This window comes from Macrotis lagotis, chromosome 6, assembly GCF_037893015.1.
Source record: "Macrotis lagotis isolate mMagLag1 chromosome 6, bilby.v1.9.chrom.fasta, whole genome shotgun sequence".
NCBI lineage: Eukaryota > Metazoa > Chordata > Mammalia > Peramelemorphia > Peramelidae > Macrotis > Macrotis lagotis.
The window spans coordinates 130,298,142-130,370,230 of record NC_133663.1 but is presented as its reverse complement, the minus strand read 5'-3'; the positions used below and the strand labels follow the sequence as shown (position 1 = coordinate 130,370,230).

Sequence of the window (72,089 nt, the reverse complement as noted above, 5' to 3'; positions counted from 1 at the left end):
AAGTGGTCACTATATATTTTAATTATGTAAACTTGATAAATTTTTGCTCTGATCCTATTGACTCATACTTAGCTCCTTTCCTGAAAACAGAAGTGCAAATTTATCATTCTTCATGGTGTAGTAATATTCCATTACATTCATATGAAGTAATATGTTAAGCCATTGCTTAATTGATGGGAATCCCCCTTGTTTCCAGTTCTTTGCTACAGCAAAGATATTTTTATTATAATTGTTATAAACATTGCATATGTAAATCTTTTCTTCTTTCTTTGATCTCTTTAGGGCATTTACCTATTAGTGATATTCCTGGGTCAAAGGATATGCACAGTTTATTGATTGGGCTCCAAATTACTTTGCAGAAAGGCTGGATCATGTTACTCTTCCTTGTCTTCTCATAGCTCCTTCAACAATTGTAATATTCCAATTTTAGCATCTTTGCCAAGTGGATAAGTGTGTGGTGCAACCTTAGTGATGTTTTAATCAGTATTTTATTTTGTAATTCTCTGTTTATGATTTGGTATATTTTCTCATAGTGATAGCTTGGGTAGTTACTCTTGTGAACTACCTGTTCAAATCCTTTGACTATTTATTTATTAGGAATTATGTATATATATATATATGTATATGTATGTATATTTGTATGTATATACATCTTGGATATCAGATCTTTATCAGAGAAACTTGCCATAAAGATTTTCCCATTACCTGCTTTCCTTTTAATATTAACTATCTTGATTCTATTTATGTAAATATATTCTCATTTCATTTAATCAAAATTATCCATCTACTATCCTCCTCTCCATCCTTTATCTGATTATGAACTCTTTCCTTATCCATGGTTTTGAAAGATATTTTCTTTGTTACTCATCTAATTTATTTAAGATATGACCTTTTATATCTAGGGCATGTATTCATTTAGAACTTATCTTGATAAAACTGCTTTAAATTTCTAGGGATATTATTTCTAGAGCACATGCCCCACACCTGGTCACCTGCCTGGAGTATGATTGCCTTCCTTACTCTCTTAAAGATAAGTACATTGTTTGCTACTTGTCAGTAGATGACTACTAAAAGCCAGCTGTCAGATTTATAAAGCATAGCAGAAAACTCCCTAACCAAAACTACTCTATGGAAGAAGAGTATAGATGACAGACAGACACAGCCAGATACACTAACAGATGAGTACTTTGGGAATTATTCTGCTTTTAGCCATTCTTCCTCTTTCCCATATATCAGATGATTGTAATCCCTGCCAGTTGCCTGAATCTCTTGGTCAGCATAGGGAAAGGTGCTTGGTCTCAGGCCTGAAGCAAAATGAAAAAAGATGACAAGTTAGTTTAAGGACATAGGTATTTTAATTTGAAATCTCTGTACAGGGATAATGATAGAAACAGAAATTCCATTCAAAATAATTATAGACCATATAAAATATTGAGGCCACCTACCAATAAATATATAGAAACGACATTAACATAACTCTAAAATATCTTCCAGAAACACACCTAAATAAAGGAGAAAGTATTAATTTCCTACACAAATGTAATTAAAATTATACTTCTACCTAAATTAGTTTCTTTATTCAGTACCATATTAATCAAACTACCAAATAATTACTGTAGACAATTAGAAAAAAATAATAACAAAATATATGTGGAAGAACAAAAGGTCAAGATTCTTAATGGAAATAATGAAGAAAAATTGAAAAGAAGGGTTCTAGCAGTACCTTATTTCATCTATTCTGCAAAAGCAGTAATCATTCAAACAATTTTGTACTAGATAAAAATCAGGAAAGATGATCAACAGAACTTATTAGGTATACAACATACAGAAGGAAATGAACATAGATACATAGTGTTTGATAAACCCAAAGACTCTATTATTAGGGCAAAGATTCATTATTTGACAAAAATTTCTGAGAAACTTAGCAAAAATTAAGTTTAACTCAACTTCTCTCTTTAAAAAATTTTTTTCTAGGTGATTGTTTTTATATGTATGACTTTAGACTGAAGACAAGGAAACAATGTAAATTGAATACAGACATTTTATGAACATGGCCCTAAAGAAGTTCCAGAGAAAACTATGAAATTGGGAGAGTAGGGAAGAGGAGCCAGAACACAAATGTAATGATGCCTTTCTACATAGGAAGCCTGGACAAAGAAATTTTTGTGTTTCTCCTCCAAGAAAGACCAATGGGACAGGTTGTCAACTACCTCAAAAATAATGAAAGCAATGCTAATAATATATCAACATGTCAATTTTTAGTTTATTATAATTTCCTTTTCATTTCTCCTTTTCATTTAATTTGAGCAATTTGTTTTCTTCCTTTTAAAAATAAAATTAGATAATGGTTTATTAATTTTATTGGTTATTCCCACCCCATCCCACCCCTCAAAAAAACACTTAACTTCTCTTTTTATCATTTTGGTGCGAGAGTGTTTATTTTCTTAATTTCAATTTAGTTAATATATTATTTGGTTTTCAGAGTCTCCACTTTGGATTTTAGTTGTTTGTATGTGTTTATGTATGTATGTGTGTCTTAATGTGTCAGTTTTCTAGAGTTCTTTTTTTTAGTTATATGCTCAAATCATTTACTCTCTCTCTCTCTGTCTTATTTTTTTTGTTATTCAGTGTGCTTAGGCATATAAATATTCCTCTTAGTACTTCCTTTGCCGCACCCCAAAGTTTTGGCATATTGACTCATTATTTTCTATTGTTTCCATAATCTGTTCCTTGAATCATAAAGTCTTTTGGAATTAGCTGATCTCAAATTCATTTTAACTCTTTCCACAAAGGTCCTTTATGGACTATAAGTTTAACTTTGTGCTTTTAAAGAAGGTATTTAATATTTCTGCTTTTTTGACATGTTTGTGAGGATTTTATGCCCTTAGCTATGATCAATGACAAATGTGCTAATAGATCTGGGATATGTATATATTCCTTTCTCTTTCCAAGAAACTTTTATACTGAATGTTTCTAACATTCAATTCAGATCCTTAACTTCAATATTGTATACTTTCTGGATAGATCTGTTTATACCTGAAAGGATAGTATGAAGTTCCCAGTATTATAGTTTTCTTGTCTATTTCATTCTGTAATTTGATATTTCTTTAGTGGGTATAATCTTATTTCAAGAACTGATATTATTTGGGGGGGGGGCCAAGATGGCAAAGTGGAGGCAGGAATTCCCAGAAGTTCTCTTTCAAAATGCTCTAATTAGCTTAAAATTATGACTCTAACCAAATTCTAGAGTGGTAGAACCCACAGAAAGACTGAAATAATTTTCTAGCCCAGGATAATTTGGAAGATTGGCTGGAGGGTTCTGCTACACTGGGGTTGGAAGGGGACTCAGCACAACCAGAGCCATACTATCCCTGAACAAATGAGCTCCAGCCATCCAAGAACAGCCCAAGGGGTGCCTGGGTCCCTGGGGGTGCCAGGGTGTGTGTCAGTGGGGGCAGTTTCTAGTCCCCTCAACCCAGGGATCAACAAGGACTATTTGGAAGGTCATTGGGAAAACTCTGCCAAAGTAAGCTCAAAGCCCAGTGCAACTCAGGCCTCAGTGCAGACCCAGCCCCAGGAAACAGATGCAGGCCTGTGAAGTCACCCAGCAGGGAGCCAACCCACAGCTGCTTCCAGAGCATTTAGCCCACAGATGGTAAGGGATTGGGAGGAGGCTGCAGAGGTCTCTCTGCTATCTCTGGGACAGGACTCTGTTGCTTTGTCCATACTCAGATCCTGATCACGGTTTAGGGTCCCCTATTGCCATAGTGGAGCAGGGATCCTCCTCACAGCTCCAGGGCAAAGAGGAGTGCTTGTGGTCATCCACAGACCAGAGCACAGGTCAGGAGAACAGTCAGTGTCTCTCATAAGAACTTGAAGGAATTGAGGTCCTTGGTGGGGGGGGGATGTCCTAAAAGACTTAAAAGCTTGGGAAGCACATTAAAACCAGGTCATTGGGTGGGGAAATGAGTAAACAGAAAAAGAAGATTTGACCATAGGTCCTATGGAGGATCAAAACACACACTAGGATGATGACAAAGTCAAAGCTTCTGTATCCAAAGCCTCCAAGAAAAATAGGAATTGGTCTCAGGCTATGGAAGAGCTCAAAAAAGATTCTGAAAATCAAGTAAGGGAAGTAGAGGAAAAATTGGGAAGAAAAATGAGAGCAATGCAGGAAAATCCTGAAAATCAAGTCAGCAGTTTGGTGAAAGAGATACAAAAAAATAATTAAGAAAACAACATGTTAAAAACTAGTTTAGGGGTGGCTAGGTGGTGCAGTGAATAAAGCACCAGCCTTGGAATCAAGAGTACCTGGGTTCAAATCTGACCTCAGACACTTAATAATTACCTAGCTGTGTGGCCTTGGGCAAGCCACTTAATCCCATTGCCTTGAAAAATCTAAAAAGCAAAAAACAAAAACAAAAAAACTAGTTTAGGTCAAATGGAAAAAATAGTCCAAAAGGTCAAGTCAAAGAATACCTTAAAAAGCAGAATCAGCCTGTTGGAAAAGGAGTTAAGAAAATTCTCTGAAGAAAACAATTCCTTCAAATGTAGAATGGAGCTAAGGGAACATGATAACTTTGTGAGAAGTCAAGAAACAATAAAACAAAACTAAAAGAATGAAAAACTAGAAGAAAATGTGAAATATCTCATTAGAAAAACAACTGACCTGGAAAAAAGATCCAGAAGAAACAATTTAAAAATGATTGAGCTACCTGAAAGTCACGATCAGAAAAAGAGCTTTGACTTCATTTTTAAAGAATTTCTACAGGAAAACTGCCCTGATGTCCTAGAAATAGAGGGTAAAATAGAAATTAAGGGAATCCACCAATCACCTCCTAAAAGAGATACCCCCCCCAAAAAAAAACTTTTAGGAATATTATAGCCAAATTCCAAAACTCTCAAATCAAAGAAAAACTATTACAAGAAGCCAGAAAGAAACAATTCAAATGTTGAAGCATTACAGTCAGGATTACACAGGACTTAGCAGCATATACATTAAGGGCTCATAGACCTTGGAATATAATATTCTGGGAAGCAAAAGAGCTTGGATTACAACCAAGAATGAATTACCCAGGAAAATTGAACATCCTCTTTCAGGGGAAAAGATGAGCATTCAACGAAATAGGGGAATTTCAAACTTTACTGTTGAAATGACCAGAGCTGAACAGAAAGTTTGATCTCCAAGTACAGGACTCAGATGAATCATAGAGAGGGTGAATGGGAAGGGCAAATTATAAAGGATGTAATGATGTTGAACTGCTTGTATTCCTACATGGGAAGATGTTACTGATAACTCATATGAACCTTCTCATTTATTAGAGCAGTTAGAAGGAGCATATATAGACAAGGCACAAAAGAGAGCTAAAATGAAGGTATAATATATTATAAAGGTAGACTCAATGGGTAAAAAAGGAATGTACTGGGAGAAATGGAAAGGAGAAGTACAATAGGCTAAGATATTTCACATAAAAGAGTCAAGAAAAATCTTTTATAATGGAGTGATGCTTTATAATTTAATTTTAGATTTGGTAGGGCTAAGCCACCTTCTTTTGCACTTTTTTTTTCATTAAATCCCTGGAAATTCTTGACTTTTTATTTCTCCATATGAATTTACTTACAATTTTTTCTAACTCATTAATTTTTTGGAATTTTGCTTGGTAGAGCACTAAATAAGTAGTTTAATTTAGGTAGAATTGTCATTTTTATTATATTAACTCGGCCTATCCAGTTGATATTTGCCCAGTTATTTAAATCTGGTTTTTATTTGTGTGAGAAGTATTTTGCAGCTGTTTTCATAGAGTTTCTGAGACTGCCATGGTAGGTAAACTACCAAGTATTTTGTATTGTCTGAAGTTATTTGGAATGGGAATTTTCTTTCTAGCTCTTGCTGCTATATTTTGCTAGTAATATATAGAAATGCTGAGGATTTATAAAGGTTTATTTTATATCCTGTGACTTTGCTAAAGTTGCTAACTGTTTCTAGTAGTTTTTTAGATGATTTTTTTAGGATTCTCTAGGTATACCATAACTTCATGTGCAAAAAGTGAGAGTTTTGTTTCTTCCTTCACAATTCTAATTCCTTCAAATTCTTTTTTCTTCTCTTATTGCTGAAGCTAACATTTCTAACACATTATTGAATAGTAGTGGTGATAAAAGACATCCTTGTTTCATCCCTGATCTTATTGGGAATGCCTCTAGCTTAACCCCATTGCATATAATGCTTGTTAATGGTTCAGGTAGATAATGTTAATCTTTCTAAAGAACAATCCATTTATTCCTAAATTCTCTAGTCTTTTTAGTAGGAATGAGTGCTGTATTTTGTCAAAGGATTTTTTCAGCATTTATTGATATAATGACATGATTTCTGATAGGTTTGTTATTGATCTAGTTAATTAAATTATGTTTTCCTAATATTGAACCAACCCTGCATTCCTGAGATAAATCCCACTTGATCATAATGTATTACCCGAGTGATAACTTGTTGTAATCATTTTGCTAAGATTTTATTTAAGATTTTTCCATCTATATTCATGAGGGAGATGGGTCTATAATTTTCTTTCTCTGTTTTAACTCTTCCTGGTTTAGGTATCAGCACCATATTGGTGTCATAGAAAAAGTTAGGCAGAGTTCCATCTTCACCTATTTTACCAAAGAGTTTATATAGAATTGGAACCAATTGTTCCTTAAATGTTTGATAGAATTCACTTGTGAATCCATCTGGCCCTAGAGATTTTTTTCTTAGGGAGTTCAATAATGGCTTGTTGAATTTCTTTTTCTGAGATAGGGTTATTTAGGTATTTAATTTCCTCTTCATTTAACCTGGGCAACTTATGTTTTTGTAAATATCCATTTCACTTAGGTTATCAAGTTTATTGGCATGTAGTTGGACAAAATAATTCCAAATTATTCCTTTAATTAAGTGACTTGTCACACAGCTAGGAACTCAGGTCCCCATGACTCCAGGGGCAGTGTTCTATCTATTGCACTACTTAGCTTCCTCAGTGTTCACATCCCAATCTTGTTTCTTTTCCCTTTTTTTAAATCCCTCTTCATTTTCAGATCTCGCCATTCTACTCTACCTCTTCAACCCTGCTCTTCCTTCTTTGCTCCTGCCTGTTTCCCTGTTGAATTAAAAGTATTTCCACACCCTGTTTTTTGTATATGCCTATTATATTTGATCAACTCTCCTTTGTCTAGTTAAGATAAAAGTTTGTCTCACGTGATGAACTCTTCTTCCGTGTTTTTATTCTCTTTACTATATTATTAATGAATAACATTCATATTAAGTACTGTAAAGTTTACAAAACATTTTAAATGTTATCTTACTTGATCTTCACAACAACCCTATTATTAGCTCCATTTTTCAGGTTATGAAATCAAGAGAGAGAGAACTTAAGCAACCTGTTCAAGGTCACACAGCAAGTTAGTATTTAAGGTTATATTTGAACTTAGATGTTCCCGACTTCAAGTCCAGTACTCTATCTCCACTGCTCCACCTAACTGCCTAGAATATTAATTATTCATCAAGGAAGATGCCTTTTGAAAATAAAATTGCAGTATTCTTTCTGTAGGGCATTTCTCCCCACCATTACCCTCATCCCCAAGCCCATAGTTTCAAGAAAAAGCACTGTCAAGCTAGAGGATTTAATATTGGATATGAAATAGAAATATTTCCCTATCTATGTAACTTTAGTCTCAGTGTTCATTAGAATAGAATGTTTTTTTCACTAATAGAGATCAATATTCCATACCAGCAGGAGGTGCGTGGAAAAGTTGATGAAGAGGGAGAAAAGAAAGAGTTCTGAGGTTCTTCTGGCTTCCAATCTCAAGAAAGAAAATACATAATGCCAATTTGTCTTAAAGGTGCTGAAGGGAGAAAAAGCAGTTGACAGACTTTATTATTGCCCTATCTCCAGCTAAACTACACTAGAAATTTCAAGGAATTTTCCTTCTTTGATTCTTTCTTTCTTTCCTTCTTTCTTTCTTTCTTTCTTTCTCTTTCTTTTTCTTTCTTTCTTTCCTTTCCTTTCCTTTCCTTTCCTTTCCTTTCCTTTCCTTTCCTTTGCTTTGCTTTGCTTTGCTTTGCTTTGCTTTGCTTTGCTTTGCTTTCCTTTCCTTTCCTTCCTTTCCTTTCCTTTCCTCCCTCTCTTTCTCTTTCTTGATCTAGGCTATCTCACTACTAAAGAAAGAGATCCTTCAATATATATTACTGTTTGGGGTATATTGTCATAAAAATTTTCAGTTGTTTTTAGTCATGTTTGACTCTTCATGACCCCATCTGGGATTTTCTTAGCAAAGATACTAGCGTAGTTGGCCATTCCTTCTCTGGCTCATTTTACATATGAGGAAATGGAAGCAAACAGGATTGAGCGACTTACTCAGGGTCCACACAGCTAGTAAGTGACCAAGGCCAGCTTTGAACCCAGGAAGACTAGGTCTGGTGCTCCATCCAGTCTTCCTACTTGTCCTCCCAGTTCTTTAAAGTGCAGAGAATTATGATTTTTATATTGATTGAGATGTATAATGAATTTAATAATAATAATTTATGTTCTAGAGATTCTTTTTATAGGCTTACAGTGTAAACAAAGTACCAGGAGTTATTTGTCAATCATGACAGGTCTTTCATTCTTTCCCTAAACTGTGTTAAATGAAGTGAATCAGTACAACCTATTCTGTACTCAAGAAGAATCATAGGCTACCCCCAAGACTATATAATCAGTTTAGACATTCCCACAGGACTTGAGGACACCTGGGTTGCCCTACTTGATGGTCACTACTGTTGTATTTGGTGTATTGTTGGAAGATCACTGCACATTGGAAGATCACTAAAGCCCCAAATCTAATTTTTCTAAGATCCACTTTCACCTTCTCTTCCCACTAATGATCATGTATATATTTTCTGCCTGAACAACTGCAAAATGAAACTCCAAGGGAAAAGTAATCCCATGATTTACAAATCCATTCCAAGGAAAGTAATTAATTAAACTGCTACATGTTTAGTGACATTCTGTATTTGGTCTCCTCTATTACACCCAGATTAGAGACTGCCTCAGTAAAAATTCTGTTTACAAAAGTAATGGTGAGGGAATCTATACCACTTCTAACTCAAGGAAAGGAATAAGAAGAAGGGCCAACCCTATCTTGAGGTCCAGATGATAACAAGGAAAAGCACAGAAAGAATTTTCCTTCTGCTCATTTGTGTAATAGAATTCCTAATAGCTCACATTCTCTCAGAACTTGAGAATTTTTTTTATAGAAACTCCAAATTTCACTTCTGCTCCAGAATCAGATCTCTTCCACAGCACTGGACTCCAACCTGCCTCTCACCATTCTGAGACTCTGCCAGGTCTCCCTTGGACTTGAGGGCAGAGGGAGAGAATTTTTCTCCATTACTCCCTCCCCTGTGGCAATGGTAGTCCAGGGAGACTAGGCTGAATCACACACACACACACAAACATATACATACACACACACAATCAAAAAGATGAGACAGACCCTTTCTACAACTCTTATAGTCTAGTGAGTGAGGAAGCTGCTTCTCCTTCATCAGGAGTTGCTGTATTGCTCATGTCCTTAAGTAAGGGCTAGGATACATGCCCCAGAGAAAAGGGTCAAAGTCAGTGCCCCCTTCAATTCTAAGTGCTCCAGTCATTTCCACCAGACCAAACACAATTTTAAGCTTTAACATTCTTGATTGTGGCTACACAGAAACTCAGTTTTCATTCAAATATTTTTGTTACAGTAACTAACTGCCTTTTGACAGGTGGCACAGTGAATAGAACTGAGCTATAGTCAAGAAGACCTAAATTAAAATTCAGCCTCAGACACTTTACAAGCTATATTATCCTGGACAAGTTATTTAGCCATTATGTCAGTTTCCCAATCTATAAAAATAAGGATAATAATAATGATAATAATAATAATAATAATGATAATACCTACCTCATAGAGTTGTTATAAGAATCAAATAACATGTAAAATTTAGTTTATTTTTTTTCTTTCCCTCTTCCTGGGGTTTTGTTTAATTCTAAGAGAAAAAGAATCAACTAGTGTTAGGTAAAATAATCTCTAACCCCCTCTTGTGGCTCATTGACCTAATTCAAACAGTGTGAGTTGGGTTACAGAGGTGAAGCTCTTATTGTTCCCAAAGTTCTAGGAAGGTAAGCATGATCTGAGAGACAAAGGATAAGGGTTCATGTGCTGGGTACAGATCATGGATTCAATATTTTAATAGATAATGTAACTGTCTTAATGTGGCTCACAAGGACATCTATCACTTCCTCTCCTCCAAGGTTCATGAACCCCTTCTGGTGCTTTTCCCCTTAATAATCAGTCAATAGTCAAAGATATTTATCAAATGGCACAACCACAACAGGAATTACAAGTCATTTCCCCCTAAACCAGGGGCAGAATTTCCCACAAATAAACCCAGAGACTCCAGGGAAGAGAGGATTAAAAGGACCCCCCAAAAAAAGGTCTTTAAGGAACATGTGCAGACACTGGAATTGAAAGGGTCTTGATCTCTCTCTCCCAAAGATCCTCACAGGGTTCCCTGTAATTCACTCTTCTGTTAAGAAAGCCAGCCTCACAAAATTCATTGTTGAGTTACGCTTCCTTTTTTAGTTAGGTTAGCTCTTTTCAGGCAAAGGTCATTAGGTGTTCAGGTAAATAACTGTACCGGCTCATAAGGAGGCTATTCTGTTTCCTGGACATTTTCTGGCAGGCCTGTTGGACAGAGACTTGTGGACAGGGATGAGTGGGCAACTTTGCCATTTGGTTCTTCTTTTCATTCATTCATTCATTCATTCATTCATTCATTCATTCATTTATTAGTGAGTGAGGAAGCTGCTTCTCCTTCATTAGGAGTTGCTGCATTGCTCAAGTCCTTAAGTAAGGGCTAGGACACATGCTCCAGATGAAAGGGCCAGAGTCAATGCCCCCTTCAATGGTAACTGTTCCAGTCATCTCCACCAAATTGTAAACATGATTCTAAGCTCTATTCTTGTATTTTTTTTTTTATTTTTAGGGTTTTTTTTTTTTTTTTGCAAGGCAAATGGGGTTAAGTGGCTTGCCCAAGGCCACACAGCTAGGTAATTTTCTAATTCACATTTGAACCCAGGTCCTCCTGACTCCAAGGCCGGTGCCTTATCCACTAGGCCACCTAGATGCCCCTAAGCTCTATTCTTCTAAAGGAGCTGCATCTCAGCTCTGAAAGGGTTGATGCTCAGATCTCTAACTTTGATGGGGGAAAGACAGTTATTGTTTTTTTCCTACTTACAACGGAAGAAGATGAAATATTAGAGAAAAATGTAATGCTAAATATTATTTTCTTTTGTATTTGCAATCCCATGGTTATCTGATTTTTCATTGCATTGTTATCCAGATCAATCCGAAACTCACCCAAATGGCTATCCCACTAGAAGGGGTACTGAGATTAACCAGCTCCTACCCCAAACTCACCCCATGGAAAAGAGGTATTGAGATCATGGGCATGCACTTCCCTATCTAAACCCTGCCTTTCTTTACCCTACCTTGCAACTGTCTCTAGTTTCTCTTCTCTACCTTGCTCTCCTTTTTATGCTACTTCTTCGATGGCTGATTGCCTTTGTCTTCTCTCTCCCTTGGCTTCTAACCATAGTAATATGTGATAAACCTGTTTCCCCCCCCCAATTACTTTTGGGTCAAAAGTCAGTTTTCCATAATTCCGTTCACACCTTCTCCAACCCGAAACTAGCCACACCCCAACATTTTGTCCCTTCATCACAACAGCTGGCTGGGCTGAAGTCTTGGCAGCCCGAGTGACCTTGCCCCTTTCAGCCAGGCCCGGGGCCTTGGGCAAAGGGCCCACGCTGGGAGATGTTTACATGACTTCAGAAGTGCTTTGGGGGGATCGGTCCCCAGCCCCCCGTTCCTTAGGGGCGGATCTTCAGTCTGACCACAGGGCGGATGCGGCTCCTGCCCGCCCAGCCTGGCTCCCTGTTCCCTTCGCAATGCCTCCGAGCCTTCCCAGGCCACGCGGGGACGTGGGGAGAGGGGCCCGGGGATGCCTTTGCATTCCAAATCTGGGGCTTTCCGAGCCCCGGGGCGCGGGCCGAGAGGCGCCCGCGGCGCATGCTCCGGGCCTGGGGGCGGGGCCGGGGCTCGGCGGCGCGCGCCCGCCCGTCCGCCCGCGCCCGGGAGTGGGGGAGGAGCGGAGGCGCGCGGCCGGCGCGGCGGGCGCCATTTTGGAGCGAGTGTCAGGGCGGCCGGGAGGCAGCGGGAGGGCAGGGGCGTTCGGCGTTTCCGCGGGCGCTTCTCGGGGTTCGGGCGGAGGAGCCGGGGCAGGGAGACGCGGAGCGGGCGTGTTCCCACAGCCCGGGCTCTCCTCGGGCGCGGGGCGGTCTCGGGGAGGGCCCCCGGGGGCCGGAGAGGCGGAGCAGCCTGGGCAGCCGCGCCAGAACCTCGGGCTCGGATGCGGGCGGAGCGCGAGGGGCCGCGGCGGCCGGGGTGCGGAGAGGGGGCCGCGGCGGGCCTGACGTGAGAGCAGCGGGAGCCACCGCCGCCGCCGCCGCCTCCGGAGCCGCCACCAGCACCAGGTAACGGAGCCGCGGCGCGCGGGCCGCCCCCCGCCCTCCCCGCGGCGCCGGGGGGAGGGGAGTCGCCCCGGGGGTCCCGGGTGCGGCGGGAGGCGCGTGGCCGGCCCCGCCCGGCCCGCCCGGCTGCTCGTCACTCGGGCCGGGGCCGGCGGCGGGAGCGGGGCGCGCGGGCGGGGGAGGCGTGACGCGGAGGCTGTCCACAGCGGGCGGCCGGGTGCGCGCGCACCCTGGGAGACTAAGCGAGGGGACGCGGCCCTAGCTCAGACGGCCGCTGTGCGCGTGCGCGTGCGCGCGGCGCAGACTTCTGCTTGTTTACCTTGTGAACTTGATACTTTGTTACCCATTAAAGCTCATTAAAATACAACCAACTAGTCCTGTTTGTGTGGGTGATCCTTTTAGTCTACCGGGACAGTTCTTTCGGCGCTGGCCCGGCTTCTACCCGCCGCCCGGGGGATCCGAGCCACGCTTGTGGGTTTTATTTCCTTCTCACTTTGAAAGTTCACACTCATTTAATATTATCCAGAGACGGGACTGGCTCCAGACCCGCAGTTTCACTGGTATCTAGAACCCTTTATTTGAGTAAACTCCCTCTAACAATTTTTTTTTCTCTCTGCGAAGTTTTAGTCTTTGAGAGTTGCCTAGCATCCCGAAGAGATTGATTCGCCCAGTTAGGATTAGAGTGAGAGTCTCTGTGAGACAGGAGATGAATATTATTCGTTATAACAAAAGGTAAATATGAAGGATGGGCTCTCTGAGACAAACTTAATCCGCAACTAAATATTAAACGAACACCTCCCATTATAGAGACAGTATGGTTTCACTGGTAGAAAGATCAGCATTGGTTCTGAGACCATGGTAACTTAACCCTTCTGTGTCTAGGCTGAGGGCGTCAAAGTCAAAAGTGCACAAATTAGCATCTGCTATATTTTTATTTTGTTAAACATTTCCTAATTACATTTTTTTAAGGTTGTTTTTTTTTGCAAGGCAATGGAGTTAAGTGGTTTGCCCAAGGCCACACAGCTACGTAATTTTTTTAAATTTTTTTAGTTTTTTAGTTTTTTTGCAAGGCAATGGGGTTAAGTAGCTCGCCCAAGGCCACACAGCTACGTAATTTTTTTAATTTTTTTAGTTTTTTTTGCAAGGCAATGGGGTTAAGTGGCTTGCCCAAGGCCACACGGCTAGGTAATTATTAAGTGTCTGAGGTTGGATTTGAACTCAGGTACTCCCGACTCCAAGGCCAGTGCTCTATCCACTTCGCCACCTAGCCGCCTCAGCTAGGTAATTAGTAAGTGTCTGAGGCCGGATTTTAACCAGGTACTCCTGACTCCAGGGCCTGTGCTCTGCCCACTGTGCCACCTAGTCACCCCTTCTGATTCATTTTTAAATTTTCTTTTCTTTTTCTTTTTTTTTAGGTTTTTGCAAGGCAAATGGGGTTAAGTGGCTTGCCCAAGGCCACACAGCTAGGTAGTTAAGTGTCTGAAGACAGATTTGAACCCAGGTACTCCTGACTCCAGGAGTATCTATCCACTGCACTACCAAGCCGCCCCTCCTAATTACATTTTAATTTAGTTGTAGTGGCAAGGAATGGGATTTTGCCATCCCTAATGACATCTCTGCTTTAGGTAATTCTCAGAGAGAAACTATGAATTTTCATTACTCTGGGAGTTTCCTTTACCAGTAATCACAGGACTCTTCCTTTTACCAGTCCTGGATAATATTGCTGATCAGCAAGTCACTTGTTTCAGTAGTTTTGGGGGGACTTTACAAGTAAAGTCTGTAATAGACTGTTCCTTGTTTACAACTTTACAATTTAGCCCAGTAACTCTTTATACAGCAAAACCTTTTCTTTAGCAGATGTGTATTGTTTTGAATTAAATAGGGGCATTTCTGGAATGTTACTTGGTAATTTTAGTTCTAATCCAAAAGGTCTAATTCCTTAACAATGTTTAGGAATCTAGAACAGTTAAAACACAAAAACATTGTAGGAGGTGTCTGTAATTAGAAAAGGTGGTAAATTGACATAACCAGTGTACCTACAGAGGTCTGTGAAATTTATTCTTCAGTTCTTTTCTGCCTCACTCCCTCTCTTCAGATATGTAAATTCTTCTCAATTTGACCATAAGTGGAGATGAATAGTTCACTGATCTAAAGGCAGACATCTAGTTTCTATGAAATGTCTGTAACTTTGTAAAGTACAGATTTATGTGAAAATAGGCTAAATAATTAATTTTGAAGATGATCCAAATTATTGTAAGTAAATAAGTGGTGATTAATAACTTGGGTTTCACTTGGCAGCCGCATATTTAAAAATACCAAAGGCTTAATTACATGCTATATGACTGTGGTTAACACTCCCATAACCCAGATTTTTTATTCTAAATCTTTCTGTCAGATATCTAGTCTAACTTGCCATACCTTGACAGGAATACCATTACCAGTAAATTATCATCCCCTTGTGCTTGAAGACGTCTTGTACTTAAGAATTCGCTAGAAATTTGTTGCCTATATTATATACGTAGATAACCAAAAATAGAAGTGTAGTTAGCTCTTAGTATATTCGATTACCTCCCTTTCCTGTAGAGTAAGAAAGGCTACACTTTTGCTATTAAAGCAATAGATTTTAGTTGATAGTAACTTTGACCTCTAAAATTACTCTGGGGTTTTTTTAGTTGTAATTCTGAGTATGGAACTTTTTAAGCTGATTAACAATATCGATTTCAGTTAATATCAACAGTTCCTTTTATTCTGATTATATTTTGTTTATAAAAGGGAGTTGCCTGTTATCTATCCCATGGTAGATGATATAGTTCTTGGACAGCAGGTTTTTATCTTTTTTCTTTGCAGTCCCAATGACTGGTATATAGTAGATGCTTAGTAAATGCTTCTTGACTATACTGAGCTAATAATTTGTCATCCTGCAAATAGGAAATAGTAGGACATAGTAGAAAGAGTACTATTGCTTAGAGATAGACCTCCTGAATTGAAACCCTAGCTCTGCAATTTATTGAATATGTGGCCTTGGAAAAGTTATTTCAGCATTTTAGCCTTCATTTTTTTCCCAATTGTAAAATAAGGGAGTTGGAATAGATAATTTTCTGGTTCCTTCTAGCTCAAAAGGCCAAGACTCTTTCGATTTCTATCCATTGAAATGAGTTCTGCTTCCAAGACCAACAAAACAAGACTAATCCTTCTGGATTATATTTCTCTCCAGATACTTGCAGATTGCTATCTGATTGGCTAAGGTTTTTGTTTTTTGTTTTTCCTCCAGGCTAAACATCCCCAGTTCTTTCCAACAACTCTTATATGGCATGGTCTTATGTCCTCATGTTCTGGTTGTTCTATAACATGCTCTAGCATTACTTTCCTAAAATTTGGCAGCCAGAAGTACATGCAGCATTCCAGATGTAATCTAGCTAGGGCAGAGTATAAACAGACTGTTACTTCCTGTTCTGGACAGCAGGCTTATAAGGCAGATACTATCACATTAGCTTTTTTATCCCTACCATATCACTTGCATGTATTGAGTCCATTTCATTTTTTTTTATTACCACTAACTCTGTTTAGCACCAGTTTCCATTTTTCCATTCTCCTGTTTGAGACGTGTTATCTTTGACTCATCACTGTTTCTTTTTCTTTTTCTTTTTTTTTATAAGGCAATGGGGTTAAGTGGCTTGCCTAAAAGCCACACAGCTAGGCAATTATTAAGTGTCTGAGGCCGGATTTGAACTCAGGTACTGCTGACTCCAGGGCCTGTGCTCTATCCACTGAGCCACCTAGCAGCCCCCCTCATCACTGTTTCTTACCTCATATGTTATTCATTCTTGTTTTTTACTGTTAATACAAAGCATCTTTCTTAGAATTTCCAAAAGTAAAATTTAGCTAAAACATGGCCCCTATCTTAGCATTTAGAATCCTGTACAAGGTTACTGCTAAAATATTTAAGGGCCTTAGAGATGGTTAAATAAGAGCAATGTGAGGGAAGAAAAGGGATGTTTCCTACAGGAGGTAACAAGTGCAAGACTTTTAAAGGATGGATAAGAATTCAACCGGGGCAAAACTAGCAGGAAGGCATTTAATAAGATACTGGGAGGTGTGGAACAGGGAATAGTACAGTTACATTCAGGGGATAGCAGTTGTAAATATAGTAGTAATCCAGGTCCCCTCCGACATAGAGTTATTTAGTCTCTAAAGCTATAAAGATTTAATATCTTCAATGCCTTATACTGGATTGTAAGTACTAAGATAGCAGGGACCTTGTTTTAGCTAAACTTTACTTTTGAAATTCTAAGAAAGATGCTTCTGAGAGCACTTAGTAAAAATTTGTTAATAATAATAGTGTGAAGTACTGGTGTTAACCTACAATAGGAACAGAGTGACTAATTCAAAAACAAACTTCCCTGTGGATCACTTATTGACTTAGTTTTAAAATGTAATATTGTCTCCTTTATTATAGTTTTAATTTCTGGTATTAAATATTTCTTAATTATATCTAGTTCTCAATTATATCTAGTGTTTTGGGTCTCACTTTGTTTGACACCTCTGGATTTAAAGGACTTAGTATTAACCATTGTGCATTGACATTGTATTACAGTTTAGTCATTCATCTTATAGCTTAATAACAGCTTATTACAATATATTTTTTCACTTAGGGAAAAAAGTACTTTATTACTTAGTGATAATAAGTGATATGGAGTCTGGAGTCAGGATTCCTGACCTGGGTTCAAAACTAGCCTTGGGCATTTCAAACTCAGACTCAGATGCCCAGGCTACTATGTGACCCTGGGCAAGTCAGTTAACCTTGTTTTCCTCAGTTTCCTCATCTGTAAAATGAGCTGGAGAAAGAAATGGCAAACCACTCCAGTATCTTTGCCAAGAAAATCCCAATTGGGGTCATGAAGAGTTGGTCACAACTGAAACGACTTAACAACAAATATGTGATAGGTTCTTTTGTATCTAGGCCCTAAAAATACTATAATTGTGTGCTCTTTTAAATGTCTTTTTTTTAATCATTAAAATGCTAAAAACAAATCAAAGGACATTTTCAGGACTAGAAGTTATTAGGCTTCAAACATGTATTTTTTTTTTTTTTACATATCCAGGTACTCCAGAAAAAGCAAGTAATTGAAACACAGATTTAGTAACTAATTCTATTATAATATTCTTCATATTTGAAGAAAATTACTAAAGGAAATGTAAGAGGAAATTTTAAAAACATTTATCTAGTATATCAATTCTAAATATCTAACAATTTTCAGTATTTTAGTAAATTCTGTTTTGTTTTTGACCCAAATCTTTTATGTTAAAACTAAAGAAAGCCTTAAAGATGAGTTGAAGAAAAAAATGGGTCATAATAACAGTTAGTGCAACCCCTTTTAAACTCTACTGACACAAAGATATTGAAAGTGACAATAGTAGATACTGTATGCTTTATGTATTCAAATGAAAGATTCTTGAATCTCTAAATATACTATCATGTTGCTTCAGTTTATAAGATTTTGTCATTCTATTTTATCCCCACCCAGTTAGTGTCCCAGGTCAGGATAAATTATTTGAAGCTTTTACCTTTTTTTTGTGATAATTTCTTCTAATTTCTTAGTCTGTGTTAGCAGCAAGGAGTTATTTGCAGCACATGTTGCAATTGGTCTCGCAGTGATTCCCCATCCATATCTTGCTTTTCAGTAGCTATTCCTAGTGAATCATTCTTTTGAATCTTACTTTTAAGAGCAGGAAACTGCATAGAAAGTGGTGTAGCCTACATAGTAAAATATTTGAAGAAGTTTGTTAATATCCTATTTATGATAACTACAAATGGATATATAGTACTTTAGCAGTGGTCTGATAAAGCAGAGTACAACAAGATTATTATTTCTCTAGTTCTGGACACAATGCCTCTTCTAACACATCCCAAGATTAAATTAGCTTTTTTTTGGCTGTGCATGTCATACTGTTAACTTTTATTGAGCTAGTAACATTTCAGTAAAATCTGCAGTTATATTTCAGCTGAACTTCTGTTTATATATGTCTCCTGTTTTGTATTTATAAAACTTTTTTTATGGATTGTGAAATGACTTAATTTTTATTCTTTTCAAGATTTTATTTATTTTCAGTTTTACAATCCCCCCCCCCCCCCCGCCCTGCCCAAGGCAGTCTGTTCGTCTTTACGTCATTCCCATGGTATGCATTGATCTAAATTGAATGTGATGAGAGAGAAATTATATCCTTAAAGGGGGGAAAATAAAGTATAAGAAATTAGAAGAATTACATAGTAAGATACTGAGATTTAAAAAAAAAATCAATTAATACATTTATTTTCTTCTTATGCCCTCCCTTCCCCAGAGAAAAAAAGTAAAAAAAAAAAAACACAAAAAAACTTGGAACAAATATGCATATTCAGGCAAAACATGTTGGATATACTCAAAAATGTGTATTTCATTCTACAATTTAGGTCCCTTATCTGCCAGGAAAGTTCTTCAATCTTTCAGAGTTGTTTATATTTTACCTTGTTGTGACTATTGTGTAAATTATTTTGATTTCTAAACACTTTGCTCTGCATCAGTTCATACAAATCTTCCCATGTTCCATATGTCATAATTTGCTTCACAGTATCTAATTTATGAGTATTCCAATAGAGATCCCCCCCTCCTTTTTTTCTTTGATCTTTTTGGGATAAAAGTCTAGGAGCTGGATCACTGGGTCAAAGAAAATGCACAGTTTAGTGACTTTGGGGGCATTCTTCTATATTTATTTCCAGAGTGAGTGAACCCAATCACAGCTCCATCAGCAGTACATCACTATACTTTTTTACTTACAGTCCCACTAACATTCTGTCATTTTTCTTTTTTTAATCTTTGTCAGTCTGATAGATATGAAGTTGGAACCTCAGTCTCCTTAATTTGCATTTCTTTATTTGTGATTTAGGACATTTTTCCCTTATGATTATTGATAGCTTGGATTTCTTCCTTTGAAAACTACTAGTTCATATCCTTTGTACATATTTAAATTGGAAATGGCTCATATTCTTATACATCTTAATCAGTATTTTATATATTTTGGAAGTTAGAACAATTAAAGTCAAATAAAGAATTGTTTTCATTGGACTAAATTCAGACTGTTTTATAGGCTTTAAATTTCTTTTTGGATCCTGATACTGTTATCCATTGTGAATTATCCCTCAACCTTTTTATCCACTGGATCTTTTTGTCAGTGTGGGGTCTCTGGTGAAGAACTTCTATCAAAGGTAGTTCTTCTCTAAGAGGTTAAGTGACTTGCTGAAGATCACACAGCCAGTATGTGTCAGAGGTAGGACTTCAGCCCAGATCTTTCTGTCTCCAAGGTCAACTCTGTCTTCTATGCTATCTACCTTTTTCTATCTTCCATGCCAGTACTGCAGTCAGTTGATAAAATTGCTAAATAGCACATTGTAAAGGACAGATTACTTGGAGTATTCCACAACTCTCTTCAACTTATTAATGACTCTTGGGTGCTAATATTTGGTCAGTTCTGAATTTATCTTACTCTAAAGTTAAGACCTCTAATATTTCAACTTGCATTGGATAGTATGTTAAAGACTAATGATTTCTTGTTATCTTACATCTACTCCATTTTCCTGATGTAAACTCTGTTGAAAGAGGAAATGAGGTTACTTTGGTATATGATTTCCTCTTGATAAAGCCAGAGTTACTCTTCCCCTCTAAATTTTCTTACACTGATCCTTTAGTAATATATTTTAGAAATTTTCCAGAAATTAAGTCAAGCTCACTGTCATGTATTTTGGAAATTCCATTCTTTCCCCTTTTTTTGAAAATCTGAACATTGTTATTGTGACCCATTTTCTGCTTTAAGGGTACTTTTTGCATATAAGTACTTAATGAAGTGACTTGCACATTTTGTATTCTCAAGATATCATCTTACTCTTCACTCTTTTTCTTCTTCCCTCTTCCCTTCCCTCCAATTTGAGATTCAGAAATTATTTTCTCCTGGTATACCAGAAGAAAATGACAGAATTTTGGCATACTTATATAAGGGGGAAAAAGTTTTATTGATATCTTTTGTTTTTTATGTTATTTTGCCCTCTCCCTTCTCAGAGAGCCAGAGAGCATTAGGACAACTGATTGATATATTGATATATTGACAAAGTTTCAAAACTTGTGCGATGTGTAATCCCCTATGGACCCTCTCACCTTCATGAAAGATTGTGTTGGAGTTGTTCTCTCATATCTTTTCTTTTGAGTTATATTTGGGGCAAACTACTTTAAAAAATGTTACTCAATTGTGTAATACTTTTTGAATTTACTAGACTATTTGGTATCCTGACCCCATGATATATTCAGGGTCTGAATTATTTACTTTCCTTTGAATCATTAATCATCTTGCTTTCCTTTTTTCCTATGACAGCAGATCATATTTTTTGGTGAAACTTTTCTTGAATTATGCTTAATGTTAAAATATAACCCATTGCCAAGTTCAGCAGGCAAAAATAAATACAACTTGGGTCCAAGCAAATGATTTACAAGAATTAAATCCTTTATGTTTTTTGCTATATGTATGATTTATGGAGGAAATCCAGATGTGTCCCAGGGGTTTACCCCTGGTTGAAGGGAATTCCCCTATTGTTTTCCATTTATATTTATTTTCCCCTGCCTTTTAAGGGTCTTCTCCACCCTCTACTATCTTCCTTTAAAAATGAGGCAGTTATTACATAGCCACATGACTTTGGGAGGGGGTAAGTATGTTGATTCTTTTTCCCTTGACATAACTTATTTTTTTTTTTAGAACTATCTGCTTTTACACATAGAATAATCTTTTAAGTGGTTCTTGATTGCAAAATTTTTTGGTCAGTAGACCTATTTAAGGAAAAAAAAAGGAGAAAAGACCTTTTGGGCTACTTCATTTTTTTCATCTTGAAAAGATAAGGAATCTCTGAAGAAGAAGCATCAGGATGCTCTGAGGAGGAAGAAGAATCTACATGTCCTCCATGGAATGAGATGTGAATCCCCAGGTACTGGCAGGTGAGAGATCATCCAGTAAAAGTCAATGGAAGAAGAGAAGTAGTTGATGACTCCTCAGTGAGGGATTCTGAGAAAACCAATTTGTTGACCTGATAACAACTCCCAAAGTTTGATGTCTTCTGGGAATGTAACCGGGATGTGTCAGAGAACCTCTAAAAACCTCTCAAATTTGATGGCTGCTACTTGTTTCTTTGATTTCACATGGGCACAAATGAAACTGCCAGAAGGAATTAGGTAACATTGCTAAGGATCATGAAGTCTTGAGCAAGAAACTGAAGACCTTAGGAGCACAGGTAGTTTGAAAAAATTATTCCTGCCAATTGAAAACAAGAAGAGAAAGACCTGTTTGGTAAATGAATAATTGATTGGGATTATCACACACCAAAAAAAAAAGTGGTTAGATGTCTAAATGGAATTTGGATTTTTGAATATGGTTTAGAATGTAAGAATAAAAAGTTTCTGGCCACCTAACAAGAGCTAGACTGAGAATTTATTTCTCAATCTTAAAAATCTTAGCAAAAGGTGTTCAAAATGGAAAGGGGCGGGGCAGCTAGGTGGCACAGTGGATAGAGCACCGGCCCTGGATTCAGGTGTACCTGAGTTCAAATCCGGCCTCAGACACTTAATAATTACCTAGCTGTGTGGCCTTGGGCAAGCCACTTAACCCCATTGCCAAGCCACTTAACCCCATTGCCTTGCAAAAACAAAAGCGAAACAGTAACAAAATGGAAAGGGGAAAGAGAACTATAAGGTCCAGCTAGATACCATTCAGAATAGTTATAGCATAGAAAAAGTAAGGACAAAATCCAAGGGGTAAAAATCATTTTCCACCTCTCCTTGTATTCTAATCATCATCTAATCATCCATTCCATTATCCATATCCATGTTCTCTGGTCTCCCATTTCATTGTGACTCAAAATTGACAGGCATAGCTTACATATTGGATGACAGTATCCAGAAAAGGTCTTGATAGGCCAGAACATTGGGTTGAATCTAATAAGATATAGTTTAATAAAGAAAAATGAAAAGCTTGAAAAATATTGATATAATACTGTAAAGCAACCTCTAAAGCTGGGTTTTAAGTCTTGCTTCTCATATCAGGTTGTATGCCCCTAGACAGGTATTTTAACTTCTTGATACCCTAGGCAATTCTCTTAAGAATATAAATTGTAGGGGCGGCTAGGTGGTGTAGTGGATAGAGCACTGGCCTTGGAGTCAGGAGTACCTGAGTTCAAATCTGGCCTCAGGCACTTAATAATTACCTAGCCATGTGGCCTTGGGCAAGCCACTTAACCCCATTGCCTTGCCAAAAAAAAAAAACACAAAAAACCTAAAACAAAAAAAATATAAATTGTAGTGGGGGCGGCTAGGTGGTGTAGTAGATAAAGCACCGGCCTTGGAGTCAGGAGTACCTGGGTTCAAATCTGGTCTCAGACACTTAATAATTACCTAGCTGTGTGGCCTTGGGCAAGCCACTTAACCCCCAGTTGCCTTGCAAAAACCTTTAAAGAAAAAGAATATAAATTGTAGAATATAATAAATTACTGATATTCAATATTAGAAGAAAGTTTTTGATCAGCAGAGTTTTTCTCCAGTGAAATCAGGAGGGTCTGGATCCTCTCCTTGCCACACCCTTCCCTGTCCATGCCCCTCCAAGTAAAATATTATACTCAGGTTAAGAAATTCAGTTCCACAAGATTAGGATGAATCAGGTTATGATTAAATGGCAGTTTGTCTGAAAACGATCTAGGAGTTTTAGTGCCTTGCAAACATGAGACCAAGTTGTGACTTGGCAGCCTAGAAAGCCAGTAGAATATTGGGCTATGCTGTAATCACATCGCATATGGGGTGTTATATTTAGTTTTTTATATCACTTTTTTAGTAAGGACATTGATAACCTGGAGAGGGCATATACACAGGACCTCGAGACCATATGTGGATTGGTTGAAGGATTTGACCATGTAATTTATTGGAAAGAAGACTAATTCTAGAATTAGGACCTGGGTTCAAATTCTGTGAAGCTGGCTGCCTATGTGACTGAATAAGTCATTTATCTTTCCAAGGGTCTCAATTTTCTGAATTACAAGTCGAGGAGGTTGAATTAGATGGCCTCCATGATTCCTGGTAGCTCTATCTCTGGTTGTTGTTTTGGGCCTAAGAAAGGTAGCAACAGGTGTAATGGATAGAAGTTGCAAAGAAGAAAAATAATAGTAATCAGATGCAAACTACAGGGTGATTTTTATTTTATTTTCCGCTCCCCTTTCTCCCCTTGTTTTGTCCCATTCCTTCCTCTCTTCTCTCAATTTGGGGGAGTGGGAGGGAGAGGTTAGCAATACAAAAAAAAAAGTTATTGAAGCATATTTTTTAAATGTACTGAAGAGAACAGAAGGAACGCCAAATGGAAATACAGACAAGCAGGACAGTTTTCAGAGTTAAATATTAAATTTATTCTTTAATAAAAGGAAAAGCAAGTTCTTCATAGAAATAATTCTCATGTACAGTTCTCCCCCCCCATCTCCTACTCTGTATTTCAAAATGCTCATTTTATTTGGTGTTTCCTTAAATTCAGAATAAAGAAAAAAGAATAAGAGCAACCTAAACTAATATGTAATGTGGATAGATGTTTTATATTGAGTAAAGAAAATATAGGGTCTGAGAAGGAAATGAGCTATAGACTATATTTGGTTTTAAAAAGGATGCTGGGGCAGCTAGGTGGATAGAGCTCTGGCCCTGGAATCAGGAGGACCTGAGTTCAAATCCAGCCTCAGACACGTAATAATTACCTAGTTGTGTGACCTTGGGCAAGTCACTTAACACCATTGCCTTGCAAAACAAAAACACCAAAAACAAAACAAAAGGGACGTTGGATTTTTTTTATCAGTAAATGATTTCTTGAGGCTACTAGGATATCAAGGACCAAGGGGGGGGGACCGAAGACCCAAAAGGATGCTCAAGATTAAGATTTAAAGGAATGGTTTGGGATGGTTCTGGGAGGCTGAGAATCTCCTGATGATATTTGAAAGAACTCTAGAAAATATTACTAGAAATTCCCTCTTTTCACACTGGCTATCTCATTTACCCATGAAGGTTGTAAAATATTATTTTAAAATATCTATCAACTCTGAGTTGACAATTTATGCACACTTTTTTCCAAATTACCTATTGAAACATATTTTTAAAATGTATCAATTTAAATTACCTGCTCAAAAAACAATATGTCACGACCTTTGAGGACTACAGCTGGTGATTTTGTTGTACCATTAAAAATTTTTTTTGGTATTATACATAATCTTCCTTGATAAACCTTTTAGTGGAAATGATTTTGAAAGGAGAGTGTAAAATTTGGATTGCTTTCTAAAGATTACACAGGACTGAAGAAACATTTGACATATTTTTCTCAATAGGATGAAGCGAGGTGGGAAAGAGAGTGAGGTAACCAAAACTTCTTCAGAGGACAGTAGAGAAGACTCCAAGAAACCGAGGACTACCAGTGAGAATTTGCAAACATGTGATTGGGGTAATCTTCTTCAGGACATTATTCTACAAATATTTAAATATTTACCCCTTCTTGATCGGGCTCATGCATCACAAGTTTGTCGAAACTGGAATCAGGTATTTCATATGCCTGACTTGTGGAGGTGTTTTGAGTTTGAACTTAACCAACCAGCTACATCTTATTTGAAAGCTACACATCCAGAACTGATAAAGCAGATTATTAAAAAACATTCAAACCATCTACAGTATGTCAGTTTCAAGGTAATATAGTTTAAATTGTTACTATTGAAAATAGTGAACTTTATTTGGTAGATGGTAGATTAGGAGTAGAAAAATAATGGGGAGATGAAAAATTATTCTATAGATTCTGTTATAGTTAATTCCTGGAAACACTTGGGAAAATATTTCCTTAATATTTGTGGCAGTTATTATCACTGAAAGTGGCTATGATTGATTGAATAAAAAAGGAAATGCTCACAAGCTTTTAATTTTGTATATATAGATGTCTTGATAGGGATAGGCATGAAATATATTGAAGTATATTTTTCTTTGCTTTTTATAATAGTATTTAAATTGATCTAGATTGGTTTTTCAAACTTTTAGTAGCAGTGGAATCCTTCACTTTAAACAAGACTTTGGTACCTTTATAGTAAAATATTTTAAAATTATTTCTGAATGCCTAGTCTCAATGGTACCAATAATAAAAGGCTATTTGATTTTTATTTAAAAAAATTGAGTTTTAGAGTTGCATCAATCTACTTAGAAGAATAAACTTCAGAAGAACTCTTTTAATTTCTTCCAAACTTTTGATTTTTAATTAAAAATTTGATGGGGAAAAAAAAACCAATGAATTTGAATCGGCAGATCTTGTTTTGAGTCCTAGGTATTTGACTTTGGGCAATAGTTGAGAAATAATTTCCTCATTTATAAAATGGAAAAGATGATTATATTTAAGCTATCTTTCTTAAAGTGTAAAGTGAGGAAAGTACTTTAAAAAACCATAAAGCCTTGTGTCATTTGAGCTATTACTGTTGTCATCTGAAAAGCAGAGTTTTTAAGAATACTGGTTATTTTTCTAGATACTGACAGCTGCTAAAAGTGCAGATACCTGTAAAGTCTTAAGATTCCTTTCCCAGTTCTCTCATAAGCCCCCAAATCAAGTAAATAGGAAAAGTAGTCAAAGGAAAAAGGAAGGAGCAATAAAAATGGATGATGGAATGGGATTTGGGGAACCAAAAAAAAAAAAGGATAGTAGTGACCTCTCTGGATTCTTGTGAGAGAAGTGAGATGCTTCAGAATAAAGAATGAGAAGTGGGGGCAAGAAAATTGACTGGAAAGGGTAATCCTCCAGACTTGTCTTATTTTATTTAACAGAGGCCTTGGAAGCTCCTTCTCCAACTTCTTGCCTTTTCCCTCATCTCTTCAGAAACTCCAAAATTGTATTGACAGAAGTTTTGGGGAAGCGTAGATCTAAGGACAAGAGGCAGTGGCTGGAGCACTCTCATTGTTGCTCCTATTACCCTAGATGACCCAGGTCCTGGATGTTCTGTCTTGCAAAGACTGGTTTCATCCAATTCCTTACTTATGACTTATGCCCAGTATCCTTGGAACTACCTGTATCCCTGGGTCCTTTAATCTGATGGTGAAAGTGCCTTTAGTACTGTAAATAGTTCTTTGTTTTTAAGTTGATTTATTTTTAATAAGACTGTCACTGGAAGAAAGCAAGCACAGCTATAGACTTTTTGTGGGAAGCTGCTACATTTTTCTCCAAATCCCAGCTTACTTTGGATGCTTTTGACTACACATTGTTTTCTCCACTAGAAATGGTCACAATGAGACTGGTGTTTTAGCAGCTGTTTTCTGAGATCAGTCTCCATGATCAATTTGCTTGGAGATCCTATACTATCCAGGGATAGTATGAGTACAGATTTAGTAATTCCTAACTTTTTATGTCACCTTGATTTTCTCAGAAAATATTGATTTAATTTCAGTTCCATGGTAACCCCCAAAATTTATACCATAGAAAGGCATGACAATGTTTAGATATATTTAAATATATATTCAGAACAAACTGCTTTCAAAGTCAGTATCCATTTTCTGTTGTTGCTGTTTTATTAGTTTATGTAACATAAAGCTAAATTCAATGTTGAACTGTTTAACCATAAAGAATGTCTCAACATTCTGAGAAACTAATAGATTTTTGGTTTTTTTGTGAGTCAGTTGAGGTTAATTGACCTGTCCAGGATCACATAACTATTAAGTGTCATGTGTCTGAGTCTGGATTTGAACTCGGATCCTCCTGGCTCCAAGGCTGGTGTTCTAACCACTGTGCCACTCAGCTGCCCCTGAAATTAATTTTTACAGTTGCTCTTTTAATATTTTAGTGGATTTTTTCAAATCTCAAATTTTATATATGGACAGAAAGTTCTAAGAACAGAGTCTTAAGTCCTTAAAGTGTATTGTTCCAAAATTTTAATCATATTTACTTCTTTTGCAAATGTAAAGAACTTTACTAATATAATTATTTCCTTTAGGTGGACAGCAGCAAGGAATCAGCTGAAGCAGCTTGTGATATTTTGTCTCAACTTGTAAATTGTTCTTTAAAAACACTTGGACTTATTTCTACTGCTCGACCTAGCTTTATGGATTTACCAAAGGTAACTATTTTATCTTTTTTGATTTTTGCAAGGCAGTGGGATTAAATGGTTGCCCAAGATCACATAACTAGGTAATTATTAAGTGTCTGGGGTCACATTTGAACTCAGGTCCTCCTGACTCCAGGGCCAGTGCTCTGTCCACCGCGCCACTTAGCTGCCCTGCTATTTTTCCTTTTTAGGCTATTGATAGAAAATTCAAGTGCCTGAGGAATGATTTGAACTCAAGTCCTCCTCACTTCAGGACCAGAGCTCTATCCGCTGTGCCACCTAACTGCCTTATTCATTACTTTTCAATTAGTAATGATGTTAGACTTTGTGATAGCTATTTGAAAAATTCCTTTTTTTTTTTTTTGCCATGGTCTTCTGGTTTTTCTGGAAGGTTGCGGTAGGGCTTTATTCTAATTTTCAAGTCAAATAAGAAAAAGTATGAAAATAGAGGGTATGAATGAGATAAGTGACTAGAATAAATAGGTTTGGAGACAATTAAAGGAAAGCAGTGATGTAGCTATAAACTTAGTGGGGAAATGTGACAGAGGTCAGTGTTTTTCTGAGTCACATTGTAAACATGTAATGATAGTTAATTATTCTGTGACAAATGGAGGAATGAGGTTAGAGAACCAGAATCATTATATGACTTTCTATAGGTTAAAGGCTTGCCTTCTTGATTCCTCACTCTGAAAGTAAAGGTGGGGGAAGGAGAACTGATGATAATCTTGAGGGTAAGTGACTTCATAGAGATATGTCAGGCATAGTTATAGGAGAGTTATAGGAGAACATTTTTCATAGTGGGTTTTTTTTGAAAGATCCAAAAGTTTAGAGAACTCATTCCAGAACTGGGATGCCCTTAAGAACAAAATTTGAGAGGAAATATCTAAAGATATTAATTTTGATGTATAAGAAAACTTATTGACCACCTTGGATTAGATTAAAAGAGAAGATTGTTCTAATAAATTGGTAGTCTGTTAGTAGACCACTGAATCAGGAATGACTTTTATATCAGTAACGAGTCATTTCCTTTAAAAAGAAAAATCAGTTTAATCTTCTAATGTTACTTGGTGCTTGTCATGTCCCATAATTTCTTTTCTCAAATAAAGCTGTTCATTCACTAGAACCAGTGTTGAGTCACAGGCTACATTATTTTATTTTCATGATAATTTTTTTTACCATATTTATCATGAGCCCAGCAATGTGCAAATGATGTTAAATTGGTATTATTTTTGGTGCATGTTAAAAGCAACTTTTACAGTTTTTATTCACCTCCACAAGAGGAATCTGTGACCTGTCCTTCCATTCAGCTACAATATAAGTATGGGTAGGTGGTACAGTGAATGGTGCCAGGTTTGGAGTCAGGAAAACCCAAGTTCAAATCTAGCCTTAGTCACTAGCTATATGACCCTACTATCTTTGCTAAGAAAACCTGAGAGGGGATCATGAAAAGTCAGACATGGCATGAAAACAACAGCAACAAATCCTTTGATTCTTTTATAGAAAGAATACTAACATTGATGCAATTCAGTTTTTCCTGTAGAGATTCTACTGGTTAGTTATTGGACAAGGATCTCATATTTAAAGTTATCAAAAAAGCAAGCTAAAATTCATTGATAAACTAGCTGTCTTCCTTTCTACCTCCCCCTTTGCCCCTGTCGATGCACCATTTTTTAAATTGTAATTTTCTCTATTTCATAAGTTGCCCTGGCTAAAGAACTCACCACCTAATATCTGACCCTCTGCTAATGAGACTTTTCATACTTAGGCTGGTCAGTTCTCAGAGATGAGATTTGTTTTGATGTCAAGACTATCTGTAGTCCCAGCCTTGTAGAACCTAGCAGAACTTACCTTCCACTGGTATGGTCTTTGAGAACTCCATAACATTATGAGATATTGGGAGAAAAATTTGTAGAGGATTAAAATTAGAACATATAGAAGGAATAAAAATGAGGGGAAAGATATGGTCTGCAATTGAAACAACTCAATTTAGACTCATTCAGATTGTTATAGATAATGAAAAGAAAAAAAAAGAACTAAAAAGACGCTATAATAAGTTTATATAGAAGTTTAACAAGTATGTTCCGATAGGGAGATCACCAGAGTTTAGAAAATGCTGTAAAAATTAAACATTTCATAAAGTAGAGAAAGATAAGGGTAATGCTAGTTAAGAATATAAATTTGTGTATAGGGGACAATGGAAAATTATGAAAGCGGTATTAACTCATAAAACAGAGATCCAGTGGATGGTAAAAGCAGTTTAATGAAAACTTTTATCAAGAGAGCCAAATCACCAAAGTTTATCCCAAGGTATGAAAATGGAAGAAGGACAGTAAACAGAAGAAACATGTTTCCATTGAAAGTGTCTGCAGAGATTTTCATAGTCAATTTTGCCATCAAGGATAGTCCAGGGTGACTACCATACTTGGATTCTGGTTTTTTTTTTTAAATTTATTTATTTAAGGGGTGGCTATGTGCCACAGTGGATAGAGCACCTGTCCTGGAGTCAAGAGAACTGGAGTTCAAATCTGACCTCAGATGATAATTGCAAGCCACTTAACCCCATTGCCTTGCAAAAACTTTAAAAAAAATTATTTATTTAAGGTAATGGGGTTAAGTGACTTGCCCAAGGCCACACAGCTAGGCAATTATCATCTGAGGTCAGATTTGAACTCCAGTTCTCTTGACTCCAGGACAGGTGCTCTATCTACTGTGCCACATAGCTGCCCTGCACACTGGAATTCAAGTCACAGTTCCATATGCTTATCTAAGGAGGTAGAAATGGCACAGAAGAACACAAAAATGGGAAAAGTATATGGATTAGATAGCTATGTTGGAAGAGAGTACCATTGTGAGATGCCTAGGGATTGATTCCTAAGACACTTTAAGGAACAAAGGAAGATACTACAGGCAAGGAAAAAAATCTCAGATTTCACTGGTACAGGAAATCGTTAACTGGACAGAGTATCAGCAACTAATTAGCCTTTAGGCCTGATCCTAGTACTATTGATTGGTATTGAGATATTTTTTTTAGTGGGGGTGTTAGAGGAAAAAAGGATTTTTTTTTACAAGTGGTATCTGTAGTTGACTAGATACTGTCATACCATTGACAAAGAAAATTAAAGTCCTATTGTACTTATTATATGTAATCAATAAGACAATTCTCACAGAGAATTTGAGAGTTGGAAGGGACCTCAGTGACCATGGAGTCTTAACACCTATGTTAAAGGAAATCTTATGAAAACATTGTTGTTAGTTGTTTGTCCTTTGTTCTTGAAAAAGGTCATGACATCAGAGAGGTGATACCAAATCCAGTATGAACTGGATGTGAGTGAGGGGGTGCTGTACTAAAGTCACCAGCCTCACTTTCTCTTCTGGAGCCATCTGGGTCCAATGGTCAGATCTGAATCAGAATAACGGAGATTACCCTGGATATGAGGCAACTAGGGTTAAGTGACTTGTCCAGGGGTCACTCAGCTAGCAATGTCAGGTATCTGAAGCTAGATTTGAACTTGGGTCCTCCTGACTTCAGGGTAATGCTGTATACACTGCACTACCTGACTAGGTAGTTCAGTGGAATAGAATATTGGTCCTAGAATCAGGAAGATCTAAGTTCAAATCCACCTCCAGACATTAGATGTGTGATGCTGGATAATTCATGAAAAGTACTTGACAAGCAGTCTAAACTTTACTTGAAGTTCTTCAAGGAAAGGGAATCCACTGCTTTTAAAGGTAGCCCATTCCATTTTTGCCTAGCTCTAATAGTTAGGGATTTTTTTTTTCTTATCAAATACTCAAATGAACCTATGATCTTGTTGATTCAGTTTTCCTTCAGTAATGCAGATTGAAACCCATCTATACCTGTGTATCTGTATGACTCTGATTGATGTTTTCTCAGAGATAATAGTAACAATAGAAACAATAGAGATAATAGTAAATAGTAATAGAGATAATAGTAATAATTTTTACAATTTTTTCCCTTTTTCTTCTTGTTTGTAATCCTCAAATACTTTCTCCTAGTAATCCTCAATACTTTTTCCTAATATCTGTAAGGTGCCAGTAGGGCACTATGACCCTGTCTACTTGTCATCCCTCACTCTTGCCATATCACCAGTCCATCTTCTCTTTTTGTCAGATGTTTCTTTGATGACATCCTTTGTGCCTATATTTTTTCTTTTTTTAAATTTCTTGTTATATGTTATAGCCTGTCACATCTACCATGCACTTTTCCATGGTTCTATGTATGATGCTTATTTATAGTTTATCAGAATTTATGGTGGTCTAAGTATATTGTAGCAAATACACAGCTTACTGCCATATAGCAACCTTAGTAAAACTTTGTATTTTAAAAGATAAGTATTTGCTGATATGAGAAACTTGGGGTCAGTAAAAGTAGTTCATCTTTTACTCTTCTTCATTTTCAACTTTGAGACCTGCTTACTGACTGAAATACCTTTAATGTTTTGTACTACTGTGTTTTTTTTTCTCTAATCAACAAACATGATATTTTTTATTCTCTGCATCTTTCAGTCAATTTTGCCATGGTATAGATTTAGTCAGTTGTGGAATATTGTTTTAGAAAGTCTGCTTATTCCTTTCTAATATTCTCATGGAGAAGGTTTGTAATTGTTGTATAGATTACCCTCATAAAGATTTTGTATAGATGGTGGAACAGGTTGGTAGTAGCTGATTGTTTTCTCATTTTTGTTTTGGAACCAGTCTAAGGTTTTGGGTTTTTTTTCCTGCACCTTTGATCATTTCCTCTCCTTTAAATACTGTATTAGTTGGGATCTTAGTAAAATAGTCCTCCAATACTCAGACAGTTATATCATTTTCAGCATAGATATGCTCTGTATCAAAGATTCTTAACTTTTAAAATCTCATAGATTCCTTTGGCAGTATAGTGAATTCTATGAACAAAATATTTTTAAAAGCATAGGATAAAATACTTAAGATTACAAAGGAAACTATACTGAAATGTATTTATCAAAATGTTAAAAGAAAGCTATCCATGGATCCACCAGCTTAAGAATTCCTGTATCTACTTGATTCATTCTAGTCACTTTTCCCATCCTTGTTCTCTTCTACTTCCTCTTTTAAGAGTACCTTTAATGATTGTGATGCTGTGGTCGAATTCTGTGGTTCCATTATCTAATTGTGATGTGATAGAGATAATAGTAACAACTTTTATAATTTTTCCCTTTTTCTTTTGTTTGTAATCCTCAATTTTCATCCCTGAATGCCTTTGGGAAGACTCTGCTTAGAAGAATGTTTTGCCACACCTTTATCAGATTTGGTTTTACCCTCCATTAAATTTCTCTCTGTTTTGTGCAATGTTTATAGTCAAAGGATATGAATAGAGTAATACTCAAAAGAAATCCAATTTTTCTGTAGCTACACAAAAAAATGCTTCATAGCATGAATAATAGAGGAACTTAAAGTTAATCAATTCTGATCTTTTTTGGCAAAGATAAGAAAAAGAAAAGTGACAAATGTCAGGGCAGTAGGAAAGAGGCAAATTGTTGCATTGTTGCAGGAACTGTGATTTGGTCTAGCTGTTCTGGGACAAAAAAAGTTACTAAATTGTGTATACCCTTTAATCTAGTGTTACCTCTAATAGGCCTAAGCCCCAAGATCTAAGAGGACAATATCTTTTATTTATAAAAAAAGATTTATGGCAACTCTTTTGTGGTGGATAAGAACTGGAAACTAAGGAGATACCCGTAAGTGATGTCTGAACACATTATGGCATATAAATATAAGAAATAATAAAAAAAAATATAATAATGAAAAAAAGCTGATATTCTGGGCTGGACCTGACAGACTCTACTAGCAGTTTATTTTTGATATAAGAATAAAATGAGACACAAAGTCATTTGACAGTTAACAAAGATTTACTTTTCACTTGCTCAGAAAGAATATTTGACAAGGATAGGCATGGGAATACTTGATTCAGCTAAGCAAGCCTATATTACCTATCATGATCCACCAACCAAACCTCTTAAGAACTCTCACCTCTCATTTCTTTGTAATTTCTTTTCTGCTCAGTTAATGAGGAAGGTGTGGTGTCTACAAAATATTTCAGCACCTTTTGAGGAAAAACTAGTCTTTTACATGTGTGGAGGAGGGGATTGAAATTTTGTGCTTACCACACCTGGGAACCATTTTTGATCACAACATTGTAAAAATCAATAATTTTCAAAAACTTTAAAATTCTTATCAATGCAGTGATTAACTTTGATTACAGAGGACCAAATATTGATGAGTGCTGCCCATCTCTTGACAGAGAAGTCATGGTCTAAATCTGCAAAATGAGACTTTTGGGGGGACATATTCAGTAGGGGCTCTTTTTTTTGCTTATTTGCTTGACTACTTATATTAGTAAACAGGAGTTTGGTGGTTTTTTTTGTTTTTTTTTTTTTACTTTTTGAGAGGGAGTCAAGGGCTATAAGGGACAAAGTATGTAAGGGCATATATCATCAGTCTGTGTTCTTTGGCTTCCATCTTCTGAATTTTACTCCTTGTCATGGAATCTTTTGGGTGCATATATTTTGTTGGCCACAATTGACTCTGTCTACAGTAGCTAATCCAGATTTATTTCCATGTCCAACAAATACTTGTGTGGCTGTTCATAAAAAAAAATTTAAAAAAAGAAGTTAGTTAACTGTCTTCATGGTCAAAATAGATTTTAAATTTTAATCTCAGAACTGTAAGTAACCTCATCATGCAGTCTGATTTGTTCCTGAACAAATGAAAATGAGCTCAGTAGTAATCTCTTAAATTCTTGTTCAGCTTTGAGTGATAATCAGTGATATAGAGCTCATTTTCTCCTGAGGTGCCCTCCTTTCCACTTTTTAGATAGTTTTTTTTTTTTGCTTTTATTTTTCCAATTACATGTAATGGTGGTTTTCAACAATTATTTTGATTTTACATTTTTCTCCCTCCTTCCCTTCCTGACAGAAAGAAGTGTTATATATGGACACTACAACTATAACCATGCTAAACATATATCCAAATTCAACATGTTGTAAGAGAAGAATCACATCCAAACAGAAGGAAAAAAAGAATTTAAGAAAGAATTGTTGTCATAAGATAACTTTTTTTTTTAATTTAAGATATTAAACTTTGGTCTGCATTTAAACTTCAAGTACCTTCTCTGGATATGAATGTTATTCTCCATCATAGGTCTTTTAGTATTGTACTGCAGAAATTATTAAGTCCATCATAGTTGAGCATCACCCCATGTTGCCATTAAGTGTGCATAATGTTCTGGTTCTGCTGTCTTCATTCAGCATCAGTTCATACAAGTCTTTCCAAGCTATTCTGAAGTCCCATCCTTCATTTCTTACAGAACAAGTGTTTCATCACATTCATATATCACAGTTTGTTCAGCCATTCCCCAATTGATGGATATCTCTTAAATTTCCAATTCTTTGCCATGACTAAATATTTTTGTATGTATGGGTTTTTGTCCTTTTTCTTGATCTTTTTGAAATACAGTGGTTTTAGATAGCTATAGTTTTTAGGAAACAATATAGAAATTAATTTTACCATGCTTCATTAATGATTTTTTTTAAAAAGTTAAATGATGATCTAATTTTTTTCTCTATAGTCTCATTTTATCTCTGCACTGACTGTTGTATTTGTAAACTCCAAATCACTGTCGTCACTTAAGATTGATGATACACCTGTAGATGATCCGTCCCTCAAGGTACTAGTGGCTAACAACAGTGATACACTCAAATTGTTAAAAATGAGCAGTTGTCCTCATGTCTCTCCAGCAGGTATGTTGTATTGTATTTGCTCATTATAGTTTGAACAAAAGTTGTGTGATAATATTAAATCAATAAATTACAAAACTGTACCTTTTTTGAGCATGGCAGATAAACTTGCTCTTGAATATGAGTCTTTCAAATATATAAAGGCTACTTTTCTCTTTTTAATCTTTTTTTTATACTAAGTATTACAAATTCATTTAGTCATTCTTTATGAGATGATTTCTATCAATATCCTTTCTCTCTGATGCCTAGAATGGAACACAGTATTCTAGGTGTGGACAGGTGCATTATAGAAGGCCCTTTCCTGTGATCTATGCATTGTAGTTGAATTTTTAAGTGCTATTTTACACTGCTGGAGAGTCAGTATGCTATCACTTATAGAGGAGTCGTCCTCGTAGTCAGAAAGACCTGGGTACAAATTCCATTTCTGATACATGTTGGCTGTGTGAAATCCTGTGTAAATCTCTTAACCTGGAGCCCCAAGGAGCTCCCTCAAACTAAAACTGTAGAGCAGGAGCCTCTCCAAATTGAAAGATGGAGCCTGCTAATCAGAAGTTGGTTTTCATTAATGAAATCACAGGTCTGTTACTGAGAAAAGGTTAACTATCAACTTATAACTACTTTCCCACATCTGCAACCTCTTTGAAATACATGTTTATAAGAGAGACCCTTGATGAAGCTATGAAAAAGGAATAGAAGGCTTTAACAAATAGTATTATACACCAGGGCTATTCAACCTTACTTTTCAAAGTTTTTATTACAACAATAGACAATATATTTTGATTTCTCATTCTATTGAGAGCTCTGTTCTTAGCTTGGCTTCTTCCTCTACTAAAGCATTCAGTAAACCCACAAGGGGCTACATAAAATCACACTTCGGGCTACAAGCAGCTCACAGGCTGCATTTTGGACAGCCCTGTTCTATACTCTGCTAATCAGGGTACATCTTCAATATTGTGGTCAATTCTGGCTATTACATATTAAAGGATATTGAAAATAGACTTTTGCTAGTCAAAATAATTCACTTAATCAAAAATCAGATTTGCAACATAAAGCTGCAATATCTATGGCTGTTTATTTGGTAGGGTATTTCCCTTGAGGTGAAGTCGGGTGCTATTTCAGCTGGGGGCCCATAGTTAAAAAGGAACATCAATAAGAAATCCAGATGAGTAGTAGTAGTATTCTTTTTCAAGCATTCTTCTGATTAGATTAAATCTAGTGTGGCACCATGCTAGAAAAAGGTACTAATGTGAGAAAGTTTCCCAATCAGAAAATTTCATGAAGACACACAAAAGGTTTTTTTGATTTTACTAAAGAGGTTCTAACTCATACCTATGCTTATTTGATCTTCAGATTCCAAATTTGGACTAACAAATGAAGTTTATGGTTAGTTTTCCTATTACCTTCTTCCCCCACCTAAAGGAACTGAAAAGAAAAAATAATCAGTTTATATTTCCTAATAATTTAGCACATCCTCACAAGACTATCCTTTTAGCCCATAATTAGTCTATTAATCATAAGTATTACATTATTACAATTAGCAAAATATCTGTGTTTCTAACAGCAATTAGTAAAATAAACTTCCATTTTTATTATACCTTGCTGGTCCCATAAAATTGACCTTGCAAATTGTAAACCTATTGTCTCCAGGGCTGGTGCTTTATCCACTGCCCCATCTAGCCGCCCCCACCCTATTGTCACCAAGGCAGATTTTAGTGCCTATTCCTTATGGTTGTGGTTATAAAACTTTAAAGAATCTGTCAGTATACCTTGAAAAATATTTATATTTAAGGAAAATTAGTGCCAAATCACACTGGACTCCATTCTTACCTTACATTTAAGTGCTTTTTTCTGATTTCTAACCACCTTTATTTGTGAAACCAGTGCCCGTAACTATTATTTTTCAGGCATGTTTGACTTTTTTGTGACTGCATTCAGGGGTTTCTTGGCAAAGATAATGGAGTGCTTGCTATATTTCTTTCTCCAGCTCAATTTGCAAATGAGGAAACTGAGGCATATAAGGTTAATTGATTTGTCTAGACTTTTCACAGCTCCTAAGTGGATGAGACTAGATTTGAATTCAGGTCCTTTTGACTCAGGGGCCTGTACTCTATTCACTGCACCATTTAGCTGCAGTAGTTACAGTATAGAGAGGATATTATAGGAAATTTCTCATCAACTTCTATTTAAATTTGGAATTCTAAATATTGAATATATTTACAATGAAATTTGGGGATTTTTTTCTCTAAGTCTGAAATTAGGTTGTAATTTGAAGCTAAGTAAATATAAGCAGATAAGTAGTCTAACTGGTCAGCTTTCAAAGTAATTACTAAAAATTTATTAGTAAGATGTTTAGACATTGTTTACATTGCTATTGCTATTATTGATAAATCATGGTTTGCAAATAGCACTCTTAAAAATAGATTTTGAGAATTTTTTTACATTGTCTGTATTCCCCTCTTTTTCTCCCCTTTCCATAGAATCCTCACTTAAAAATAAACTGAACACAAAAAAATGATCTGAAGCTTTGTCTTATACCCTCTGGATTCCCAACTCTACAAAGGAGATCTTATATTTTTTTTTTTGAGGGGCTAGGGTTCTTTATGATTTCACAACCTTTTTCCAATTTTTTAGTGGTTCTTGTCATGTACTTGGTGTGTATTGTTGTATATATGTCCTTTCCATGTACCTTGTGTATTTCTAGAAAGATAGTTTTCCTGGTTCTGCTTGCATCATTTTTCTGTTTCTCTTCATTCATGTTTGTCATTTCTTACAGTACATAATATTCCATTACATTTATGTGCCACAGTTTGTTTCGCTATTCCCCACCTCATGGATACCTATCTTGTTTCTAATTCTTTGCTATCACAAAAAGCTAATCTATTTCAGTGTATGACAGTCTTTTTTTTTTTGTCATGGGATATATACAAATAGCATTTTAAAGTTTAGACAATACTTTATATATGCTATCACCTTTGTTCCTGGTAACCACCCTGTTGTAGGGAGATAGTGCAAATATTTAGTCCCAATTTGCACATTAGAAAACTCAAGGTCACTTTAATTAAAGAAGTTAAAATTCTACTATACACCTTGCTTCATTCCATTAACACTGCCTTAAACTATTGTAGAGTTGTCTTACAATTTTTAAAGTTGCAATTATTATAAAAAGTACAATTTCAGTTTTGAATTGATTGAATGTTTTCTTTTCCCAGGTATCCTTTGTGTGGCTGACCAGTGTCATGGCTTACGTGAACTGGCCTTGAACTACCACCTCTTAAGTGATGAGCTGCTTCTTGCTTTGTCTTCTGAGAAACACGTCAGATTAGAACACTTGCGCATTGACGTGGTCAGTGAAAATCCAGGACAGACACACTTCCACACAATTCAGAAGAGCAGTTGGGATGCTTTTGTCAGACATTCACCTAAAGTAAATTTAGTGATGTATTTTTTTTTGTATGAAGAAGAATTTGACCCATTCTTTCGTTATGAAATTCCTGCCACCCATCTTTACTTTGGCAGATCAGTAAGTAAAGATGTGCTTGGCCGTGTTGGAATGACCTGCCCTCGTTTAGTTGAACTAGTAGTATGTGCTAATGGATTACGACCACTGGATGAGGAATTAATTCGCATTGCAGAACGTTGCAAAAATTTGTCAGCTATTGGACTAGGTGAATGTGAAGTTTCTTGCAGTGCCTTTGTTGAATTTGTGAAGTTGTGTGGTGGCCGTCTGTCTCAACTGTCCATAATGGAAGAAGTACTAATTCCTGACCAGAAGTACAGTTTGGAGCAGATTCACTGGGAAGTATCAAAGCATCTTGGTAGAGTTTGGTTTCCAGACATGATGCCCACTTGGTAAAGATTCATGCCAAAAGGCAATTTTAATAGCACCTTAAATTTGAGCATACCAAAATGAAAAAGCTGATTTAATGTAGTTTTAATATAATTATATGAACTTGTGGCATAGAAATTTGATATTTGCAGTCAGTGACTAATAAACAGGCTTAAATATTGATTATAATGTGGAAGACCCATGGGCCAGGTTTGGTCAGAAAAATCGTTTCTTTAGTCCAGTAGCAATCAGATATCAGTAAAAAAAAATCGATAGTGGTTCAGATATAAGAATAATCAACAGTTGTAAAGTTTAAATATATTAAGTCTGAGGAACTTGTTTACTACAGGTTATGAAATCCAAGTAGTAATAGGTTTTCAAAAATGTATTGTTCTCTATGCAGTTTTTTAAAATGTAAATTTGACAATTTTTAGGGTCTTCATACACCTGTTATAAGGTGACAAACATAGCTCAGGAAGACAAGGTTTATGGGAGATGGGTGTAGATGTTTTGCTCATGAAGATTGGCTGAGTTTTTCCTGTTTTTACACAGCCCAGTTTTTTCTTACTGTACATGTTTCTTGGGGGAAAATATGTATACACTTATTAGGCAAATTTTACAGTGGCTGTTGTTTAAGAACACAAATTAGAGCCAAGATCAAATTACCATAGGGCAAATGCACAAGGCGCATAAAGAAAAGCATTTGATTTACATTTTGAAAATTGCTTTGTAATCTACTAACCTTAAGTCTATCCTGTAACATGTAATACTATAAGTTGCACTTGAGGCATTTGTATGTAAGGAATGTTTAACCAATTTTCTTTGGTTTTTGTATATTGTTTTAACTAATTTTAAGGTTATAACAAATTCATAATGGCATACTATTTAAAAAGCCAAATCCAAAGTATAAGTCAGCTCTAAAATGTTTATAAATTATATGAAAGATTATCAGATTGTAGTAAGTCTTAATGTGGCTTATTTTTCTTTTAGGGATTGTACAGCTAAATTGTGTAAGATATTTTGGTTTTATTAATCATACATGGAGCTCCAAATGTATATTTTTAGGGTGAGCTATAATAAATTTAAAAGGCACATTTAAGCTTGTAATTCTGTTTTTTGAGTGAATATTGCTAAGTGGATAATCATTTTAGTAGGACAAAGTTTCAGTAGCAATCATGTTACTTTAAATGAGTATTTTCCAAATTAATTGTCACTTTAAATTTGTCATTTTAAGTTGCCTCCACCTCTCCAAAGGTAGTAATATATTAGATAATCCCTAAAAATATTAAGTTTTATTTTCAAACATCTGATTTCTTAGGCTTTAAATAAACTTTGGTTCTGGGGACCAATGCTAAATATTTCCCTCTTTGGGAAAAATTGAAAGAGCACTAACATCTACTGAGGCAGCTAGATGGCACAGATAGAGCACTGGCCCTGGAGTCAGGAGTACCTAAGTTTAAATGTGGCCTCAGATGAATAAATTTTTTTAAAAAAGTAATTTATTCCTGATAATATAAATTGATGCTTAAACTATTTCTGAAATATTGATGAAAGTAAGTTCATCTTAGCAGTTGTGGCTGCTTTTTATAAATTGTATCTATTTCAAAATAGGATTGCATTTTGAATAGAGCAATTCATGGTCTTAAAAAAAAATCTTGATTTGCCTTAGGATTTTAAAGTGAGAGAAACTTAGTCTTTAGCCATATGTAAATAAGAAGAAATAATAAAATAGTCCAAATTTAAACATTAATAACAAGTAAACTCTAATGGTTATTTTACACACATGAACACACATACACCTTCATAAGTTTGACTTTTAACAGAAATGAATGTTAAATACTTGGGCATAAAAGAGGTATAGATGTCCTTGAACATCTTTGTAAATGGATTTGACACAACAAATTCTAACCAAAGGTTTATTTGGAAGTTTACATTATGTAAAGGTTGATTTGTATGATGCTTGAAATAATTTCAATTTACAAAAATATGCATAACATTTAAGATCAATGTTTTATGCTCGATAACTTCTACTTGAAAATATAGTTTCTAATTCTTGGTGTATTGCCATAAGCAAACAGCTATGTAAGCATTTAAAACTCAAGTTAGATTCAGTTTCAGTAATATTCTAGTTTAGAGAAATTTTATTTAATGTTTACTCAGTTTAATAGGAGTATAAAAATTAAAGAATTTCTTATTTTTGAAAAAAATCTTATCTATTGCCAACTTATACCCACAGAGGCATCAAAGACAATGATAAAATAGTACTGTATTCAGCCTCTAAGGAGAGAAAATGAATTAAATTTCTATTAATAACCATTAACCTTTCTCACTTATTAGTGCCTTTTATTCCTCTTCATTGCAGCTTTTAAAGATCTTAAGAAATCTAATACTTTTATTTTGCTACTATAGCAAAATCTTAATTTTCTGGGAAAGGATCTTTTCTAACAAAGGCAGCTGAGGATTTGGGGTTTCATTTTGTTTTGGTAACTTAACAAATTCAACAGAAATGGTAGCCTGCTGCACATTTCAGTGACAAAACACATGCATTATTTTACATGTGAGGGCATTGAAGCACACAGAAGTCAGGGCGCCTATTCTCTGTTATACTGACCTAAATATAATAAAATTTTGATACAGAACTTCAGCTTTCTCATTCAGTGCATTTTGACCTTTTCAAATCAGGCTTTGGGAACCACACCAGAATTAGTCTGTACAGATTGCAGACTTTTATCTCCCATCCTCTCACCAAAAAGCTGTAGGCAAACTTTTACAATTATCAGGTATAAGAGTTACAAGGAGCTCTTTCTTTTTAAACTAGATGCCATACCCCTTGCCAGTACCTAAAATTAATTTAATTTAATAGGGTCTATAATTTCAGTTTAAAAAAAAGGTTCATAAAGAAATTGTTGATTTTAATCACTTTTGAATGGTGATGGCTATAACACTGACTTAGTCCCAGCTCAGGAGAAAAAGCTGAACTTGTCAGTTCAGGTTTCCCCTACTTTGCTTGTGCTCAATCTGTATAAAGATCTTTTTGTTGCATAGCTACATGACTTAGCAGGAATGTTACCACCAAAATGAATGGTACTACCAATTATGCAGGATTTGTTACCACTAAAATAAATGATGAACACTAGCACTAATGCAGAATTTTTTAAGGTCTAAACCAACTAAACCCACAGCTGACTTTGCTTAAAGGCTCATTCCCTGAAGATTAAGATTTCATTTTAAGTTTAAGCCTTTAAAAGCTGCATTTTTTCCTTTCCTTAGAAGCAAATAAAAGAATGATTAAGTTTATAAAATATAATAATCAATATGGCATTCATGGTATTCTTTCAATTAATTGTACCAGCTTACCAGTACTAAGCAAAAGCTCCTTAAGTACATTCACCAAACCTAGGAATACATAATCACCAATTATGGATTTACAAATATTTTGCAAATAATACCTACAGAATATTAAATTCAATAGAGCTCCCAATATGTTAAGGAGGCAAGTGACTGATAGATAGATCTAAATTATTTTCTGGCTACTACTTAAAAGTTTTCAGTATGATCTCCCTTCACACTCTTTCTCACTTTTATCTACTACAATTTAAAATAAGTCTTTTCTCCCTTTGTCAACTTGTAATAATGCTTCACAGAAGTTGTGTGAATTAGAAAACCCCCAAAACTATTTTCTCCTAGCAACATTTTGGCAATATGACAATTACATCTGAAGATGTTATCATTTTTCAATGAGGTTTCACAATATTAATATGTAATTAATACAAGTATCTTCAGACAGAACAAATAATCCCCCTGCTTATTTGTTTCACCAGTTTTCCAGAGTGGATGGCTAACTTCACAGGTGTTTTTTTTTCAAGTGTATAAGCTCTATACTTGCCTCCTAGAGGAATACCTTTACAAATCAGCCATGCCTTTTAAAAAGGCATGCTTTTTCAAAAATGGCTATAGCTAAAACTGATAAATGGGCAAGGTTAATTTTTGGCATCACTGAATGAGTGATAATTGAGGAGTACTGTTGCTTCAGTAGAGAGTTAAAACACAACATAGGAGATGAACATTGTTACTTATCCTAGGGTATCATTGTTTGTTAGTGAGGCAGAAAAATAAAACTCATAAAATATTTAAGGACAGTGCCCACAGGTATTCAGATGTTTTAACCATGAAGCACTATTTACACAGATATTGCAAAACCTAAGAAGTTCTGAAGCCCAAAATCTGAGGTTTTCTTGTCACTGAAAGGAACTTACACATCTGCCATATTAAAGAGAGGAAAAGAGTCTGAGAAACTCCAAGAGACAGAACTCATCTGCACACTTGGTTCCAAAGGCACTATAAAATTATTACAAAATGTAATAATGCTTAAGGGTTCTAAGTGGTGTGCAGAACAAAACAGATGTGACCTTAGCACTGTTGTTGTTATGTTTATTAAGCAGCTACAGTGCTTAATTAGGCACCATAAAACAATCTGTTTAATATTAGCCCTAGCCCTAAATACTGGGACTCTTCTTTCATTTTAATGTAGCCAAATAATCCAAGGCTAACTCTTGTCAATATAATACTGTTATTAACTTCTCCCCACCCCACTCCCAAGAAATATTAACAGGCAAAATGATCTGAGTTTCAATCGCCTTGCCCCTTAAAAACATATGAAAGGGGTTAGCTAGGTGGTGCAGTGGATAGAGTACCAGCCCTGGAGTCAGGAAGACCTGAGTTCAAATGAGACCTCTGACAATAATTCCCGAGCTGTGTGATCTTGGGCAAGTCACTTAACCCCATTGCCTTGCAATAACCAAAAAAAAACCCCCACAACAAACCTATGAAAGGAGAATAGACTTGGATGATCTATAATGGGACCAAATCAATAACCATTGATATTTCCCTCTTCAATGTCCCAATGTCTTAGAAATCAGGGTGTTGTTTGGTAAAGGAATTTCTTCATATGTTATCTTTATAAAGGGAGGTTTCATAGGTAAAAACCAATATTCAAAATTATAAAACAAATAAAAGTGTCTGTGTATAAGCACTGAATCAAAAATTTTCACAAGACTTAACAAAAATTCTTTAGCTGACAAATGAGGTCGAAATGGGTAATAAAATGTCTTTATAGCTGTAGCCAAAGTCTTGTTTCCTGCAGGTCCAAAAATAGAGGTTTCATTTCCCACATATGTAGGTTCTCCACTGTAGAGAAATATTCTGGTATAGTTGGTTTCTATCTTCTTAAACTTGGCCCCAAGTTCAGCCAACTTCTTATATGTTCTTAATACAAATTTGGAACAGTCATAAGATTCAAACCATGTTGTTGACTCTTTTTGTGGACTGGCTTGGACAGTCCATGTTTCATAATAAATACCTGTTTCATTATCCTGTTTCACCCAATTTGCCATTTGGTTAAATATTTTTCCTATTTTGGGAAAAGAAAAAAGATTCATAATTATTATATATAAGCATATCAGTACATATGAAATTTGCATTTCAAAGCAGGGATTCAAACTTATCCAATCATATGTCACCTATGTCAAAGCAAGCAATATTTCATTATCTTTTAGGAAGAAAGGTAAAAAGGATAATAACAATAGACTTTTATATAGCACTTTACAAACAATTCTCAGAGCCTAATACCAACTCTAAGGTTAGGAACTACTCTAAAATCCCATTTTTCAAATGCAACAGACTCAGAAAAGTTAGTTGATTTGCCTATAGTAACACTGCATGTTACCATACACTTAATCCACTAGGTTAAACTGCCTTATTAATTCATTAATTTTATAATTATAAGCTCAGAATTTAGAGCTAGAAAGGAACTTAGAAATTATCTAGTCCAACCTTTTATAGATGAGGAAAATGAACTTCAGTAATGAAGTCATTTATCAGGCCTTTAGTTATAAAGTTCACATAAATTGAAGCACTCACTTCTTCCTGAATGTTATCATTAAACAGCACCAATCCAAAGGAAAAAGCTGAGCAGGGAAATTGGGATGGAAGATGATAGATAAGTGACAAAACAGAAGGCAGAAAAGTAAAAGATGTGTCAGAAAAGATCAGGAATGAGATAGTGAAGGAGGGAAAGATTTGAACAATTCTGTAAGTATAATCTATAAAAAATTATTTGACTTAAAGCTCTACCTTTTTTGTTTTTAACTACCTTTAACAGCATCAGATCTTTACTAGAATTAGTTCTGAATTTTTAAAGTACCAAAAAAACTTACAGCTCTGTCGAATTTCTACTGGTTTTTTTTTTTGTTTTTTTTTTAGGTTTTTGCAAGGCAAATGGGGTTAAGTGGCTTGCCCGCCCAAGGCCACACAGCTAGGTAATTATTAAGTGTCTGAGACCGGATTTGAACCCAGGTAACTCCTGACTCCAAGGCCGGTGCTTTATCCACTACGCCACCTAGCCGCCCCTCTACTGGAGTTCTTAACCCATCTTGTGTTTGTTTTACCCAAGGACAGCATTAACTATGAGAACACATACATTCAATACTTAATTCTGTTTGGCTATCTCTGCACTTGTTCATGATCCTGGACATTTTAAAACATATGCCTGGCTTGGTCAGGTGGTATATTCTGAAAGTAAAAAGATGGATTGTGTGACTACATAAAAATTTCTTCAGAGAATGATTTACCATTTCACTTGGATACATTGACTTTCATGTGATTTTGCTCTCTTCTTTGAAAACAAGAATGTAAAATTAACATTCATAATTGTGGAACCTCCTTATAATCATTTCACTATTCATATTAAAAAAAAATGGAGCTGGAAGAGGCACTTGAGGGCACCTAATCTAACAGATTCTTTTTTTTAAATTTATTTTTAGATTTTTTGCAAGGCAATGGGGTTACATGGCTTGCCCAAGGCCACACAGCTAGATAATTATTAAGTGTCTGAGGCTGGATTTGAACTCGGGTACTCCTGACTCCAGGGCCAGTGCTCTATCCACTGTGCCACCTAGCTACCCTGTAACAGATTCTTTCAATAGAATAGGTCCAGAGAAATAAAACTCTTCAAGTATTTTAAGATTAAAAGTCAAGTTCTCTGAATCCAAATCAAAGAGTCTTTGCAATTTGGATTCTCCTAGACTTTAGTCCCAGGGACAGGAAAGGGACAGAAAACAGCAAGGCATGTTGGATTCACAAGCTAGGAAAAATGTTGTTTTGTCCATATGTTACAAGCACACCTACATGTTAGAAATGTCACTATCATATACATATTATACACAATACATATGTGCTCATAAACTAGAAACCAGCTCAAAGTTATATCTAGTTAACTACTTAGAGGACATTGAAGCTAAAATTTTCTGCTTCCTAATATAGTTATTTTTTCTATTAATAGTAGAAACAGTGACAGTTTAATCTTATCACATTTAATATCAAATAGTGACCAAAATAAAAAAAAATAGCTTAATAACAGAAAGCTTTGTTCAATTACAAAAGCTAATTTGTCTCATTCTTATCAGTACCACATCTAGGAAGTAGAGGCATCCCAGAGCCTCAAACACAATACTGCAAGCAGTTCACTCATTTTCAATAAATTTACAATGTAGATATGCTAATTTTTAAATTATTTATATTAATTATTAATTCATTCCATTAGTAATATACAATATTTTACATGAATAATATTTTGGTTTAATAGTAAGTGGTTTCAGACACAAATTTTATAGATGCTTTCTAAAACTATTTAAAAAAATAAGGAGCTTCTCTTAATGAAAGCTGTTTTTAATATCTCTATGCTTATACTATCAGTCAAGTGCTATCATGTTTTCAAAACCTACCTGATATGGTTGCTATCAGAACCAAGGTTCCATTTTGTTTCCAGTGAAAATCATCAATACCTTCAAAAAAACAGGCAGCTCCCTGATTACACCAGAATGGTGCATTCATTTCAGGTCGGAGATGGGGAAATGTGCAGTTTCCGAGTTGGAAAAGTTCGTACCATTCCATGGTGTAGTTCTTGCCTGTCATAGTATTTCTGAATCCAATAGCATCATGCATAATATTCTGTGTAAAAATGTCAGATATAAAAATAGCTGCAAAATAAGAGTCTATCTCCTGTGCTCTAGGTTTGAATGTTCTTCAAAGCTTTGTTCTGGGTTCTTTAATGACCGGCGGGCAATTTCCAGTCCCCACATGTTCAAATATCTATCTCTACAGAGATGACTTGCAAATTTATAAATCCAACCTTAATCTTTCCTCTGAATTCCTTTCCTGGATCTCTAGCTACTGGTTTGTTACACATCTCCACCTCTATGTGCCATCAAAATCTCAAATTCAATAGCAATTGTTTATTAAGAACCTCTTCTATAGGTAAGGGATAAAATATAAGAGACAAAACTGAAATAGTCCCTTCCTTTGAGGTACTTACAATCCCACTTTAACAGGTCTTAAATGTCCAAAATGGAAATTAGGATCTCTCTCCATCCAACCATCTCTCCTTTAAGCTTCCCTATTTCTATTGGGGGGGGGGGCAGTCTTGGAGTCTCTGCTCCTCCCTAGTCTCTGCTCCTCCCTTCTATATTTAATCAGCATATAAACCTTGTCAGGTGTGCCTGCACAATGTTTGCCATGCCCATCCTGTCAGCTTCCCAACTGAAGCACCTGGCCAGCTCAGCTGGCCTCCTCCCCAGACCTTCCCATTGACCTTGATCCTGCTACTGATCTCTCCAGAGAGCATGGTCTCAGTCTGAGCATTCTATTTATTCCCTTGCTAAAAATTCTTTGATAAATCACAAACTCCTAAGTCAGGCATTGAAAACATGATTCTAAGTCAAGTCATTTAGTCTGCATTTCAGTTGGCCAAAAGCTGCTAGCTGAACTATTCATTCCATCTCCTGTCTTAGCACCTTTATAAACTTTCCTCTGGACCTGGGACACATTTCTTCCTCAGATTTTCTCCTGTGATGCTGTTTCAAGCCTTGACATCCTACCTCCAGATCCCAGTAGGAAAGTACTCTATTTTCTGGATTAACAGAAAAATTGCTTAACATGTCTATACTCCAACATACTTCAAAAAAGATTTAAGCACTAAAAATATACAAAACCTAATATACTTAGAATGATCTACTGTACATAGTTTGAATACACTAGAAATGCCAAAGCTTAAAAATCTCTGAACTAATCTGTTTTGTTGACCGTAGCATTAATGCTTTTTTAAATTCAAAATTTATTAGGGTGCTTAGTGTTTGTTGTCATCAAAATGATTGAGACTATTTTGATTCACAACTTTTTACTAAGTAGTATAACTGGTCTAAATGGAATCAATATAAATTATATACATATATATATACATGTATATATATGTATATATATACACACACACACGCACACCTACATGTATACGTAAATAAGACATAAATTTGCATGTATATGTGTGTGCACACATATATATATATAAACAGAATTTAAATGGTTTTCCTCCAAATCAAACTGCACTCCACAATTCAGAGCCATGACAAAATAAAGGTCCATTCTTACCAAATGTCCCAGGAGATCACCATATTTAAATTCCCATACTGGGGCTTGTAATCGAAAGACTTCTAGGATATCATCATCCTTCATAACTGGGATAGGAGAACCAGTTGGGCAGAAAGTATATTGAGCTTGACAATAAGGATCTGGTTTAGGACGGAATTCAAAACGCCTTCATTAAGGAAAAAAAAAACAAACTTGAAATTCACGTAGTCTTATACATTTAAAAAATTCAAATTTTATTTGAAGTTTATTTTATGTAAACAGTCCAACTTTCTCCCTTTATACATGAAGAAATTGAAGCCTATAGAGGTTAAATGATCTGAGGTTCAAGTCACACCTCAAGCTATGTGACCTTGAGCAGTTCATTTAATAATTATAAATCTCAAATTTCCTTTATTGTAAAAATAGGGACGTATATACTACCTTCCTCACAGAGCTATTATGAGGATCAAATAAGGTAGCACAGTAAAAGATTCTGTAATTATAAAACGCTAAAAATGTAAAGAGCAGAACTATAATAACAAAATGACAAATATATCTTAATACACTTTCTCCTACTTATATATTTTGGAAAAGTTCTTATTTCCAATCACTCTCAGATCACTGAGTTTTGAGGGAAATGGGATTAAAAAATCATACCAACCAAATTTACATAGTATATTTATTATAAGCTAAAATAACTATATAATAATCTAATAAAGATATAATAATCTAAATAACACATAATTATTCCAACACTATTGGTCACTTTGTTCTATCTAGGAACTTGAGAGAATTTTGATCTTCAGTTCTATAGTAAATATACTTTTTATATAAGAACTTATAAATACAATCTTCCTCTTTATGTTTAAAGAGAAGTCCTCTTTATACAGCAGAGTAATGAGCATGGGAGTTTCTAAATATTTGTCGTACAAAAAAACATAAAAAATCAATATAGCACTTAAGATTTACAAAATCCTTTCCTGAGATGGTTTAAACATAAGTCATTACTTCAAAACTGGATTTTGTGAGAAGGACCTCCTGCAACAAGGCTGAAAGCAACCTACTTATTGTCTCTGAGAGGCTAGGCAGCTTGCCCATGGTGACTCCTTACTAAATATAAATAGCAAGGGCTAGACATGAACCTAGGTCTATGGAACTCCAAGTCCAGCCCTCCACCCACTACTCCATAAACCCTATCACTACAGATTACATAATTGTAATTGATAGAATGCTTTGACATTTGCAAAGAACTTTACCTAGATTCTCTCTGAGCTTCACAGCAATCTAGTGAGGGAGCTATTACTGGTATCTCCATTTTACAGATGAAAAACTGCCTGGCACATGGGGAGCCCTTAATAAATGATTCTTGATTTGGTCAGACAGTATCAGAGGAGGAATTCAAAGCTAGGTCTTCCAGACTCTTAGTTTGGTACTCTCCATGGATTGAGCTAAGTGGCCCAGTGGTTAGAGTATGGGTCCTGAAGTCAGGAGGACCTGAGTTCAAATGTGACATCAGACACTTAATAGCCAGCTGTGTGACCTTAGGCAAGTCACTTAAATCACAAAGCCCTGCCAAAAAAAAAAGTATCTTGGACCTAATACTTTCACTTCCCCTAATTTATTCAGTTTGCTTCCTAGAAAAGTCCCCTTTTCTACAAACTGTAAAGGGATTGTCTCATTTAAGGCCAATCTAAAGGTCTGATGAAGAAACAAATTTCCAGCACATATGTACTTTTCATATATAACTAGATGTAGATCCATAGGCCAAAGATGTTGGTATATTCTTATATCCAACTGCTTTGCCTTTAGGGAACTGAGCCAGTGGCCTGCTCTTTTCTAATTCACTGAATGAAGAAATTGGACTAAAAATCTCTTAAGTCCCTTTCAGTATTAACATGCCACGAACCATCAATATTTAGCGCACCTAATGCTGTTTGACCACCTACAGAAATGTTAAAAATCAAATCTGTAGGATGAGGAGGGGTTGGGTCGGGTCCCAGGTATCAAACTCTCACAGGGCACAAAACTCCAATGTGGCAGGAACCAGATTTAAATTTAACTGGGAAACAAAAATACAATACAACATGTTAATTATGTTATTTTCTGGTTTTCTAAAGCTATTCCATTTCTATTCGAGTTTGACACCATCAGACTAGGGGACCTATAAGGTCGCTTCCAGTTCTACATTTATTATAGGCTAATGAACTTTTACCTCTTAAAATTTCATGGACACACACCCAACAGGGGTATGTAGTGATGATGATGCCCGTCTTCCCCCTCTCAGAGAAGACCTACCCTGACATGAGGGAGCTGATGCCACGACATGATTGGGTGGGGGGGGGGGGCTGGGCTAAGTCACCAGCCTCCCTTTCTCCTCCAGAGCCGAGTCCAGTGGCCAGTAGGAATCAGGAGGACTGGAGACTTGCCCACGGTCCCCCAGCTAGTCAAGGCCTCAGGCCCCATTTGAACTGGGGTGTTGGAGACTGAGCCAGCTGGAAATCTGAGGAGCCATGGAGGAAGTCCAGAAAGGGGGAACCTGCAGAGAATCTGTGCCATGTGGCAGTAACTGGCCCATCGGGGCGCTGTGACGGAGCAGAAGGCACAGACTGTCAGGGGCTGAGGCCCCCGTAGCATCCTCACGTGTCCCCTTGGGGGGGTGGGCCTGCTTTGAAGTCGGGGGGGGGGGGCTGTCACCCTGCTTCCTGCAAATCGATATCCGTTTTACTCAATTGTTTTTTTAAACGGAGGGCGAGGAGCTCTGGAAATAAGCCCTTCATTTTCTGGCCTTTTACCCTCCTCTTCCTCCTCCGGTCTCGCTTCTAACCGGTCCAAGGCTCAGGGGGCCCAGAGCAGGGCTTTCCCGGCGCCAACCCCAGGCCTTGGTGCGCGCGCAGCCACACGTGACCCGCCCTTCCGGTCTGCACGTGACCCGCCCTTCCGTCCACAGCGCGCCCAGTGCGGGAGGACGCATGCGCACTCACCTGTAGGGGACCGGCCATTGTCGCCTCTGCTGCTGCTGCTGCTGCTGCTGCTGCTGCCGGAAACCACTGCCGCCCCAAGCCGAGGGCAAATCAGCGACCACCGCCAGCCAAAGCAATGCCAGGGCCCAGGGGGCCTGGCCGCCGCCCTCCCTCCCCCCTCCCCGAGTCCTAGGCCGCATGCCCACGCCGTGCCGAATCGGAGCCTTCCAGGCCCCGGACCCGTAGTCTCCAAAGCGACGGAGCATGCGTGGAGCAGTTAGCGCATGCTCAGTTTGGAGTTCCCTAACCTCGGGTTCCTTCCTGTGTCACGTGCCCTCCCCTCCCCCCGTGACTCTAGCACTTCCCACGTGATGGGCGGGGAGGGCGCTGCGGCCTCCCTTCCCCCCAGGGCGGGGCAGGGTTCATTCCCGGCTCCACTTTACTGAGGCGCAGAGAGGAATTCGAATCCAGCCCCCAACCCCAGAACTGGTGCTTCCACCCCCAGTCCTAAAGGGCCTCATGATTCTTGTCCTGGAATGGCCATGAAATACAATTATTCCACCTCCCTCCAGTGGGCTCCTCCCCTCCCTGGGGCTCCCTTTCCTTGGAGACAAGCTGCCTTTTTTTTTTTAATAATCACAAATGCATGCTCCCTGTCAGCTGACGGCAAGCGCAGAGTTTACACTTGCTGCAAACATTCCTTGCACAGAAGCCCTGGAAGCCCAAAGAAGGCCATCCTGGGGAACGGCTTATTTAAACAACTCATCTTGCAGTATTCAAACCCAGGCTGGTTTCCCCCAAAGGCCTAGGAACAAGCCCAAACTGAAAGGAAGGGGGAGGGCTGTCGGGAAGCTAATATGGTCAACTGAGGTTTCTAGTTTTTTCTTTGTTTTCCATTCTAGATTTGCAAAGATATGCATAGTTTAAAAGTCTGTAACAAAATGAGCTTGGCTAGAATACTTTTTTTTTTTAATTCCTAAAATAAGAGTCATGCACATTTTAGTGCTGCCCATCCCTCCTTATTCAGCAGTACAGTCAGACGCACAAGCTCATCACACATAATAGTCATGAGTTTGCTCACCCCAAAACAGGATCTCCACTTTTCCACTCTTTGGGAAACACCCAGTCTAGATAGCCTTCTCGCCCTACTGATTTCTCCTTGCCAGTACCTTGTTTTAGGTTTTTGCAAGGCTATGGGGTTAAGTGGCTTGCCCAAGGCCACACAGCTAGGTCATTATTAAGTGTCTGAGGTCGGATTTGAACTCAGATACTCCTGACTCCGGGGCCGGTGCTCTATCCACTGCTCTATCCAATTCCTGCTACCTTTCCTTTTATCTAGATTGCCTTCACCTAATTTCCCTGCATAAGGGAGAAATGGATTATGATCTTTTCTCCTTGGCACCTCTGATCTCTGAAAGGAATGCATAGCCATTCTTTAGCCTTTTGAAAATGTTTTATTGCTAATGTAAAGAGGATAGCACAGTGCATTCACAACCAACCCTGCTTGCATTTTACTGAAGAGAAATATGCAGATTTTTGAAAAGCTAGTGGGAATTTTAGAAGTTGTAAAAGCTTTCATGCAAAAGTACAGGCTGTAGATTGTAATTTTTTAAAAAAAAATTTAATAAATTTGTACCAGAGTTTGTTTTATTTATTCATTTACATATTTTCATTCATATGCACATATATATTTTTAAGTTACAAAATTTCCTTCCACCCTTAGCACTCCCCTCACCAATGAATAGTCAGGTTAGCATTGTAGGTACATATTTTGATGTTTACAGATAGTTATTTTCAGTATGAGCAATTAGGATTAAGAGAAAGGGATACATAAGCGATAATTTTTATAGTGTTCATCAGATTCTGAAGGGTTATTTGTGTGTGTTTTTCTTCCTTTGGGTGGGGATACCATAGCCAGTCAAATAAGTTGCCCTAACTCTGAACTGCTGAGAGCAGCGGCTTCCATTAAGGTTGTTCATCGAATAATGATGTTGTTGTTGATGTGTACATTGATCTCTTGGTTCTGCTCCCTTCACTTAGCATCAGATCCTGTAAATCATTCCATGCTTCTTTAGAGTCCAATCATTTATGATTTCTTATAGAACAACAGTATTCCATAGTATTCATGTACCATAACTTGTTTAACCATTCCCCAATTGATGGGCTTCCCCTCAATTTCCAATTCTTTGCCACTACAAAAAGAGTTGCTATGAATATTTTGGAACTCGTGGGACTTTTCCCATTTTTTTATGATCTCTTCTGGATATAAGCCTAGAATTGGAATTGCTGGGTCAAAGGGTAAGATCAGTTTTATTGCTCTTTGGACACAGTTCCATATTGCTCTCCAGAAGAGTTGGATCAGTGCACAACACTACCAGCAATGCATCAATATCCCAATCCTCCCACAATCTCTCCAACATTGATCATTTTCCTTTTTTCTCATCTTGGCCAATCTGATAGGTGTGAGATAATACCTCATTGTTGTTTTAATTTGTATTTCTCTAATCAATAATGATTTGGAGCATTTTTTCATATGATTATATATAGTTTTAATTTCCTCATTTGAAAATTGTCTATTCATATCCTTTGACCATTTATCAATTGGGAAATTACTTGTGACCTCATAAACTTGATATAATTCTCTCTCTATATTTTAGAAATGAGACCTTTATCAGAACTTCTAGATGTGAAGATTGTTTCCCAACTTTCTGCTTTCCTTTTAATTTGGCAGCATTGATTTTATTAGTGCAAAACCTTTTAAATTTAATATGGTCAAAATCATTCTTTTTTTAGTTTATAATGTCCTCTAGTTCTTGTTTGTTCATAAATTCATCTCCCCCCCCCTTTTTTTGCAAGGCAAACAGGGTTAAGTGGCTTGCCCAAGGCCACACAGCTAGGTAATTATTAAGTGTCTGAGACCAGATTTGAACCCAGACACTCCTGACTCCAGGGCGGGTACTTTATCCAATACCTAGCCACCCCTATTCATCCCCCTTCCATAGGTCTGATAGAGTATTTCTTGCTCTATAAATTTATCAATGGTGTCTCTTTACATCTAAGATCTGTACCAATTTTGAACTTATTTTGGTATGGAGTATGAGATGTGGGTCTATGCCTAGTTTTTGCCATACTATTTTCTAGTTTTCCCAACAATTTTTGTCAAGTAGTGAGATCTTATCCCAGAAGCTGATGTCTTTGGGTTTGCCAAATAGTAGTATTGCTGTAGTCATTTACTGCCCCTTCTTTTGTGTAGATTCTAATCTTAATTCTGCTCTTAATTCCGTTCTTTTAAATTGAAATGAATACACATTTCATTCCTTGTCCTTTTTCCTGACTGAACTTAATTTTTTAAAAAATCTTTTCTCTTCAGACAACCCTACCCTGGGCATCTCATTCCATTTTTATTCTCAGGGACCAGCTACAGGTGCATTCTTCACCATCCAAAAAAGAAAGGGAATCCCAAATCCCTCCATCTTCTTGCCCAGTTCCCATTTCTTTTTTTTTTCTTTTTGGGAAGGCAATGGGATTATGTGACTTGCCCAAGGTCACACAGCTAGGTAATAAGTGTCTGAGGTCAAATTTGAACTCAGGTCCTCCTGACTCCATTTCTTTCTGAGTCCCTGAGATTTGTAGAATCCAGGGTGGTATAATAGGTGTCAATGAAATCTCTTAAAGTTCAGAAAAGAATTCTCTTACCTTTAGAGAGAAGTCCAGAATAAATGACTCCTTATTAGGTACCATTCCCAAGCCCCTTTCTGTCAGAAAGTTATAAGTCATTTTCTCACAAACAGGTAATTCTATTAATAAGTAATACAGTCACATATTTTATTATACCATCTTACCTCCCATTGAATAGATTTGAAAAAGTCTAATCTTCTGCCTCCTGAAGACCTTTTATTACATTCTTGACATTCAGTCTACTTGGAGATTTTTACAGAGGAGTCAAGACCTTGTTTACCTCCTCCTTAGAACCACCTAGAACTAGATGGGTGCCTTGGGTTATATTCATACGAGATACTGAGGGATGGAAGAGATGCACAGATGGGTGAATGATTAAAAGATATCAGAAAGCTCCTCCAAAGCCTGGATGACCTCCAAAGCAATCTGAGGCCCAAGGCTTTACCAACACCCACACAACAAAGAAAAGCAAAAAAGTTCAAGAACATGTTGGTTCTTCATCTCTTAGGGTTAAGTGGATGGAAACACCCACTATGATGAAAAAGGCTGCTAATTTAAGATATTTTTGCTGAAGGCTTACAGATGCTCCTGGTTGTCCTGTCCTGTGTACAGATCTGATTAGCTTAGTGACCTTGAACAAGTGGCTTCATGTCCCTTAGCTTCAGTTTCCTTATCTGAAAATAAGAGGATCCCTCTTTCTCTCAGTAGGAATCTAAAAAATTTTTAAAAAATTGTCAAATATCCAAATCAATGTGCTCAGAAAAGAAAGGGGAAAGAAAAATTTGCACTTTCTTTAGCAATGGGCCAAAAGATATGCTTAGTTCCATGAAAAATGCTATGGTCCAACCCTGCTTTATACTCAAGAAACAAAAACAAACTTCCATATCATTTCAAACAATGATTTGTCTTCTTTCACATCCTCCAAATTAGGATCTTAGAGGTATGAACCCAAACAACATCTTCCAATAATTTAGTTGAAATCACCTCATACTTGACTTTATCTGGCACTCTCTACAAAGATCCCTCCCAAAATAAGTCAGTAAACCCATTTGCCAATTATGTCATTAGAATATAAGTTCCTTTGTTAGAATGTGTTTCTTAAGTTATTTAGTGCTTGGTAAAGAGGTACTAAATAGATGTTTGTTTCTGTTTCATTTTAGTGCTGTAGTATGGCACTATAGATAGATTTTTCTCATTTATTTGGGGTTTCAATTCCCTGTTAATCATGCTTGTTCCATCTTTCTAAGTCTGAAGATCATTCTCCTTGACAGAGAAAACAGAAGGAAAATGAGATTTGAGTTCAGTCTTTTTCCTTTGTTAGCCATTATCTGTACCTTCTAGAAGAGGTTTTCCTGAACCTTCCAGTTACTAGTGCTTTCCTTCCTCAAATTTCAGAAGTATTGTAATAGATTCCAAACTAATTTCCTTCTCTAATCATATTCCAACAGTTGTCCAGAGAGTTGGATTCCCCCATCATTACAAAATCATGCTTCCATTCTAAAGTATGCCTTGATCCCCAAATTTCTTTAATCTCTCCTTCTATCCTGATACTCTATTGTATACACTTATGACAATATTGATTTCACTTCTCCCTCCATTGATGCTTGCCAGCATATTTCCCCTCTCTAGTTCCTAAATATTGTCTTGATTACATCTTTTTATTTAAATTTATTTTTATTAAAGATATTATTTGAGTTTTACATTTTCCCCCAATCTTGCTTCCCCCCCCCCACAGAGAGCACTCTGTCAGTCTTTATTTTGTTTCCATGTTGTACCTTGATCCAAATTGGGTGTGATGAGAGAGAAATCATATCCTTAAAGAGAAGTCTAAGAGGTAACAAGATCAGACAATAAGCTATCTGGTTTTTTTCCCCCTAAATTAAAGGGAATAGTCCTTGCACTTTGTTCAAACTCCACAGCTCCTTATCTGGATACAGATGGTACTCTCCTTTGCAGACAGCCCCAAATTGTTCCCGATTGTTGCCCTGATGGAATGAGCAAGTCCTTCAAGGTTGAACATCACTCCCATGTTGCTGTTAGGGTGTACGGTGTTTTTCTGGTTCTGCTCATCTCACTTAGCATCAGTTCATGCAAATCCCTCCAGGTTTCCCTGAAATCCCGTCCAGAACAAAGGCCATATCATCATCATCATTCTGTAGATATGATTAACTTTTACTAAAGGTATTTACTAAAATGGCAAAATAAGAAAATCTGAAAAACACTTTCCCACTATCACATACAATATCCATGGGATGCTTTTTAACTATACCATGTAGTATACTACCATAAAGTAGGTGCATAATAAATTTCTCTTAATTTGAATCAGAGCCCAGAGAGGTTAAGGGATCTTTTGTTTTTAACCAATCATTTTTTTGCAAGGTTTTGAGTTTTACTTTTTTCTTCTCCTCCTTACCTACCTTCCCTCCCTGCTCTCCTGAGAGAAAGCAATCTAATATAGGCTCTACATGTGCAATTATGCTAATCACAGTTCCATATTAATCATGTTGTGAAAGGAGAATCAAATCCAAACAGAAAAAAACTGGAGAAGAAAAAATGATATAATATATAAGATGACTTTAGTCTGCATCTAAACTCCCTCTCTGGATATAGATAGCATTTTCTATCACACATCTTTTAGAATAGTCTTTGATTATTGTACTACTGAAATGAACAACTCCAATCATAGTGGATCGTCACCCAATGTTGTTGTTAGTATGTCTAATAGTTTTCTGGTTCTGCTCCTTTCACTCAACATCACTTAATGTAAGTCTTTCCAGGATTTTCTGAAGTCTCAAGGGACCTTTATAAAGGACTTTTTATTTATTTATTTTTTGGCAAACTGGTAAATTGCAGAATTGATACTTTAATTCAGGCCTTCAAACTTTAAAATCCAGTGATCAATTTTCTATTTCCCTGGATGATCCTAACTCTAGACTTTATTTTCATGGAACTTATCCCATCCCCATGGTGTTATGCTATTCTAGTGCTGCTAGTATACTGAACCAAGAAGGAATATACTTCCTACCTAGGACTGGGACTTTTCACAACCACCCAAACTCACTTGTAAGAACTTTTCTACCTAAATGTCTCTTTTTCTACCTCTCATCCACTTGGTGTCCCCAATTGATTTCACATTTCTGGGCTACACTATTCACAATTCTTTCATTATAGATTTACTTTTCCAAAGAAGGGTATCATAGTCTGATAGATCTAAGAATCAGATATTTAAGAGTTGGAAGGGAGCTTAGAGATCATCTAGTCCACCCTATTTTTACAAATGAGGAAACTTGAGGTACATAGAGGGCAAGTGATTTATTCAAAGTCACACAGATCCTTTATATCAGAGTCTGAACTCTGATTTCAAGTTTACTACAACCCAGTGGTGTACAACTTTAAAATCATTTCAAAGAGAGGCAAGGTCATCTTCATCTAAATTATGGCATCCTCTCCATTTACTCATTCTTACTTATCACCCCCAATCTGTTTAGAAGTCCTGCCTATATTACTTTTGCAATATGTTTATATATACATACATATACATATAAAATACACATATATGTACATGTACAAATATGCATACATATATGTATACTTCTATGTGTATGTCTTCTTTTCTGACACTAAAAATATTAGGGTGAGGCCCTCATCATATTCCTTGTAGATGATTATAATAGATTCAAATTGGTCTTTAGTTTTCTTCTTTTTTGTTTGCAAGGCAATAGGGTAAAGTGACTTGCCCAAGGTCACACAGTTAGGCAGTTATTAAGTTTCTGAGGCTGGATTTAAACCCAGGTCCTCCTGACTCCAGGTCTGGTGCACTGTGCCACCTCACTGTCCCCTGGTCTCTGATTTTCAATTTTCTTTTCATTTAGTCCCTTTTCCATCCACCAATCAAAGAGATATCCCCAAGGTTCATATTTGATCACTCCACCCTAACCTACCTTCATACAATAAATACCAAGGGCTCCCAATCTCCTCCAGATCAAATATAAAATTCTCTGATTTCAAAACCTGCCCCTCCTTTCCCCTTTCCAGTCTTCTTATAACTTATCTCTTCTCCTCCCTGCTCCCAACAAACAACAAAAAATTCTGTGATCCAATGACCCAGGTCTTCTTTCTGATTCTCCAACACTCCATCTTCCAACTCAATGCATTTTCCCCTGGATTTTCTTAAGTTTTGGAATGCTTTGCTAACTCATCTCTGCCTCCTGGTTTTCCTGGTTTCTTTTTCAAGAGTGAGCTAAAAATCACATCTTCTGCTAGAAACCCTTTAATTCTTGTACATCAGTTGATTACTTCCAATTTATTCAGTATAAAGCTTTTTTATACTTAGGTTGCATTTGGCCCTCTCTTCACCGGCAGATAAACTGCTTGAGGGCAAGAACTATTTTTGCTGCTTTTGTTTCTTCAGAGATTGTCATAGTGCCTGGGCATATAGGCATTTCATAATTGTTTCTTGACTAGACTTTTCCCTCTTCCCCTAGATTCTTCATTTCTCCTCCCTCCTCCCCAATACGATTTCTTTTTAAAAAGGGATCAGATGGGGGGGAGGCAGCTAGGTGGCACTAGCCCTGGAGTCAGAAGGACCTGAGTTCAAATCCGATCTCAAACATTTAATAATTACCTTGCTGTGTGACTTTGGTGGTCAAGTCACTTAACTCCATTGCCTTGCAAAAATAAAAAAATAATTTACCAAAACAAAAGGAATCAGATGACTAAAAATTGGAAATCAAAGATCCATCAGTGGGGAATGGATAAATAAACTGTGGTATATGATTGTAATGCAATGTTGTTCTATAAGAAATGACAAGTATGATGATTTCAGAAAAATCTAGAAAGATTTACACAAATGGATGCAAGAGAATCTTGCACACAGTGACAATTTTCTTTTTAGGCTTTTGCAAGGCAAATGGGGATAAGTAGCTTGCCCAAGGCCACACAGCTAGGTAATTATTAAGTGTCTGAGGTCAGATTTGAACCAGCTACTCCTGACTCCAGGGTCGGTGCTTTATCCATTGCACCACCTAGCCACCCCACAGTGACAATGTTTTGAGGAAGAACTGTGAATAACTTAGCTATTCCCAGCAATGCAATGATCCAAGACAATCCCAAGGAAGAACTGATATTGATTAAATATAGACTGAAACATGATATTTTTCTTTGATTCCAATTTATTGTACAAAATGACTAATATGGAAATATTTTAGTAAACTGCTGTATAATCTATATCTTATGGCTTACCTTCTAAGCAAGGAAGGCGGGGAAGAAGGAAAAGAGAATTTTGGAACTCAAAATTTAAAAATGTCAAAAATTGGGGAAAAAAGGTCTTCTATCTGCAAAGATCACGCAATTTAGTCTTGGAATAGGTTTTCTTTTTTAAAAATAAAGCACTTTGAGTTAAAAAAAAAAGGACCAGAGTGATTCCCAGGAACTCGAACAGTCTCCTCGCCTTTCTCTTGGTGGCCTCCAGGGGCCGCGGTCCGGGCCCGGGGAGTGAGGTTGCGCCGTGGGCCCGCGCCCTGACGCCGCCGAGCCCCGCTGACAGCCGCAGCCGGCTTGCGCGCCCCCAGGAGCCTGCCCGACTGGCATCATGGCCCCGCGGAGGGTGGCCGTGGTCCTGGCCGGCTGCGGAGTGTTCGATGGCAGCGAGCTGCACGAAGCCTCGGCCGTCTTGGTCCATCTCAGCCGCGGCGGGGCGGAGGTCAGGGTCGGATGGGGTGCGGGGCAGGAAAGAGGGAGAGCGGGGTGGACAAAGCGCGTGGCCCGGGGCGAGGGGCCCTGCACCCGATAGCTGGGCCGGGGGCCAAGGGCCGGGGCTGGAGGAGCTTGGAACCCCTTCCTGGAGAGCGCCAATGCGGCCCGGGCGGCAGCCAGGAAGGCAGGATGACTTTTCCGGCCTTGACCACCTCCTCCAACTTTCTTTTTATTTATTTACTAGAGATAGCACCTTAAAAATTACAATGCAAGCATAGTCCTTGCTCCGTCTAGTATTCGCGCAGAGAAGCTTTCCAAAGGAATGGGGTGCAAATGGAGGCTTCCATTTGCCAGAATGGCCAGAAAAGCTGAGGCCAGAAAGCTGAATGCATTTCCCAGCGACCACTTTAAGAAATGGCCCCTTCTGGTCCGCATTTTCTTTCTCCCCCCACCCCATTCCCTCCTGGTCCCCTCCTCCCTAACCCCAACCCTAGTTTTTTCCACCTCACAGGTTCCAAAACTTACCACCTAGTTAAGATGGCTCATCTGGCTTTTTCCAAGGTTACTTTGTTTCTATTTTAATTATGTACTTGATTCTGTCCTTGAGACTTTGTTTATTGGATTCTAAATTGTAATATTGTTTGTAACAATGTAGGATATAATGTAGCTTAGACTTTTTAGACATCTAGTAGAAAAGGCATTTTCCATTGTTAGAGATTTTTAGAAAGTGTTGTAAGAAGATAATTTGGTCTTAATACTCATTTTAAATAGGAGGAATAATGAGGCCCAACAGATAAGTGACTTGTCCCAGGTCCTAGTTATAGTTCTGTAAAGGATAAATGCATCATGAATATAGGTTGTGAAGTCAGAATGGATATAATGATGAAGTAAAGCTTTTAAAGGTGAATATATATATATACATACACACATACACACACACACACACACACACACACACACACACGCAAAATCAATGTAAAGTGACAGGAATCCATTATATGTATCTGGGTTTTTTTATTTGCTGTTTCTTGTAAAACATTTTTTTGAAGATTTTATTTATTTTGAGTTTTACAATTTTTCTCCTAATCTTACTTCCCTCCTGCACCCCCCCCCCCAAGGCAGTTTGCCAGTCTTTACATTGTTTCCATGGTATACATTGATTCAAATTGAATGTGATGAGAGAGAAATCATATCCTTTAGGAAGAAACATAAAGTGTAAGAGATAGCAAGATCAGACAATAAGATATCAGTTTTTTTTACCTTCTAAATATTTTTAAGTTTCTTTTTTTAGTTTATTGCAAGGCAATGGGATTAAGTGGCTTGCCCAAGGCCACACAGCTAGGTAATTATTAAGTGTCTGAGGTCAATTTGAACTCAGGTACTCCTGACTCCAGGTCCTGTGCTCTATCCACTGAGCCACCTAGCTACCCCCTATTTTTAAGTTTTGTACAAAGAAGTATGTGAAGAGGATGTATAAACACAAATGTTAGAATGCTGTTTATTTATATCAAAGATCGAACTGAACTTGGTTTTTTTTGCTAAATAAAAAATATAAAAAGAGATGACATTTAAATCTAATACTTAGTGGTATATTCAATCTTATTTTCAGTCTACTTAATATATGTAGTCTCTACAAGTTACTTTCTAGGAACTATTAGTAAAATGAAATTTGATAGAAATTTATAAATGAATAGTTGATGACTTTTTTTGCTGTGTTTTTTTTGTTAGGTTTTTGCAAGGCAAATGGGGTTAAGTGGCTTGCCCAAGGCCACACAGCTAGGTAATTATTAAGTGTTTGAGACCAGATTTGAACCCAGGTACTCCTGACTCCAGGGCCAGTTCTTTATCCACTGCACCACCTAGCCACCCCTTTTGCTATGTTTTCAATTTGCTCTTTTAAAAAAATTCCATTTAGATGCTTCTTTTGGAACAAAATACAGGAATAAGTTCAGGGAGTGACTATGCTTTGATGCATTTTTATTTATTTATTTTTTGCAAAACAAATGGGGTTAAGTGGCTTGCCCAAGGCCACACAGCTAGGCAATTATTAAGTGTCTGAGACTGGATTTGAACTTAGGTCCTCCCCACTCCAGGGCTGGTGCTTGATCCACTGCGCCACCTAGCCACCCCTTGATGCATTTTTAAGGAATGGCTTATCTCTCTCTCTGTCTCTCTGTCTCTCTGTCTCTGTCTCTCTGTCTCTGTCTCTGTCTCTCTCTCTCTCTCTCTCTATCTATCTATCTATCTATCTATCTATCTATCTATCTGTGAGTTTTTAGACCCCTTGCAATTGAAACTTGTAAAATATCATGCCCATATTGAAAACAGAATGGAATACTACAATTCTAAATTAGATTCATCTTTAGTAAAATAGCATTTTGAAGAGTACCACTAACATTTTTTTCTACTGTAACTTCCATCTTCCAAATATAGTTGTTAAAACTTTTTTGATTTTGAATTTCTTTTTGAACTATTTCCCATTGGAAGAGGGTTTATTTGTTGAGTGTCTTCTCCAGTTTCTCTGGCTTTGCAATGTCTGGTGTGTGCCATATATTGGCTCTGAGACGTCATTCAGTTGTAGAGTGACTTTTCAATTTTGATTCCTATTTTCAAATCTGTAAGACTTTATTTAAAAAAACAGTAGTGATGCAACAGTACCACTTATTTTTCATTTCTGTTTTTGAAGGTGAAGATATTTGCTCCTAACATGGAACAGATGCATGTAGTTAATCACTTGTCTGGCAATCCAACAGAAGAGAAGAGAAATGTATTAGTTGAAAGTGCCAGGATTGCACGAGGTAATATTCAAGATTTGGCAGACCTGAAGGTCAGTGAGTTCGATGCTGTTATTTTTCCCGGTGAGTTGGCCTAAAATCTTTTCCCATCTGTTTTAATTTTTTTTGTGTGTGTGTAGAGGGAAAAAGCATACCTACTTGAAGTTTTGGTATTTTGGAAAGAATACTGATTTGGGAGTGAGGAAACATGAATTTTAAATTTGACTCAAGCATTAGTGTGCCAGCTTCAGTGCTTTAGGATTTGATAGCACTTTTAAGGTCATCTAGTGCAACTTCCTAGTTTTATAAGTGAGAAAACTAATAACTAGAGGAGCTATATCCAACCATGTCCTTCAGTTTTCAGTGGTTCCCTATTTCCTTAGGATAGACTATAGACTCTGCAACCAGCCCTTCACAATCTAATGTAAGACTTATTTGACATTGCTTTTTTCACACACTACCTTCTAGCCAAGTTTGTTATTTCCTAAACTTTTGCAACTATGTGAGGCAGCTCCGTGGCTCAGTGGGTAGAGTTCTGAACCTGTGATCCAGGTCTGGTAGCTTAACCTCTGTTTGCCTTATAGCAAACTCATTATGGAATCCTTGCCAAGAAAACCCAATAGTTAGTTTTGGTTGGAAAGGACTGAGCAATAAAATTCCCACTCCATCTCCTACCTCTGGTAGAGGCTGTATATATCATTGCCAGAAGTATATTACCTCTTCTTCTCCCTCTAATAATCTTTAGCATGCTTTAAGGACTCACTGATGATAAAGAAGCTTTCCCTGATTTCCCTTGTTAATATTCTTTGCTGACTAAAATTTTCATTACTTATCTGTTTATCTGTTAAGTCCTATCTGTAGAATGGAAACTTTTTTGCTATTTTTCATTTTGCCTTGCACATAACGGACCTCCAATAAATGCTGGTTAGAATGTATTGGTTCGAATTTTGAAAAACAATAATTTATGTATTTAATTGAATAACCCTTATGGCAGTATAGTAAAGCAGACTTTTTTTAAATTAAAAAATTAATTATTTTGAGACTATTTTGAAAATTTATTACATTCCTTCAAAGAATTGGGATATTTTGATATATTCCAAAACCATAATCTGGGATCACTATTGTAGACAATCCACAATATATCTTTTTTTTTTTACACTGCAGTGATTTGGCAAGATTACCTACAAGATAAATTTGGCACATGACAAAGTAAATCATTCTTATTCCCTTGTAGAAACCAGGATTATTTCATCATAACTTTGTTATAGTGATTGTTCTTGAAGATTGATGTTGATTTGGTATTCTAATATTCTTAGGCATTTTGATCCTCAGAGAATAGTTATTTAAATGATCTCAATTACTTAAATAGACTAGGTTGTTTATTTTTTCCTAAAAAAAGAGAGGTTGTATTTTTGATAAATTTGATTTATTCAGGTATTCTTTGATGTACTATTTTTACATTATGCCTCTACAAATTCTCCTCACTTTATGAAGGAGTTCAGGGGTTCTTAGAGATCTTGCCACTAGAGTACAGGTTCTCATCGGTCCTCTTGAATGGAAAACAGTACTGGACTGTGGATTGGGTTCTTGAAGACTAACCTAGTTATGTTCCCAGAGGCTCTCTACCAGATTTTGATCACTCAATGATAAACTTATTTGACTCCAGCCAGTTAGGAAAAACAAACTTAAAAGTTACAGCTATGATCTGTACCAATGGAAGGAATTCCCATGGCAGTGAGATTGTGGGTATTGAAGGATTTTATCATGGCAAAGGTCAAAAGAATATTCAGGAGTAAATATTTGGTAGCTCTCTGTTGATTGCATCCTCAGATTTGTACTCTTCCAATGCAAATTGTTGACAAAAATTTTTTCAAAGAATTCATTCTTTTTTACAACTTTGAACACTCAGAAACCCTGATTATAAAGGTCTGATGAAGAAGTATGCCACTCTCTTTCTGACAGAGAAGTGATAGTCTCAAGATTCAGAATGAGTCATGTATTTTAGAACACAGATATTGTAGCAATTTGTTTTGCTTGGCTCTGAATATTTATTAGAAGGTTGTTGTTTTTCTGCACTTTTTTTCCCCTCAGTGAGGTTGGAGGTTGAGGTGGGGATAGGGATAGAAAAAGGGAAGATAAGAAGGTGTGTGAGACATCTTTAGGAAAAGATGTAAAATCTTTGGTGGATCTGTGAATTAGTTGATCCATTCTGGAAAGCAATATAGAACTATGTCACCCAAAGTTATTAAACTCCACATATACTCCACATAAACTCCACAGTACTGTTACTAGGCCAAAGAGATCAAAGGAAAAGGACCCATATGTTCATGTGTATGGCAGCTTTTTTTTTTTGGTGGCAAAGAATTGGAAACTGAGGGGATACCAATCAATTGGAGAATGACTGAAGAAATTATAGCATATGTGTGTGATAGAATTCTTTTGTGCTGTGAGAAGTGCTAAAGAGAGCAATTTCAGAGAAATTTTGTAAGACATATGAACTGATGCTGAAAGTGAGCTGAAATAGAAACAATTTATACAATGGCAATAGTAATGCAAAAACAAACAACTCTGAAAGACTTAACACTGATTAATGCTGAATGCTGATTTGATAGAACTCATGATGAATAAATGAATGAATTATAAATCATTTATGTGTTTACTATGGACAAACATACTTCTCACCTGACAGAGAAGTGATGAATTCAGAGTATAGATTTAAAACATTTTACAGAAATATCTATATAGATACACATGTATGTTCTTTTTTCTGTAGTGGGGAGGGATTGCAGAGCAAGGGAAGATAGATTTGGCTGTTTGAAAAGATAAAATTTAATTATAAAAAATTAAAGTAACAATTACTGAAGGCCAGAAGTAAACACAGATAAGCATGCTAGTTTTGAAAGCTACAGGGAGAATTAATTATATACTTAAAAAAGAAAGGTAGTCTATATAAAACAGAGATCAATATGCAATCCTTTTTTTTCTCTTTTACTATTTTTATGGCAATTTTCTTGTTGTTCATTAAGTTTTAAATAAAAATGAGTGCATTTCAAAAAAAAATTAAATCTTTGTATTTAAAAACGACTCATAGCTTCCTAGTACTGTAAAGAATAAAATAACTAAGTTAATTTTATCAACTTCTATCATTTAGCTTTATACATTAGGATTCTTACCTGTAAAGTCAGTTTTTTTCCCCCTTGTGCCTGGACTGGCTTTTGGTTGTTACTAAAACTTGATTATAGAGTTAACACCCTGTTTTCTGTTTTGTATTGTCACTGGTCTAGTTCCATTGCACTTATATGTGTCATCTGGTTACTATGTTATTTAATATCTTTTTATATTAGTTCTCCCTTTTCTTTGCATTCAGAGGACATTAACAAATCCAGGTTGCTATGTTAACTTTTTTTTTTCTCCCTAGATTTTTCTTTTTACCAAAGTTAATTCTACATCATTTTCAAATTTCTACTGTTAATATAGTATACTGACTTGCCAATGCCACATACTTAGTATTTGACTCTATATCCTTGTTCTAAGTTGCTTTAAATGCTCCTGATATTTCTCATTATATCTAAAGGTGGATTTGGTATAGCCAAGAACCTCTGCTCCTGGGCTGTGGACGGAAAAGACTGTACTGTCAATAATATTGTCAAGGCCACTCTGCAGGCCTTCCACAGTGCTAAGAAACCCATTGGATTGTGCTGTATATCTCCTGTACTGGCAGCCAAAGTCTTCCCGGGTTGTGAAGTAACAGTTGGTCATGATAAAAATATGGATGGAAGGTAAGAAAAATGACCAAAAATTTACTTGTGGGTGAACTTGTCATCATGCTTTCTGTTTCTGATTTCTCTTTCCCAGATGTATAAGGGTGACTTTTGTTATATTGCCAAAGTGCTTTTCATTACTGGACTGTCTCAGGTATGTGTAGAAATGTGGAACAGGGCACAATTCATGTGCTACCTCCTATAAGAGGCTTTTCTTACTTCCCCCAATCATATCTTCAGCTTTTTGAAATTACTTTTAATGTACTTATGTGACTTGTGGTAGCAAGCCATTAGAATGTAAGCTTCTTGAGGGAAGGGACATTTGTCATTGAATCTCCACTGCTTAGCATAACATCTTGTACATAGTTGATGCCTGACAAATGTTTGCCTTTTAGGTATCTCAGGCTCAACATATTGAAAATGCAACTTGTTTTTTTCCTGTAAATCCATCTCTCTTATTAATTTATACCTTTTTGTTTCGAGTTCCCCTCTTCTTCCAATAACCTATCCTCAGAGCTGTCTTTGACTCTTTATTCAGATTATCTTCCATATCAAATCAGTTGCCAAGTTTAAGCCATTCTGTCTTCTACCTTTCATCCTGCCTGACTTTGTGTGGTAGCCTCTTTTTTAAAAAAATTAAAATTTTTTTTTATTTAAGGCAATGGGGTTAAGTGACTTGCCCAAGGTCACATAGCTAGGCAATTATCATGTGTCTGAGGTCAGATTTGAGCTCATGTACTCCTCACTCCAGGGCTGGTGCTCTATCCACTGCTCCACCTAGCTGCTCCATTGTGTGATAGCCTCTTAACTCATCTTCTTGTATCCAGTTTTTTTCCTCTATTCAATCCATTTTTCATACATTTACCAAATTAATATTCCTAAAGAACAGATCAGTCTTTCTCCTGCTCAAGAAGTTTCCAAGGCTTTTTATTACCTCTAGGAAAAAAATAGAGACTTTTCAAGTTGGCATATAAAGCCTTTCAAATCTGGCTCCCTTCAAAGCTTTTCAAAATGATTGCATTATATTCTAGCCACAATGGATTACCTACTATTCAGCATGCAAGCCATTCCATCTCCTACCTCTGTGCTTTTGCATAAGCTATTCCACATCCCTGGGATGCCCTCTCTCTTCACCTCCATCTCTGAAACTTGTTGACTTCCTTCAAAACTCAATTTTGAACCTCTATGATTCTTCCAGTTGTTACACCCTCTAAAAAAATTACTTTGAAGTTATATTGTATATATGTTGACTTTACTTACCATTTTTTTGTGATAATCTTTCTAGGAGGACATAAGCTTCTTGAGGGAAAGTATTTGTTCCATTTTGTTTTTGATTAACCAGTGGGTAGAACAGTGCTTGGAACATGGAAGGCAATAATAAATACTTCTTTCATTGAATTGAATTGATTTGAAATGTAAGGACAGTAGCTTTGAATCATATCAGAGATACAGTATTCCTCCTCTTCCTTTATCCCCCTTCCCCTTCCTGGCTTACTAAAAGAGACATTTTTTTCATTTTATTTCCTTATATTATGGACTAAATAATACTTTTCATAATAATTTGAAATTGAATTTGATACATTTAGCTCTTTCTGTCATATTAATAGATGCTTAGTTTTCAGCATCAAATTAAACATTTTATCTTTCCAGCATGAGAATGAATGTTGTCTCTAGAGAAGTGCCAACTGGTTTTGTTCTTAATGTTGCAGCTCATGAATGAGGGCCAGTGTGGGGTAACCAGACCTTCCTGATTGCCATCCTGCCTTATTCTCTCCTGCTTAGAAAAGTTACATCTCTCAGTCATCATCTGTCTTTCTTTTAATAGGTTTCCTGATGCTGAAACAGCCACTGCTATACAGGAACTTGGATGCAAACATATTTGTAAGGATGTGGGTGAATCTCATGTAGATACTACCAACAAGATTGTTACTACTTGTGCTTTCATGTGCAAGGCCCCTCTGCATGAGATTTTTGATGGAATTGGAACAATGGTGGGAGAAGTCTTAAAACTTATTTGATTTGAGACTATGGCTCATGTTCAGCATCACATTAATATAAGAGCAATGTTTTAAATGTAAAACATTTGAATGTTCTTGACTGTTTCAATAAAAGAGATTCAATCATAGCCAATTGGATTCTGTGTTAAATTGATTTAAGGTAACTTAAATATTATTTTTTGCCTGTATATTATTAAGCAATACTATTGTTTCATTGAGAAATGCAGTCCAAAGACAAGCAAACTGCCATTCTTATGTCATTTGATGTGTTTTGAGAAATAGAAGCCACCATTTTAATTCTACCTTTCAAGCATATGGATAACAGAATGTTCCAAAGTCTTTGTCCTGTATTGCCAGGTTGGATCCTTCACAGATGCCTACTGCTAATGGAATAGATTGGTTTGGCTTTGAAAAATATGTCATATAATTTGTTGTAAATATGAACGTAGGCCTTGGACTGGCCCTGAGAATAACGAAGAGAACACTTGGCATTTGAGTTTCTGTGCTATGTTTGAAATAGCTCAATTAACTCTTTAAAAATAACATTTTTCTGACAATTTCCTGCATTTGTGCTAGGCATCTCTTTCTTACTTTTCTGGGATAATGCAGATTTAGAATGACATTATCAATTAGATTTTGTTAATATCCTGAGATATTTTTAAAAGACACTTAATAATAGTAGAACTTAGTAGTAGTAGAACTTATAAAGCACTTTCAGGTTTGTATAATATTTTCTTTTTTAATCTACTTTGTGAATAATTAATAGGAATATGCTTTTGGGTAGGGATGGAATATGATTTCAGCAACGTATATAAGAATAGAATGGAATTATCCAATTCAATTTATCCAGTATTTTTATTAAGCATCTACTATGTGGGAGACCCTGAAGAGTCAAAGACAAAAATAAAAACAGTTCCTTTTTTTCAGGAGCTTATATTCCATTGGGAAAAACAAATAGATAAAAAAATGGAAGATAATTGGAAGAGGGGAGCTCTCTTCTTAGTTCCTCTAAGTGGAGGAATTTAAGGAAGATATTATTAATGATTAGATTCTTGTACAAAGTAAATAACCTATAACTATTTGTTGAATGATTAACCTATATTATTATTATTATTAATTTTGAATTTTTTTACATTTTTTTCCCCAATCTTGCTTCCCTCTTCCCATCCCCACAAAAGGCAGTCTGTTTGTTTTTACATTGTTTCCATGGTATATATTGATCTAAGTTGAATGTGATGAGAGAGAAATCACATCCTTAAGGAAGAAAAATAAAGTATAGTGCCTGATTGTTGCACCAGTGGAATGAGCAAGTCCATCAAGGTTGGTCATCACCCCCATGTTGCTGCTAGGGTGCACAATGTTCCTCTGGTTCTGCTCATCTTACTCAGCATCAGCTCATGCAAATCTTTCCAGGCTTTCCTGAATTCCCATCCCTCCTGGTTTCTTTTTTTTTTTTGTAAGGCAAACAGGGTTAAGTGGCTTGCCTAAGGCCACACAACTAGGTAATTATTAAGTGTCTGAGATGGGATTTGAACCCAGGTACTCCTGACTCCAGGGCTGGTGCTTTATCCACTGCGCCACCTAGCTGCCCCTAACTGCGCCACCTAGCCACCCCTCCTCCTGGTTTCTAATAGAAAAATAGTGTTCCATCACATACATATACCACATTTTATTAAGCCATTCCCCAATTGAAGGACATTTACTTAATTTCCAATTCTTAGCTGCTATGAATATTTTTGTACAAGTGATGTTTTTTATACATTACTAAAATACTCTTGTTTAAGAGCAAACATAATACCCCCCCCCAAAGAAATATAGACCCTCATGAGAAATAAAGTAAAGGGAAGAGAAAAAAAAGTTTCGGTCTGTGTTCTGATACCATCAGCTCTGTCTCGGGTGGATCACATTCTTATTATTATAAGCGCCATCATAAAAGTTACTTCCATATTTTTCCACTGTTGCTGTTGCTGATTGTAATTCCCTGCATCCATTCCTCTTCACTACCATATGTTATATTTTCTCTCTCCTTTCACTCTGTCCCTCTTCTAAAATGTGCTGTAGGGTATCTGAGTGGTGCAATGGACTGATCACCAGCCCTGGGGCCAAGGGGCCCCGAACCCACATACCACCCTTGAGACCCAACAACCATCTGGCCCCATGGTCCCAGACAGGTCTCCCAATCCCAACCCCTTGCAAGAAGGAAAAAAAGAAAATGTGTTATATCTGACTATTCTCTCCTTTGATTTACCCTCTCCTCTATCACCCACATCCCCCCCTTCCCCCTTTCTCCTTGATCTTTTTACTCTAGATGTCTTATACACTATTGAGTGTGTATGCTATTTCCTCTCTGAACCATTTCTGACAAGAGTGAAGGTTCCCTCATTCCCCCTCACTTTTCCCCTTCCCTATCATTGCAAAAACTCATTGTAAAATTAT

The 72,089-nt window shown here is 36.7% G+C and overlaps 3 protein-coding genes across 6 annotated transcripts; 2 read left to right on the top strand and 1 right to left on the bottom strand.

Moving 5' to 3' along the window:
* Positions 1 to 12,316: 12,316 nt before the first annotated feature.
* Positions 12,317 to 45,976, top strand: FBXL3 (F-box and leucine rich repeat protein 3). 4 transcript variants are annotated; one of them, XM_074191851.1, is made up of 6 exons: positions 12,318 to 12,578; positions 21,487 to 21,586; positions 24,991 to 25,342; positions 27,616 to 27,738; positions 35,336 to 35,507; positions 38,714 to 45,976. In XM_074191851.1, exons 2-6 carry the CDS (start codon positions 21,558 to 21,560, stop codon positions 39,355 to 39,357), a joined length of 1,320 nt encoding a protein of 439 aa, XP_074047952.1. In that variant the 5' UTR covers positions 12,318 to 12,578; positions 21,487 to 21,557; the 3' UTR covers positions 39,358 to 45,976. The 4 variants fall into 4 exon arrangements, with proteins under 4 accessions (XP_074047954.1, XP_074047952.1, XP_074047953.1 ...); XM_074191853.1 differs by lacking the exon at positions 21,487 to 21,586 and having other exon boundaries at positions 12,317 to 12,578; XM_074191852.1 differs by lacking the exons at positions 12,318 to 12,578; positions 21,487 to 21,586 and adding an exon at positions 12,854 to 13,307.
* Positions 34,516 to 52,030, bottom strand: CLN5 (CLN5 lysosomal BMP synthase). Its single transcript, XM_074191854.1, has 4 exons — positions 51,771 to 52,030; positions 48,811 to 48,976; positions 47,112 to 47,337; positions 34,516 to 44,740 (listed from the first exon to the last, which is right to left on the bottom strand). The coding sequence occupies exons 1-4, from the start codon at positions 52,013 to 52,015 to the stop codon at positions 44,223 to 44,225; spliced, it is 1,155 nt and encodes a 384-aa protein (XP_074047955.1). The 5' UTR covers positions 52,016 to 52,030; the 3' UTR covers positions 34,516 to 44,222.
* Positions 52,031 to 60,977: 8,947 nt separating this feature from the next.
* LOC141491179 (glutamine amidotransferase-like class 1 domain-containing protein 3, mitochondrial) lies at positions 60,978 to 69,806 on the top strand. The gene is made up of 4 exons (XM_074191849.1): positions 60,978 to 61,128; positions 63,808 to 63,979; positions 67,470 to 67,674; positions 69,482 to 69,806. Exons 1-4 carry the CDS (start codon positions 61,018 to 61,020, stop codon positions 69,672 to 69,674), a joined length of 681 nt encoding a protein of 226 aa, XP_074047950.1. The 5' UTR covers positions 60,978 to 61,017; the 3' UTR covers positions 69,675 to 69,806.
* The last annotated feature ends 2,283 nt before the right edge of the window (positions 69,807 to 72,089 follow it).

Bases quoted from the DNA above. Each gene is read 5' to 3' on its own strand.
- FBXL3 (XM_074191851.1), top strand. From the start codon at position 21,558: ATGAGATGTGAATCCCCAGGTACTGGCAG. The intron at 25,343-27,615 runs GTAATATAGTTT...TATTTCCTTTAG, and splicing joins TACAGTATGTCAGTTTCAAG to GTGGACAGCAGCAAGGAATC. The intron at 27,739-35,335 runs GTAACTATTTTA...TTTTCTCTATAG, and splicing joins GCTTTATGGATTTACCAAAG to TCTCATTTTATCTCTGCACT.
- CLN5 (XM_074191854.1), bottom strand. From the start codon at position 52,015: ATGCTCCGTCGCTTTGGAGACTACGGGTCCGGGGCCTGGAAGGCTCCG. The intron at 48,977-51,770 runs GTGAGTGCGCAT...TCCTTAATGAAG, and splicing joins CAATGGCCGGTCCCCTACAG to GCGTTTTGAATTCCGTCCTA. The intron at 47,338-48,810 runs GTAAGAATGGAC...ATTTTTACACAG, and splicing joins GTGATCTCCTGGGACATTTG to AATATTATGCATGATGCTAT.
- LOC141491179 (XM_074191849.1), top strand. From the start codon at position 61,018: ATGGCCCCGCGGAGGGTGGCCGTGGTCCTGGCCGGCTGCGGAGTGTTC. The intron at 61,129-63,807 runs GTCAGGGTCGGA...CTGTTTTTGAAG, and splicing joins TCAGCCGCGGCGGGGCGGAG to GTGAAGATATTTGCTCCTAA. The intron at 67,675-69,481 runs GTAAGAAAAATG...TTCTTTTAATAG, and splicing joins GATAAAAATATGGATGGAAG to GTTTCCTGATGCTGAAACAG.